Source organism: Ascidiella aspersa, chromosome 8, assembly GCF_963924565.1.
Source record: "Ascidiella aspersa chromosome 8, kaAscAspe10.2, whole genome shotgun sequence".
Classification (NCBI taxonomy): Eukaryota; Metazoa; Chordata; class Ascidiacea; order Phlebobranchia; family Ascidiidae; genus Ascidiella; species Ascidiella aspersa.
This window is the reverse complement of record NC_139454.1, coordinates 25,662,095-25,722,294: the sequence shown is the minus strand read 5'-3', so window position 1 is coordinate 25,722,294 and position 60,200 is coordinate 25,662,095. Positions and strand designations below refer to the sequence as shown.

Below are 60,200 nucleotides of genomic sequence, written 5' to 3'. Positions count from 1 at the left end.
CGGAACCGAACCGAAACTTTATGAACCGGTTTTGGGTCAATTTTTTCCGAACCGTAACCGAACCTGAACCGGTTTTTATAAGATTTTAAGGAGCCGAACCGGAACTGAACCGAATAATTTGAAAGTACCTGAACCTTAACCGAACCCGAACGTGTAAACAAAAGCGGTTCGCTCCAGCATGACGTCACAACTTCTATTTTAGAGAGTCAAGTTACGCCACGTTCGAAATTTTATGAAAAAAATACGAATATTGAATGAAAAAATTGTTGATTGTTTATTTTTTAGATATTTCAATATTGAGTTGCTGTTTTTTTAATAAGTCACGTAACTTAGATTAAATGACTTACAATTCATTTAACGACCCACATTTTGAGATTTATCGCAAATTATATTGTATCTGAACCGGAACTTTATAAACCGGTTTTGAAATAGCGATGGTTGAACAGGAGCTGAACCGGAACTTTTCAATTCCTTTGAACCGAAACCGGAACTGAACCAAATTCCGAAAAAATCCTTGAACCCGAACCGAACCTGAACCGGAAAAGTCAAACGGTTCGACTCCCTGGTTAAAACACAGAATTTCAATTAAAACTTTTTGGTTGGAACGACTTGTATGTAATTTTTACAGTCTAAAAAGCATAAAAAGGCTTAAAAATTAGCACACACATATTTACCATTCACGTTCTTATAAGAATACTTTGGGATTAAATTAAATTGGTTGTATGTGATTCTAGTTCAAATTCTAGTTGAAATTTGCTTTTTGAAGATTTTGGCAATTCTAATTCTAATCTAATTTAAAAAAACCTAAAACAATCTAATTCTAATTCTAATCTAATTTAGAAAAACTAAAATGCTCTAATTTTAATTCTAATCTAATTTTAAAAAGCTAAAATAAATCTAGTTGTCCAAGTCTGCCATGTCCACCTGTTGAAATATACAATTATATTTTAAGTCAACAATTTCCGACAAAAAAACTGACCATAAACTTCTAGCTTTTCTGAAAGTTAGAAGCAATGCTAAATTATTCAGACCTGATTTGTTGGACGTGATCAATAACAAAATAAAGTGAAACATTATTTCTTATATAGTAACCCTATATATTACGGCCGAAAAACATCTGTATAAAAACATTCCAATATAATTCACCAGATCATGAAACCCATGGTTTAAGTTTATCCAATTTGTTATTAAATGAGGTAAATCAAGTCGTTTGGAGAAAAAAAATATTTTTACTTAAATATTTCATTTATTAAAAGATATGGACGTTTTTTGGAAAGGTCACTTTTGTGCTCATTAAAGGGTAACTGAAAGAAGTTCAAAAAGGATAACTTTTTGTGATATTGTGGCCGGGCTTGTGTAGGCCAAGTTAAGATACTCTAGTGAGCCCGTAAGTCACTCTTGTGAAGTTGTAAGTACCAAATAGAACTGACTCTAGGTACAATCCCGATCGCTTATGAAGCCAATACAAAATGCCAATTAAGATGTGACACTGGGGTAAATTAGCATTGCTTCGAAGCAGAATGCGTATAACAAATAAATCTGCCACAACGCATTACATTGCAAATAACACAAACGTCATCACATACGTGCGAAACCATTGACTAGCTGACATTACAACCCTACAAACGCGTTTAACCAACACTTAAGATGTGCTCCGTGTTTTATGTGGTCGCGGGGCAAAATTCCAATAACTTTAAGTTAAGATTTAAACATGTTAAAAACGTATAAGTTTTGTAATATTCGCGAATATTACCCAAAGAGACTTTAAAAATCTCTTTGTATTACCCCACTGGGCGGCCTAGAATGCGCACGTGATCGGTGTTTACTGACGCGTGACCAACACCCAATGCAGCGGTCTCGGCGTTTCGCATTGGATTCTATTTTATTTTTTAATGATTTAATGGCCAATATACGCAAGGCACAACGAGTAATTTCAACTTAGTTTACTGAGTGAATTCACTGTTTAAAGTTCTAAGAACAGGTATTGGCGCTGGTCTGGAATCCTACCACAGCGTTAAAACAATTAAAGCAACACACAATATTTGGGAGTTTGAGTTGGGGGGAGTAAAGTATAATTATTTTATATTATTGCTTAACCTACACAAACCCAAACGCTAACCCGCACCCTCAAAGCTTAAACCAAATAGTGTTCATTCTGATGGATTCTAGACCAGCGCCCAGTTTTTTTAACTAAAATCCTCTGCAAAAGTTCTGAATGATGTTTAAAATTACTTTATATTAGCTCCAAACATTTAATTAGGCACATGCATGCACATTTATGTTCTGCAATCTTGCTTCTGCAATCTTACAAGACCTTCTCGTATTAAACGATGCACCCTTATTCATTTTTATTTAGAAAACACACGCAGCGGCAGGCAGGGTGCATTTTTATTGCTAAAATAAATTTAATAAGTTTTTTTCCGCTGGTAAGCGCAAATAAAGCAACTCAGGCAACGACTTTAATAGGATTTGGGAATATTTTTTTTCTTCAAAAATGACAATTTTTTTTCAAATTTTCCATGTTTGCCGAATACCTGGAAAAAAAAAAAAATTCTCGGGATTCGGGATTGCCCGGGGATTTCCTTTCGAAACATTCCCGGAGAGGATTAATACACCAGAAATTTTTACTTGGTAGTGCAATGAAAAACATTGTAATCACTGCTGGAAATTATGGCAGATCTCGACAAGATCTCACAGGTGCACTGCTAAAAAAATCCGGGTTACCGGGTGCAACAAAGGTAAAAAAAGTGCACCTCGGGTACACTTTATGGTTTTACGATGCACTCTGTATTGCATACATTGCACTGTAAACGTATGCTTCACTTAGTGTTTTACATATTTGGAGTTCAGTTCTGATTTTTTCAGGGTGCACTTTTATAAGGTTGAAAAATTCTCGCGGGTGCACTTGCCATACTTTCCACAGTGGATTGTAGTATGTATGTCATATTTTATTTGTCGCTAAACTCCCTTTCAAATTTTATTTCTATTGTTATAGAGACACTTTCTACAACACTTGCCATTTTACACTTTTTAAGTTAGATAATTTAGCAGAACTTTTAAAAGATGTCTGAAGAGTGTCTTTGGGCTGTAAAAAATGGCGAGCTTGAAAGCCTTAAAAGTCATATTCAAGATGCAAACGCTAAGTTCAAAGGTCGGCCTTTACTTGTCACGGCTGCCGACTTCGGCCATAACGATGTTATCCAGTTTTTGATCACCGAAGGTGCTGATGTGAACGCTAAAGACAGCAATGATATAACACCCCTGTTGGCAGCTATTTGGGAAAATCATGTTGAAGCCGTCAAACTTCTGATCGCTAACGGAGCAAAGAAAAATGGAACATGCCCTGATGGAACATCCTACTTAACAGCAACCGAGAATGAAGCTATCAAAAAACTTCTTATGTAATTCAGTACTGGATATTATTTTTTCGCTTTCGCATAATTGCAATCATTTCTTTTTTAAATTGATTCCGTTATAAAGTTAATGATGTTTTAAAATGGCATGAAGCATTCAAGCATGTGCTAAAAATGTTGTTTTATGTTGGAAAAAAATTTGAAAGTTTTATATTATCGGTGTAGTCACAAGTAATCAAGTTTTTTTTCGCCACACTGATGCCTATTTAGTTTGTAATCTTATTTTTCATAATAAATGCTTTTTAAAATATATTTTTTAATGTATTTATATACTCAGTTATATCATTTTAATTGCCCTACACAAACAAAATACATTAAATGACCTGTTCAAATTTGATGTTTCGAAAAAAAGTAAATTAGTTATTTGTCGTTCTTGCACGTATAAAAAATATTACTGTGGCCTTATGTTTTTTTTCAGTTTGTATGATGTTAATCAAATCCACGTGTTTGCCTGAATATTTGAAATTTGTTAAAATGGTGTTATATTGTCTAACCAATGTAAAGAAATTAATGCTGTGTTCATCTGCAGAAAGATAAAAGTACAATTTGATGTTAAATATGAATAGTAGGTGAGAAATTTGCTCATTTCACTTCAATAATGGAAGAAGGTAGGTTTATAACAAACATTAACAATTTTTTTCCCTTTAATTTTTAATGTTGTTTTTTCTTTTATTGTTTGCATATTTTTTTGCAACACACATAGAAAACAATGTTTCAATTTTTCAAATTAACCAATTAAGTCAAAATTTGGACAGAAAATATGAAAAAACACAGGATGAAAATCATGGATAATATTTCAAATTATTATACAGGAAGCTTTTATTTACTTTTAAGTCAGTATTTTTCTATGTTGTTAGTCTTATAAATATTAAACGCCCCAGAAAAACAAGTTAGTGGAATTTATTTGAGTTTCAAGTGTTTCAACCAAACAAGTTTTTTCTATAGTTTTGTGTTAAAAATATCTCATATATATGCGTTAAGTTTCTTTGTAAAAATTACCTGTAAAAATGTTTTGGGATCCAAAACATATATTGAATGGTAAACAAAGTTTTTCTAACTCTTTCATAATATTTTCGAAAGCTCTTAAAATATTTAAGTTGTGTCTTTTATTTAGATGACATTGATGCCCTTTCTAAGGCCGTCGGTCTACATTTATTAAAAAGTGGTAATTTAAATGAAGACATATCCAACAGTGTGGCTGCCATTCGACAAAATACACCAAGTTTTCAATCAGGTGATTGTTTTATTTGCAAATGAGCTTTTGCAAATGTGTTCCTTTTTGATATTCTGCGGTCTATTTAATAATAATAATCATAAACAGTTACTCTGTTAATAATGTTGTTTAGACCCAATCTAAGTTGTCAAAATGTTCAAAGACAGAAATAAAATTTACCAAAGTCAGGAGCTATTTTAAATAACATTATTCTTGGCTGCAGCAGTTAATACAGAGTTCCTTTTATTGCTCTAGTAAATCTTAACTTTTGTTTGTGTTTACAACTAAAAACTTGTAAACCTGAAGTGATTGCCAATTTTACCACTCTATAATAAACATTTTTTGCTTTTTAAACTTGTGAACTACGTGACATCGGTGAATAGGCATGTGTCCATTTTTTGTTAATTGTGACCACCGTAATAGACATTATAAAATGGACTGCTGTAATATTTATTGTTAACTTTAAAACCCCTAGCCAAGTCCTAAACTCACTGTTAAGGAATTATTCACATAGAGACAATAACAGGACTCTTGCTGGTTTGTTTTTTGTTCTGTCTTGAAATCAACTATTTAAGCATCGAAAATTATGTAAAAGTTTTTATTTTGAAAACACTAAAAAATGTCAAGTTATTATGAACTGCTTTAGTGTTAAAGGAACTCTTATTTTTCCCTTCCCACATTTTGGTTGTGTTCAGTGTGTGATTCACAATAGAAAACAGAAAATTGTGAATAGTGGATTTGCCTATGCATATTGTCATATGTCCGTTCAGGAAACTGAAAAACAGTGGGCAGGGTCGCCAGCTATTCTTTTCTCAGATGTTTTTTGTGCCAGTTTTTCTTTGTGAATACTAAAAAGGCTTTAGATTGTTAACAGACCGCAACTGTTTCATCTTAAGCATATCATTACACAAGTAGGCCGAATGTTTATAAGATTGCAGGATAATTTTTTTGATCTTTACAAACCCTTTAAAAAACTAACACTGGCAACTGGCCCCAAGAATCAGTGTTTCTCAGCCCCTTTTTTACAGTCCAAATACATATCAAAAGTAGAACGATAAAGCTTTGGCAAACTATTATCTTCACTAAACTTTTGAAACCAAACAAAACTCAGTAAATTAGCATAAATGAGTTTCTAAATTAATTTCAGCCATCGTTTTCTGTTCCATTTTTACAAATTTTGGTGAAACGTGCTTAGAATCAATCTTAATAAATCTAACTATGTAAAATTAATGCAGTTGGCAACACAATTTAATTAAACATTGACCCATATACATGGAGCAAACAAATTGAATAAACATTTACAAAGTGTGGATATATTTGACTTGATTCTTCCCAACGCCTTGCACTTTCTCTTGTTTTACTTTGTGTATTTTAATTACTTTCATTTCTACTTTGACCTGATGAAAAGTATGTTTGTCTGAAAGCTTGTCAAGATTTTAACATGATTTGTAGTTTAAAACTGCCGCCTGATTTCCATATTTTCGAATTAAACAAATACAGCTGCAAACTAACTTTCACTAAAGTGAAACTTTTACTATTGCAGAAGCACCGGCAGCGCACTCAAGTCAAAGCTCATACCCGGAAATGCAGTTGTACGTTCCAAGGGACCCATACCTCTACGGCGACCATCGTTTATTACCTGAACGTTGGGGTCAAGACCCTTACAGATCACGGGGTGAGGCTCGGATCGGTTCCCCGGAACGTTATTTTTCACACAGAGCGCTGAATCGTGAAGCTGTCGAGCCTGACGTAAGACGAGTTTACTCCTCGTCGCGCTCTGTGTCCCCCCCGTGTGACCAAATGTACCGGCCACCACCGCAAGTAGCGCAACACTTTCATAGACAGGTGAGTTGCTCATAAGTGACTTGTAAATCCACTGCCACTAGTTCTGTGAATTACTGGGCTTTTTTTGTTTTAATCTAATTTCTAGTTTTAAAAAAAGTTGAAACGTTGTTTCAATTTGCCCCCCCTAATCTTGAAGTCAAAGAAAAGCTTTTAGTTATTTAGGAATCATTTAAAGGAAAACCTTAGAATGCAATTTACGAATTCTTTGTGCTAAACATTCTTATATAAATAAATAGCGAAATTTATTTTGAAGTGAACTAGGTTTGTTCAAATATTTGATTTAAAACAGTTCTAATTTTTTATTGAAAAAATGGCTTAACATGTACAGTTGGAGATAAAAAAACTAAAACCAATGATGTCCAACAGTATATACTTAATCTGGTGCACACTTTGGTAATAAGTTTTTGTTTATACTTCTGTAAAATACATTAGTAAACTCTTTTGTGTGTTAACGTTTCCATTCAGGTTGAGAGATATGAAATGACTTTGACCGCCAGGCCACGATACACATACGGGTCCAGATCACCCCCCTACGTGGCCCCACCACCCCCCAGTTCTTACCCAAGCTACATAAGGCCCGACGACCGCTCACGTTTACCACCAAGTCACCCCTATGTGCCAGACCACAGAGACACAGCCCCCCATCTTTATGATCAAGACGACCGTTACCGGCGACCACAAAGATCACGTAGCCCTGAGCATAGAGAACCACCAAGGAACATCACGCCAAGGTATTTATGTTTTATTTATCTACAAGCCAGCGCTGTGGAGTCGGAATCAGGACAGGTTTGGTTGGTTTTGTTGGGGTCGGCCTTCATACTCCATAGTAAGTCTAAATGTACATTGCAAAGGTGGAATGGCTTATGGATTATTTTATGACCATGTATTGTGTGGTTAAATAAATCATAAGACATTGCTATCAGTGGATTGCTGTATATCCACCTTATTTTAGACTTAAATAAGTTTAGGATGTAAAATCGAAGCCGGACTCTGGACTAGATGAAATCACAAATTTAGTTGTAGTCGGACTCTGGTTATTTTTAACCGCCTCTGCAGCCCTGATGCAAGCAGTGATTTCACTAAAGTTTAGTAAATGCAATGGCTTGGATTGAACCTTCATATCTTCAGGGGTCATTAAAAATTTGCAGCAGGTTCATGTGCCCAAAAATAAACAGATTTTTTCCATTTACCAGCTACAGCTCTTTCATTTGATACATTGCATTTATAAATGTAGGCATATTTTTTTTCAAGATTGTCTAGGACTAAAGTGTAAAATATAGCCTAGTAATGCTTTTGGGGGTTAATGACTAAAAAAAGTTGGAAAACATAGATGAAAATGCAAAGTTTTGTTAAGATTTTTAATTTTCTTGATAAAATATGTTAAATAATTAATTTTCAAACCTATTAGTATTGGTTCAAACATACACTTCCATGTTTTCCTTTTAAACATTTTTTTCAGGTTAAAGCGAATTGGAAGAAGGGCAATCAGGTCTAGAGTGAATCGATCTGCCGACATATCGTTCGATGCCATGCTGCAGAAACACAGAAGGTAAATATGATCACTTTGTAGAAGATGATTTCCGAAATCAGTCAGCCTAATTAAGGATTGTAGCGCAATCAAGGCCAGGTTACAAATGGCAACCTGTGGTGAGGTTTGAGCCACGACCTCCAGGCACATCTACTTGCTCCCCTCGTGTGTAGCTCAGTTGGTAGAGCAACGCCTCCGGTTTGACCGAGGTTGTGAGTTCTAACCTCACCGCAGACTAGTTTTACGAACAGGATGCAGCAGGCAACTGTGCTATGGTTGTTTCTCGACTTGCTCCCCTCTGAGCCTGTGTAGCTCAGTTGGTAGAGCGACGGTCCCGGTATGGTTGAGATCGTGAGTTCGAACCCCACCACAGGCTAGTTGTTTTTTTAGCCTGACCTCACTATAATCCTAATAAGGCTGACTGACTTCAGTAAGCCTTTCTAAAGGCATCTTGTGTGCTATATTATCTGTGCTGCTATCATTGGCCAGTATAATTTGAGAAAGGCCTGATCACAGAATACACATTGTGTGTATGAATGTTTCAGTTGATAATCACTTCATTGTAAATCTTCTTTTTCTTATAACTCTGCCTTAGATACTGTGGTGGTTGGACAGGTTTTTTGAGGTTTGTCTTTGGTTACTGTAAAGTAATTTTAAGATACAGAAAGTATTTCATCTGAAGTATGTAAAATAGCCATAATTGCTGAGTTACTTATGTTATTTTTGGAAGGTCGTTGAATAAAATTTAAACACCATTTTAGAACATATTCAAAACACTGAATACGATCAATAATTTGCAATTTGTATTTCCGTGTAACTTATTTTGGATGCAGTAGATTTGTTTTCCAATATGCACTGTGGATATTTATTGTTCCGAAAGTATAAACTTATGGGTAGCAATGTACTTTAACTTAACATGCCTTGTAATCTGTATGGTTTCAAGTGCATATAGTACACACTCAATCTATACTCACTAAGCCCTTTTGGCTCTTAACAGTTGCACTCTGAATAGAATAATTCCATTAATTCTATGATGATACAGCTTAAAGATTTTAAAAATTGTAAATTCTGTGTAGGAGTCTCCAACGAACAAGTATTACCATAGGTAAAAAAAATTGACTAAAATAATTGTTCGGCATGTTTATTTTATTATTTTACGCGCTAAGTCACAATTTTTAGATATGAACTGGAGTAAGGTTTGTGTTTTTATGAAGTTTGCCAAAATTTGTACAATATTGTTTGAAAGGCGTATTTCTTGAATTCTAAATTTGGAAATTTGTACTCTTACTGGCAACTTGTATTAAAACTTTGACAAACTTTTGCACAACCATGATTCATCAGGTCAAAGTAGAAAAAATAAAAAAAATTTTACAAGATGTGTTCTATGACCTACTCTGAGCTTACTTGTAGGACTTAAAATTTTATTTTTTGTGTTTTTCAGATCTCAACACCCATCTCCACCATTTAAAAAGTCACAAGAAGTGCGAGACGTGGTTAAACAAGATCCGGTCGTAACTTTGCCGCAACATTCTGGCACCAGGGACAAAATAGCTATTGCAATCAAGAAGGCAAACTTACGGAAGGAAAGTGAAGCAAAGGTGCTTTCTAGCGAAGGTGAATTAAGTTTGATAATTAATATTTTGTTGTATTTGCGGCTGGTTATGTCTTTAGTAAGTGCGGTTCAAAAATATTAACATTTTATTGCTTCGACCTTTACCACGTCTTTGAATGTCTTTGAAATGATTTGGGTATTAGAAGTCTTTGGAAAACCTTATATTTCTTAAAAAGTTTTTGGATTTATTTTATGTGCAGAATGCAGAGTTTTTTGTATAACATTGTTGTTCTTTTTAATTTTTAGGTAACATTTATTTGAATAGCATGTTTTTTAAAAAAATTGAGCCTATTTTTCAAGATATGTCAAATGTCACTATAAGCCTATGTAATAAAAGATTGTAAGCAATTTAAGAGAAACACCGGGGCCACCTCACAAACGTTTTTTGAACAATTGCGGTGATTGTTAATTCTTCACTACTACAAGCTTAATTTTTATTTTTTGTAGCAACACCAAGTCATACATCAAGACAGGGAAGAAGAAATTCCCCAAGAGTAGTCACCAAGACATCACCTAATGAATGTACGTATCACACAATTTATACTTACTAGTACACCAAAAGCCAACGCAGACTAACCGAATCGGCATATGTTGTTTCTCGACTCCTGAGTTTGTCAGTTTGAACCTCACTGCAGGCTGTATGGTTGTTTTTTTACACTCAGGTTTTTGTATTTTTACCAGACTGACTTGAGTGCTTCATTTGTTGACAGATTCGGTAAGTCTGCTATGGCTTCCAATGTATTATGATACATAAGCTGTAATGGTTGGCCAAAAAGCAGCCTCAAACAGGCTAGATCACAGTTGTTGAACACATGTGTGTTTGTTTCTCATTGATTGACACATATTATAAATATTTAATTTAGTTTAAAATGCATTTCTAGAAAAACAAATTTAACTGTAAAAAATATACATTAGATATAGACCAATATATAGGTCGGCCAATATTCTACCGATATAACGGAAATTTCCTTATTTTTGAAGTTTGGAATTAGTAATTTGGTTTTATTTTCATGACTTATTTAGAATGTAATTTGGTTTACTGTGTAGGCCAGGGGTGTCCAACATGAGGCACGCGAACTAATAAAAAATGGCACACAAGCCCCCAAAATACAGTCAATTGTCAAAAAAGCTAAATTTGTTCTACAGCTAATTGTCATTAATCCCAGCAATTACGACACTAAACATTAACTTCTAATATTATAACATTAAACTGTTTTAATTTTTGTATAAAAGCGCTTTTAATAATAAAAAACAAATAGTGGCTAAACTTTGGCACAGGAAAAAGTTATAGGATAAAAATTGGCACACCGGCATGTTTGAGTTGGACACCCCTGGTAGGACATCATGCAAAGCTAATGTGCAAAATAAGAGTTGTATAGTTTATGTGCATTACCTTGACTAAATTTTGCAGCCAAAATGAAGTTGCTTGGGATCCCTATAACCGAGATCAAAAAACACCTTGCGACGGTGACGGCAAACTCAAAACGACGAATACTGTCTCCAGAAAAAGACAAAACGGAACAAAATTTAGAGAAATCTTCGAGACTACAAAAGCCAAGCACTAAACATTCATCGACTGAAAAACTCCAGCAAAAAATCAAAGACAGTAGTCGGAAGTCTCAAAAGTTGCCAGAAAGTCGCTCGGAAAAGAACTTGCGAAAGTCGAATGAAAAAACTGCCAGGCGATCATATTCCCCAGATAGACATGCGGAGCACAAACCAAACGAAAAAAAGAGCAATTCTGAAAAAACAGTTAATAATGAACAGGATACTCTCAGTGATACAGAAACGGAAGAACAAAGCCATCCAGAGAAACCAAGATTAAAATCAATACTTAAAAATTCCAAAGTGTTTGAAACTGAAACAAAAAGAGACTCTAGTGACACACACTCTAAAAAAAGTAAACTGAATAAGGTTCCGGGGTCACTGAGACAAGTAATCGATGCTGTCATAACTGAGATTGAAGAAACTGAACTATCAGCCGCAACTGACCAAGTTTCAGCAGAAAAGGTATGTATGTATTATACATAGCTAAACAAGCGCCAAATATTTCAATTTAACCCTATACTTTTCATAAGTTTTTATTAAAAATTACCCCTTTAATCTTTTTAGGCAAGTTTTTAATATGTATAACTGTTTCCCTTGGATAATGTGCTTTGCCAATACTCCTTAATTTAACACTACGCCAACACAATTTTTAGCCTTTAAAAAATTCCTCAAAAATATATGTTAGCTGTTGAAAAAGTCCTCAACTCATGATAGGGCCGGTAAATTGAGCGATCTTGTTTAAGTAAATTGCCTCATTTTTTATTGGTTTTATAATACAGGAAAAAGTGACAGCACTTTCTACTGAGGAAATTTTAGAGGAGACGATAGAATCAAGTCCTCCAAGTGAAGAGCAACAACCTCCAGATCTAGTGGATGAGAGTTTTTCTTCAAAGGAAGACACTACTTTGGAACAAGAAGCATCAATTGATGAGGCTCAGGAAATTGACGAGGAATTTGATTGTGAAATAATTGAGGAGGAATTTCTGGTCGAAGAAGAAGAATTTAACGTAATTTTAAGGCCTAGCTCCTTAAATTATATTAATGCCTCATCAATGTTTTTTTTCTAGTCTGAAACTATGTTTGTATTCCAAGCAAAAAAACTACCTTATTTTTCAACTTCTGTTGCAACTTTCTGCGGTTCCCAAAACTGGGATATTTAAAAAAAAAAAAAGATACTGCTCATTATGCTGAGATTTAATTTACTGCAGTATTTTTTTAAAAAGATGTGATTACTTTGCTTCTGCTATATAATAAAAAAAGTCAAATAATTGTTGCCAATATTAATGTGCCCACCTAGTTATATAGTTTTTTTTCAAATTGAAAAAAAAATCAGATTGATTCCTATATTTTATGTTTCTTTTTAATTGAAAATTTTTTGTCAAATAGATTTTTTTGTAGGTTTTTTTTTTTATTTTTAAATTGATTTCTTTCTTTTTTTTCTAAGTTTTATTTTCGAATTGAATTCTTTTTTTATAAGTTTTTTCAAATTAATTTCAGGTTAGTGGTGAGGACGACGAAGAACTATTGAATTTACGTTTGCTCGCTCTTTCGTCTGCTTACCACCGAAACGTCGACATCGTCAACGAAGACAAAGAGGCATCCGCCAAGGAAAAAGAAGAGAAGAAAAAAGAGTACCGCGAGAAGAAGGAGAAGCTAAAAGAGAAAATCAAAAAGAAAAAGGCAAAACAAAAGGTTTGATGTTGTTAATTACACTTACATATAGTTTTAACACTGTTGAAAAACAAGTTTTGTTATTTTACTCAAAAAGTGTATTACTTGTTTACTCTGCTTTTCATAATTACTTTGGCCTAATAAGGCTTATATTTCTAGCAGTTACCATCAAAAGCGAATAATTTTTTAATGTGTTGACTTTACGCATCTTATTATAACAACCAAACAACTGTGATCAGGGGTAATTCTAGGGTATGATATTTTGCAATTGAAAAGGTGTTTAAATAACATGTTAATTCCATACAGAAACAAGACAAAGCGCAAAAAATTGCTTTTACGAGGTTGAAAAAGTAAAATAATATGAGGAATGGCGTCGTGCCCAGTTTGTAAAATAGGTTGGGGGCCACATGATTTGCGTTTGCGGGCCTTATCCGTATGTTGCCCCCTGATATAAATAGTAGTTTTTTGTGTTCAAATTATATCATGTTTTTTTGCAGTTTTTCAAAAAAAACTCTATTTTTGTAAAGAAAAAACAGGAGAAAGTTCGATCAAAATCTTCCGAAAAAAGAGCTAAGAAAAGATCAAGCAAAGAACGGTCGCCTCCGAGTCCTGTTCGCGTCCAATCCACAGTTTCGGTTGTCAAGAAAAAACTTGTTCTTTCTCCCCTCCCCAAGCCAGACCTCAGCGACCCGAAGATTCTCACTTTGGGTGGGATTCTACAGAAGCGGAAATCTCTGGCAAATAAGGAGATGCTAAGGGAAATTAGGTGAAGTTTAAACCTTTTTTATTCAATAAAGTTGTTTAAACCAGTGCTGGGTCATTGGTGGGTTTCGAAGCTATTTCAGGTGGGTCGGGACTCTTGAAGCATTTCTAAATATTGCAGTTTTCTATTAGATTGGGAAATTATTGCATTATCATTACTTTACATTTATGCAACAATCTAACAAGTAAGTCCAAGGCTCGGAACAGCCTGAAAACGAACACTCTTAATGCTACGTTGCATGTGAGCTTGTATATAATCAAACCTTGACTTGATCACAATAAAACTTGCATTAAAACTGTTGTCGCGAACTGAAAAAAGTTTGGTTAAACTATATCAATCTTATTCTATTTTTTTATTAATTTAATTTGAGGTGCCTTTAAAACCCTTTCCCCCCCCCCCTGCTATGTACAATATATTTTACTTTTCGCTAGCCTGTGTGAAATTCAACATTTCCATTTTTTGGATAACAATATGTTGATTCAACCAATGTTTCATTTTACAAACATGTATACAAAATTTGTTATCTTTTAGTTGTTACAAACCTGTTATTTAAGTCGTTATTTTAAACAGTTTTTAACAGCTGATACCAGGGGTCAAAACCGGGGTCTGTGGACCCATTGGGGGTACATGGACTAGTTTTAGGGGCTTCTTGATGGCCTAATTAAAATGTTTGTTTACAATTAAAAAAATAGATATAATTTGAATGTTTTTAGACTCCAGTTCACTTTCACATTTATTTGACCAAAAGTTTTATGTCAGTAATTTGTTCGATCTGGTCCACAAGAACCGAAAAAATATTTTAGGGGTCCGATTTAAAAAAAGTTAAAAAAAAAAAATTATACCTGTAATCATTTTATGGTTAGGCTTAGCAATTTAAATTTTTGTTTTAGTTGTTTTCTGCAAATACTTTGTGTTCTTGTTAAGTTGTAAATGTATTTTTACGACAATTCTTTTTTAGAAAAATGAATGACCCAGATGAGGGATCTAAACAGTTCATTAGACTTATGCAGAAATCCAGCAAAAAGACCAAAGGAACAGAAAAACAAGCGGTAAACTTAATTTATTTGTGCAACTTTACACCTGGAACAGTAGCTAGCAACCTTTTACGGCTACTAATTGCGGCAGCCATACTGTTTTGTTATATTTTGAAGAAATCTTGATCAGAACTACTCTCCAAAAATCTAAATCTAACCATGTAAAACTACTACAGTAGGCGACCCAACCAAATTGAAGGGTTACCAAATGTTGGGTCACGACCCATGGGTTAAGAAACACTGTATAATTGGTGTGTATGCCACCTCAAATAAATAGATTTCGGCATCCATACTAGAATTTTAGTTACTTTTTTTAGTTTTTCCATACTAGAAAAAGCTTTTTTTAATTTACTGTAGTGCCACAATAAACGAATCTGAAACAACACGCATTTACTACAAAATGTAGGAAAATATAGTTTCAATTATTTTACTCTAATCTTACACAAAGAGTTGTAAGAGGCTTAGTAATTGAGCAAGAATCGGATTTTTAAAGATTTCTAAGTATATCTCGGCAACCTTAAGCCTTAGAAATTGGACCAAGAGTGCCGCAGGCCCCGGTTTGGAACCACTGACCATATATAGTGGTTAAATTTCCCACAAAATTATGGAACCATCCTATCTTTTATTCACATTAAAATACCAACAAGCAATTGGAATCAACTTTATTTCATTCATGTCATTTTTGTTTCTTATCTAAATTTCTTGAGAGTAAATTCTGCATCTAACAACATAATGTTATATTTTAGAGTGAAAATTTGGAAGCTGAGGGAATATCTAATGAATCAAAACTAGACCAAAGTTGCGACAATTACGAAATTGTTGAAATGGAAGTTGAAGACTTGGAGGAATGTGACGTTAATGATAAGAAAGTTGCCGTCACTGAAAAAAGTGAGATATTAAAATGAATCTATCAAAAATAAAAAATAAACACTGGTATTTATCATTATGTGTCTGATTCACACTGCGACTCAATTATTACTACACAAAATGCCTTTGAAAAGCTTCCTAAAATCAGTAATCCTAATAGATTAGAGTGCAAGATTATAAGGCCAAGCCAGAAAAACCACTGACCTGCGGTGAGATTCGAACTCACGACCTCCGGTCTAACCCGCCTTTCCGAAGGCATCTTGTGTACTACATAATATGTGTGCTGTTATGGTTGACCAGTACGACTCCAGAAAGTATTGATCACATAATACACATTGTATATATGAATCTTTATAACATGTGATCAAGCCCTTCTGGAGTTGTATTGACTGACGATTAAGGTAAAGCTCTCCGAAGGATCATGTGTACTATAAAATGTTTGGTGTTATGGTTGACATGTACAACTCCAGAAAGGCTTTATTGCACAATATACATTGTATATATGTTTTTTCAGCTATCAATTAAGAGTAGTCAAATTAATTTTGAAATAATGACTAGAGGATAGCAGATAAAGGCCATCCACGTGACTAAGATATTAAAAAGAAATAGTGGTATTGAGGCTTTGTCTGTATTGATATCGGGATTGTAACGTGTTGTTTCTAAGGTTTCCAAATCGTTTAAAAAAAGATCTGATTTTCACCAATTTTTTTTCAGAAGAGGACACTTTATATCCCCCTGGCACTGAAGATGGAGGGGAAACCCCAAATACATCACTTCTTGATCATACTCCTTCACAGGTAAAAAAATTGTTTTCTGGGGTTTTGTAAATGCAGTACAATGCTGTCACAAGTTCTTTCTATATTTAAGAGTATTTAAATTGCTGTTTGCATTGCAAGCCAGTTAAAATATTCACTTTGTTAATGAACTATTAATATACGGCGGTTGCCACTAAGTCTTTAAACTCGTGAAATGTCTTTATATTATTTTAATATTGAAGAGTCTTTGGAAAAAGTCCTTGCATTTATTTTAATTTAACTTTTGTGTTTAGATTTCAGTAAGTGCTGCTATAAAACCATTTTTTCACCTATTTGTTATTGTGTTTTGTTGACTATTCCATTTACTGTTTGTTTTCGATTTATTTTCAAAAAACGCCGAGTCAATAACTTTTTTTATAAATATATGTGGCAAGCCTGCAAGATATTCCTATGTACGATTGTGCTTCGATGGTAGTCTAGGTTGTGTTAAAATTTCATAAAATAATTGCTTACAGCCTTTATTTTAGATTTAGAAATAAAAGATAAAAAACACATTTTTTAACATTTTAATATGTTGGATTGTAGAAGCAAACTAAAATTGAGTGTTTGAATGTGATGCGTGACACTTGTAGCTACCTTTGCTGGAGTTTCAAATCCATGTCATAAAATGTTAAAATATCATAGAAAAGGTGGTTATAGTTGTTTTTTGTTTTATAGATACAGTAATGAAATAAAAAATAACGTATTTTTAATTTACAGTTCAAGAACTGTAGAAACTAAGATAGTTTTGTTTTAGTTTCAAATAATCTATGAAAAGCATTTTCTTGTCTATTTTATATACATCATGTTTTTAAAATTTGATATTGACTATAAATTATTTGACGTTCGATTAGCTGTATAACTTAAATGTTTAGAAAATATTGTTTTATATATCACAAAACAGCTAGTCGTGCCTGTTTTTACGTAGGGAAAATATTTTACTTAAAATTTTTTACCGACCAATTTTTTTTTTTTTTTTTACAATGTAAAAATAATTTACCGTCTCATTTTTACTTGAAATTTCTTTTAATTGCCAGGAAAGCATTTGGGAGTTGCTTGACAACCCTCTGCGCAAAAGAATACCCGATTCGAACGAAAACGTATTAAACCCTTTACTGAAACAAGTCGGTTCTAAGCACCAAGACCGTCCGTCTCAATCATCAGAAGAAAACGTCCCTTCGCCCGCCACATCTGGGGACTCTGTGTGTGAATATCAGCACGCTTTTGAGCCTCCCAAGCTTGCGTATTCAATGGACGCCATTCTGGTCGGAGTTCACTCCATATGTGAAGACTTTAGTGAGAGTAGCGGTTCTTCTTGCGCTGGGAAAGAGAATGAGAAGCCGGTTGCAAAACTCAATGCGGAATCTGTGAAACCCAAAAGCGTTGCGTCCAATGTGAGTTGGTAGTTACTCCAATCGTGTTTTATGAAAAAAAGTTTAGATGAAGTGTGAAATATGACGCCATTAAATGCCCTCTGAAAATATGACTTTATATGTGGAGTAATATATATTTGACTTTTATTATTTAGTAATTTCATTGCTGAAATGCACATAATAATTTTTTCTCGGATCGGCTCTGATACCCAAGTATCTGACGAGTACAGATACTGAAACTTGGCATCGGCCATCGGGTATAATTTTTAGCAAAATGCCACCTGACATGACAGTTATTAGTTGTCGGTGCCCATCCGATGACGTCTAAATCCAGTACGAAAATATATGCATGTTTTATTCGAGTATATTTGTGTTGTTTTCAGAAGCGAAGGTCAACTGAAGACGCCGACGAAATGAGAGAAAAACTTCTTTTGGAAATCCTCACTAAACGCGCCAAATCAAGAAAAGCAGGTGAAATATAGTTTGGTGCATAATGGTTTGAGGTTGTAAGACGTAATAAGATCAAAACCCATACAAAAGTAGGCAGCATTTTGAACCTTTCGAATAACTCTTTATTCATTTTCAACACATGTTATTCGAAACGTTAAAAATAATACCTACTTCTGCATGGGCTTTGGTATTCTTATTACTTATATAATTTCCAGTTTGATACTTTCTGTCTTGAAATATTTTTTTTTTCCATTTGAGACTTTTAATTCCACTCAATTGGCAAAAGGTTATCCGGCAATATTTTTTTACCGGCGTTAGCCAATACAGGAATTCTTAATAATAAAAAAACAATAAAATTCCTGTATAGAATATTTTTGAAATGTCAGTAAAAAAAATATTGCCTGAAGAACCATTTTCCAATTGATACAATGCCTGGCAGATATTTATTTAAATTCAACTATTACACGTTTTTTATTTTTTAAGTAATGCATATTAATTAATTGGATCTCCTAAAAAAGTTGTGTGTTTAAAAAAATTATCAAGTTCATAGCAAGCGCAGCATCTCATTAAACTTCACTATATAAGTGTTTTTTATCTATTCCATTTTACGTTGCTATTTTCTAAGTAATTTTTACTTTTTATTTTTTATTTTTGTAATATTGAAATAAATAAGGATCCCTTCGTACAATTTATAATTGAAACTCAACTCAAATTTGGAGCATAATGCTTAAAGGTTGTAGTTAGACGTACTGAGAATTGTAAAGCCCATACAGAAGTAGCAAGCATTTTGTTAAATGTTTGTTCAATTTTCAACATGATGGGAAGGCACTGTTGTGAAATAAATAAAGAGTTATGCGAAACGTTCAAAATGCAACCTACTTCTGTATTGGCTTTAATTTTATTACTATGTCAACTCAAAATTAATTCTTCAAATAACTATCAACTAATTACGTGTTCAATGTTTCCCTTAAGCTTCTGCGGTTCCAGCCAATAAAACAGATGACGTCACTTTGACAAACGACATGACGTCATCAACAACACAAGCCCAAAACAGTAAATCCATCTCAAAACTAACGGCTTCACCCATATTCAAAGATAACCAGCAAAACACGGAGATTTCACCCCAAGAACACAACATGCCGATTCCTGTTCTCGTGACCCCTAGTAACCCCAAGGCCCCACTTTTGCACAACATTTCAACTTTTCTGCCCCATACAAAAATCGAAGGTCAAACTTCAGCCAAAAATAAATCATCGCAGGAAGATTTTCTCTCAACTAAAACGGACAGCGATGTTGGCGACTTGAAGCAAAACCATTTTGTTCCTCGAGCTGTTTCACGCAAAGACCCTTACTTTGATAAGCAGGATCATATAAAGCAAGCATCTAGTGATCGCACTTTGCTGCCGTCGCCTTTGCTATTTCTCAAGGACGGACGAAGGCACAACATAGCTGAAGATCTGCTCTCCAAGCTCCTGAGATCAAACAACGACGAAAGAAGAAAGTTTCTCGCATCCTGGAGCGATAAGAGGGAAGTGAGCAAGAAGAAATGCGAACAATCACAGTTGGCTATCAGCAGAATGCGTGAAAGAAGGGGCGGTAAGCGTAACGCAAGGCTACAGAGCATGAAGCGCGCTCTACAAGCGGACAGGAACACACTTCTACAGCAATCCAAAGTGTGTATCTTCATACAATCGCTTATAGACGGCGTTTGGAAGGATCTGCCGCAAGTTTTAAGCCAAATCCATCAACTTGAAGAAACCGATCAAATTCCGTCGCAAATGCCAACAGAAACCGCACCTACAACCTCTCGTGCCACGCCCCCTACCACGCCTACCTCACAGCGTCTTTCTGTTTTCCAGCGGCTGGGAAAACGCTCTGCCGAGAAGCCAGCTGTCAATCAACCGCCAGTTGACCTCGATTTGACCCCGTTTTCGGAATACGAAGTATCTCCGATGAAAGACCCTTCATCTGCGCTTTCTGTTACTTTCATGTTGAAGTCGATTAGAGCCAAGTCTTCAACAATAAAGCCTCGTGTTGACGATTATTCGATAACCGAAGCCTCGCCTGAAAATCAATCTTCAGAAGAAAAACTTTCAGCTCCGCTAATTGCTGCTTCTTTAAACGATGCTCAGACCTCAAAAAATGCAGACAAGCCGCTTCAATTTGCTGTAACTTCAACAAATTTCGAGTCAAATTCGCCGAAAACTACTGTAACATTGTCACCTCAAAGCAAATCACCAATAACTTCAAAATTACCGGGTAAAATTCCACCTTCAAAACCTTCAAAACCCACCACTGATGGAATCTTATCCGAGTCAAAAGAACAAAATAAACCTCCTTATGCAAAACCGTCCGTTGCCAAGACAACAGCTGACCCTAGCAACGCTAAAACCTCGCCCAATGCAGCATTGACAGTCTTATCCGAGTCGACCAAACGAAATGTGGTCCCTCCCTTGGTTGCCAAGGCAACAGATGCCCCTAGCAACGCTGAAATTTCTTACTCGGTCGCTAAGGCGGCAGATGTCCCTAGCAACGCGGACACGTCCGTCCACCAGGAAGACGTTTCTCTCACTTTAAATACAACAAGGCCCGGAAAAGCTTTAAAATCTGTCCCTGATTCTTGTGAGAAGCTCGAAGAAAAGTTGGCGCTAGTCAGTAAGCTGCTTGTCTCTGATAAACTTGAGGTTTCAAGGCTTCGCACAGAAAGTGAAACCAGGGAGAAAGACATCGCTGATATGATGACAAAAGCTGCCAAGCTTAAGAGGAAACTCCTCGAACTTGAGACCAATATTGAGAAGGAAACGTTTGCTGCTGAAACGGCGGCGAAAAAGCTGAAGAAAGTGCAGGAAAAACGAACTCAGCGCACAAGATTGCGGCAGCGATTCGTGAATCAGTTGAACAGGGCCAGAAAGTTTGGGCTGCAGATGTCTGCTGAAAAAAGCGACGCTGAAAAATTACATGAAACTGCCCCAGCTCCAAAGAAAACTGAGAAAATGCCATTGGATTTATCAGAAGCACAAAGGCCTAGTTTAAAGAGAAAACTGGATTCCACTGAAGATATTACGCTTGTGAAAATTCCACACAAAGATAATGTCTCAAGTGCCAAAAATGACAAACTTTCCAGCGATATTCAAATTGCTTCAACTACAAAAACAATAAATTCAGAGAAGTCCCCAAATCAGATCACAGAAAAGATGGTTATTTTAGAGTCAGCGCAACATACCGGGGCACAAACTTCACAATCTGCACAAGAAAATCTAACTATAAACCCGCTTCCTAAACATTCTACAACAACTAAAAACCTTCAAGATAGATCAGTAAGCCTTGAAGAAAATGTGGTTCAAATTAAACTGAAGAAAAGTTCAACGAACCCAGTAAAACCTATTGACAAGCCATTGGATCCAGAATTACAACCTTCAGTTGTGAAAAGTGACGTCAAGTCTTCAAAACGAGACATTTATTCAGTTAAAGCTGTCCTTTCTTCTGGTAAAACCTCGGTGGAAATATCGTCCCCAAAAGTTTCTCAAACATCTTCTGGTGAGAGTGCGTCCGCTATTGACAAACTAAACGCGACAATAGACGCATCTCTTAACGCACAATTTAAACGCGACAACCCAAAGGCCAAACAAGCCACCAAAACCGTCGCAACACATGCCAAAAAGCAAGCATTAAAAAGCACCGACAAAAAAGCAAAATCACAAACCGCAAACCGACTCCTGAAAGAAAGGCTTGAAGAAAAGGCCAAGCTGCTGCAAAGAGCCCAGGCCTTAACCAGGGAAAATCGCATCAAAAAACTCGGCATTTTAAAAGAAACTCGATCTGCAAACCGACGGGAAAATTCATCGCCAATTCGTTCAACTTCCAACATGAGTAGAGCCAAGACAACTTCACTAACTTCTTCAAGTAGAGCTCAGACCAAGGCCAACCTTAATCTTAAACTTGACGAAGCTTTGGCCAACATGAAGCAACTTTCCACCAAGAAGGTGGCGCCGCTAGTGGTTCCCAACGAGTTCATCAACGAATCAGCACCTGACACGTCACTGCTTAAATCGGGGAATCCCCGCAGGGTTGGAGATGAGCAAAAAGTTGTTGCCAAGAAACGAGAAGACCCGCAACCTTCCACTAGCAGCACTGTGAACTCAAAAACTCTATCTACAAATGGTAAGTAGTGCGTGTGTCAATATTATTTAGACTTTCCTGTCTCGGCCAAAGTCACTCATTTATAATTTCTAGTCATTAATGACAACATCTACAAGTGGTGAGTATATAGTAAGTGTCGATATTAATTTGATTTTCCTGTCTTAGTCAAAGGTACTCATTTAAAAGTTCTAGACATTTCAAAGGGAAATATATTTCGCCACGAAATAAGGAATCATCAGTCTCTAGAAAAAACAAAAAAACAATACAAACATTTAATTGTGGTCTGGAAATCATTACCATGCTGTCACGTATGTTGCTTTTGGTTCTACTGTCATTTTTACTTTTAATTGCTGCCATCCAGTTCTCTATATTTCCACAAGCCACGTTGATACAATTTGAAAGGCCTTTAAAGTCAGATCGAAATCATATTATTAATCGACGATGTTTAATTACTTTTACTTTCATAGATGCTCAACTGATAAATAAAGCTAAAGCTAAGAAAGCAGAAGTTGTTTCAAGGTAAGTCAAGTTTATACTAAGACTGATAATTTTTTGAAAATGTTTAAAAGTTGTTTCTTACTATGTTTTTTTAGGATTCTTTAAAAGTGATTAATTAAAATTGAAAAAAAATTAAATTTTTTTATCAACTTTAAAATAATAAATTTATTGCGGTTTTACAATTTTATTCTCTGGTGAATCTATAGGTCGGTAGGAATACGTTGTTGTCTTGAATTGTTTTTAGTAAACACCTTTATTATATGCACTTGGTTAAAATAAAATAAACTGTTTTGTAAACTGCAATTGTTTTTCATAATTTTTTTTTAATTGCGGTTTTACAATTTTATTATCTTCTAACTGTTCCAGTGATGATCGTTTGGTTGAGGTGAGAATCGCTGCAAGGGCAAAGCAACTCCTGGAAAGCTCGTTCTCGCCAAAGAGCGTCAGTCCTTACATTAAACAAGACGATTGTGGATCTCCAATCACCAAGATGTTTGCAGTACCAGGTTAGAATCACTGAAAACTTTTACTGCTAACTGACAGTTTAAACTAGGGTCGGTTAAAAATAACCCAAGTCCGACTCCGGCCAAAAATGCCATTCTGTCGTGTCCGGCTCCGACTCCACAGCCAATATTCCACCAATTTGCGCAACTAAACAACGTTGGTATTCAGCAACCTTCTCATAGGGGTGCCATCTAACTGATCCACCTACATTACATGGCTGGAAAATATTACATCATAGGCTCTTCCAGCTTAAGAATTTACAGTCGGCCTTGTCAGTTTCGAAATTTGTTACTGGGCATGTCGGACTCGGTACTCAGGTAGTTTTATGCGGTCTTACTCGAATCCGAGTCCGACTTCAGCAAAACAAATCGATTCTGCCGAGTTCTGAGTCCGATCCTTTCCTTCGAACTTTTTTATTATTATTTTATTCTGTTTTTCTTTCACTTAAAAAAAGTTAAGTGGATAGTATTGAGTCGCCAGAGGTTTGCTGTTACACTTAGTATTTTGTGTGCTGTGAAAAAAGTTGAGAAACACTGTTTTAAACGATAACTCATATGTAACAACATCATTTTGAAAGTTTTCTTTTAAAAGTTTCCATTAAGTCTTAATTAGAAATATATATTTTCGCACTTGGGCGATATAGTAATTTCTTCGGAACTAATCGTCTTATTTTTTTGCAGAATGCTTTAAAAAGTGGAAATTTACGCACGCCGAAATCGCTCAACTGGCAACTGTTCAGAGTGGGCAAAAAACGATAAAAGCGAAACAGCAGGTATTTGCATTACTGCGAACCTACCTAATACAGTATAGTTCTAAGGTCATTTCTTAGTTTTAAACAGAATGTTCAAATTTATTCAACCACATTTACCTTGTTAATACAAATCTTAAGTTCAGAGCTGTTTTTTCCCTCAAATAATACAGTATAACAACTGTTCTCCGTTTCTTTTTGACAGAAGAAATAACCTTGTTTTTTGTGAGTAACAAGGTCAATTTTTTATAAACGTTTTTATTCAAGTGACGAACATATTAGGTATCAATAATTTTGTGGCCTAGTAAAATTTAGCCCTTTCCGGCATATATATGGCAAACTTGTGGGTTATTTCGGGGGGAACAATCTGCTTTTTGACCAACGATTACGGCTTATTAGTACACCGAAAGCCATGGCATACTCACCGAATCTGTCAAATTATTCCTCTTATAACGATTCCAAGCGCGATATTGTTTCCCCAGGATTTGCGGCCTTACGTGTCCCACTTACGTCACTTCCGCTCCTATCGACTCCATTCTTTCTTTCGGACGCAAGAAAACCTCTCCATCACTTCTCCCACCTTCAGCAACAAAATCGACCCTGAGAGAATCCTCTGCAAGTGAGAATAAACAAATTGGCATTTGATTTATTGCCTAGCAGCGTTATGCGTTTGTATCCGGAAATTTAACTTGAAAATTGTTTTTTTTTGGTAAAAACTGTCGATCTGTTTTTAAAAGAGACGAAACATGACATTCGTGTTGGTTAATGTTAAACAACATTCGTTTCTTTTAAAACAGAATGGCAGCTTTTACAAACATATTTTTTAATAATTTTTTTACCACTTGCCTAAATAAAAAAATAATAATTTTCCAACTTTAAAAAAGAAAAGTACCGATGAAATGTAGTTTTTAAAAGTTATATTTTCGCTTCGAGACCATTTTCAAGGCCAACTATTATGTTACCTATATAAACTGTTGCCACCAGGCTTAGAATTACCAAAGGGGCTTTTTCTATTGATAATAATATTATTATTATGTTCCTTACCCGACAGATTCGGTTTAAACGGCAAATGCATGGCGTCGACCTGCAACGGGCAGCATTTGAACGAGATCCTACTGAAACCAGAAGAGTTGTACTTGGACCTGCTGTCCTACTGCCCCAAGCTTGTCGCATCTAATGACGGGAAGGTTGTGAGCGACAAAGACACGATGGAGGTTCGCCTTCAGGTGAGAAAACTTGTTTGTTGTTTGTCACATGTGCCCGTAAGCATAATGCACTGATCAGCCATTTTTTTAACACATGGCTTGAGGTTTTAGTTAGACGTAGAATGAATATCAAATCTCACAAAGTTTGGTAAAATTTCAAACGTTTTGAATATCTCTTTGTTCATTTTCAACGTCATTTTTCTTTAAAACATTTTTCCCTACCATTAGCGATATGTATACCCTAATTTTGTTCCGTGAATTGTTTGTTTTTCTATTTTCAAGACCAATAACAAAGGAATCAGCCGACTTATTGCATATGGTATATAAATAACGTTTTTGAATAGTGGCATTTTAGAACTTACAGAAGTGATGTTTTTAGGCCACTGAAACAGCAGTGCAGAGATTATGCGGCGCCACAGCGATGACTGCTGATGAGAAAAGCATCTTGCTGGTCAGCCACATTAACAAGAACATACCACACAAGGTAAGAACAATATGTACAAACATTAATGAAAATGGCGCACTTTGTTTTCTTTCTTTAATCATGCTTTTATTTATTTATTTTACAAGACGTAACGAGGTTGTAAGCAGTGTTTGAACCTTCATAAAAAGTAACATTTTTTAGAAGTTATAAGCTTTAAAATAATAAAATCAACAGAAACCAACGAAGCGACCAAGTGTGTAAAGATATTATTTACACTAAACTTTAACCTTATATGGTTGAAACCAAAAAACAACAATGTACCTGTTGTGTTTTCAGACTTACTTGAGTGCGTGTACTTCGTAACAATACCCAAAGTTGTATGTTTTATTTGTGCTGACCGCGGCATTTATACTGTTTTGTTTTCAAATAATGTTCAAAAAAGGTCGATTAATCCAATTTTAGGCCCTTCTAATTAAAAGAAACAAGTCTTTGAATGGTTTTGGTATTATATATATAAAAATCCTATTCATATTACGATTTGTCAGTCAACTATTAAATAAAACTGCTAGTTTTCTTTTAAATGTGTTTTGTATTATTTATCTAAAAACCCTGTTTATATTTGCAGCCGCTCAGCTCAATTTCTCTTGTGCGCAATAACCCGCCTCTACGGTTCTACAAATCTAACGTCGAGCAATCTGCGGAAGCAGACGAAGATTCAAGCGCAAATACAGGTTTGTTTCACGACCCTTTGCATTAACTTCTAAACTGCGCGTCAAAATACTGCGGAAAATTAGGTTTAACTGAGGATCATAATGGCTGGAGGTTGTAGTTAGACGTAAAATGAATAGGATGCATTTTAAACATTCTTTTTATTCATTTTCAACATAGTTTTAACTGAAATTATGTTAACTTGAGTCTTAGCAGTTGCCAGTCAGACCTGATGTCAGTATACCGGCCATTTAAATCCTAAAAATGTAATTTAATAACGTAAATAATGTTTTCTGAACATATACGTCTGTTCAGGTTGGCACCAGAAGCTCATACTTTTTTATTACAAAGCTATAACGTGTAGGAAAGTTAAAACTTCACCTGCCTATTAAAAAATCAAACAAACCCTATTTTTGCGTATTTTAGTTTTCTCCTGGTTCAACCAAACAACCCTGGACGAAATAATCCCAGAGCCAGCTGAGCGGTTCCGCTTCAGTGACCCGGATGAATTCGAGCGTGAAGTCCACCACCTCACGAGCGCCCTCCAGCGTGAGCCTGACCACGTGGAATCAAGGATTCGGCTTGCTTACGTGTACAGCCTCAACCTGGAGCAACTGAACGGCGAAGCGAGGATACAGAGGTTTGTGGTACTTGGGATTGTGTTGAGGCCAAAATAGAACTTCTAACTCTAACGTAATAAGAATAGCAAAAAAAACCTTTACAAAAGTAGGTGGCGTTTTGTGGACGTTTGGAATAAATCTTAAGATAATGACTGAGGGTCGTAGTTAGAAGTAATAAGAATATGAAAACCCAAACAGAAGTAGATTTTTTTTTGAACGTTTCGAATATCTCTTTATTCAAACCGGCTAAGAAATGCTTACTACTTCTGCGGGCTTTATTACTCATTCTACGTCTAACTAAAGCCCCCAATTATGCTTCAAAGAAGATCTGAAAAGTCTTGTTATTACCGTGACACCCATATCCTTTATATTGTAAATAAAATTTATTTAGTCTTTTGTTAGTTTGATTGCCTTTGGAGAAAATGTTTTTAACTCAAGGCGCCGCACAATTGATATAAGTTTCGCTAACTGAATGTATCTGATTTCAATTTATTGTGCTTCGCAGTAGTTTACTGCGTCGTTTAAATTCAAACGTAAATAATACCAAGAGTTTAACAGTCCTATTCAAATTACACCAGAAACTAGACGAACAAATTCATTGCATGTTTTTATATTGTACACCTTTTTAGTGTGATCATCGGTGACGCTGTCCTGCTGTGCTGACTCGATTTTAATCCAAACAAACGCAAACGCTTTATCGCTTAAGTGTATAACGGCCCGCCGAGACCTCTATAAATTTGGGTCAGGCCTGCGACTAGGAACGGGTTACTCCTGCCCTAGATTAAGAGGTACATTTCAAACGACCTTTTTTTTCCGTTCAGATTCAACCTTGCCCTTAACGCTTTGTGTCTTGGCATCGAGCGTAACGAGTCTTCGGAGCAGCTTTGGTGCGCCTACCTGCCATTGTTACGTCATCATCACCATGGCGACCTGGGCGACTCTGACCTTGAGGAGAGCGTCATCGAGCAAGTCATCTCGATTCTTCCGTACTCCAGAAGATGTTGGAGTGAAGTGAGTACTAACATTGCCTTGGGAGTAGTCGGGTGTATGTTTTGTGGACATTGAACAATACTAGGGTTTTTTTCAATTATTTTCATGGCACTTTTTGTCGTAATGGTTTTCAGAGTTTTCTGTTAAATAAAACAAAAAAACATTTTAATAAATTTTAAGTACGTCTTTACGACACATCAGTAGGTTTTCAAAACGGCATCTAAAAACAACTTATATTGAAGAAAAATGGTGATTAATTGTTGTTTGAACTTTATGTTTTAGCAATAGTATTAACAGCAGTGTAATTCAGTCTATTTACATTGTTTTATTTGCTCAGATAATGAAGTGGAAGTGGTCTTACGCAAAATTGGACGGACTTTATCAGCAAATTATACAAAACCTCATCTACCGAGATCAAATTGTAGCCGAGAAAAATGACGGTAAATTAAAAGTTTCTTGACGAAAATTTTTTTACTACGTTTTTGTTTGTGTTTTTCTTGCCTATTTACATTAACAGTCGTTTTTTCACTTATTTGTCTTTCTATTTTTCTACCACGAAAATCATTTTATCCTTTGTACGCCTTATTGACAAGAGCAATCGTCTAATTACCTCTATAATAATGCCCATAATTTACATCTTACCATAAAAAAAACTGTTTTTATTTCTCTAATTTCTAATTCATTATTTTTCCACTTTGCAAAGATAATAAATGATCAAAATATTTTCTCTTTCTAACTCAATACCTTTTATTTTACTGGCCAACATCAAAGGCAATACAGAAGTAGGTAGCATTTTAAACGTTTAGAATAATATTTTATGTTGATATTCTTACTGCTTCTAACTACAACGTCCAACTATTATGCTGCAGTTTAATATTGTTAATCCTAATAACCATATTTTGACTCTTGCCCAGACGGTGAAAGTTCGTTAAGTTTGGATCACGAGTTTGATTACTACTCGTCCTGGCTTCTCAGCTCAGTGATCGAACGTTCGCATCTTGCATGTCAATGCATTGGAAGGGACGGAGCTGTGGGAAAGTTTCAAGTAAGTATCAATTAACACTTGACTGACGAAAGCTAAAAAAGGTTGGGAACCACAGCCTTAAATATAAAATCGCTGTGAAAAGTCCTGGCGCCAATGCAATAATATCTAGAATCTAGATATAAATTATGTTTCGCAGCGTCTTATATGATTTCACACACGAAGGCATTAATATATTTTTTTATTTTTTTTACGTACCGACGTTATGATAACCTATACAGGAAATATAGGTTGTCGAAACGGCGGTACATTTAATTAAACATACAGCCGGCCTAGGAAAATAACATTACAATTATTACAACGTCTGGCGGCATCAGTTTATTCACAGGAACAGCATGTATTGAATGGTATGTACACAGGAACATGTTGCTTGTGTAATATGTTTAGCGATTTTTTAAATTTTTGCTTGTAATTTATGTTTTTAATACCAACTGCTTTTAATGCTGTCTCTTCAGTTTATTATTAGCCAACCTTTACCACAATCTTAGTATGTATTTTAAAAACAAGATCTATATTAGTTTGTTACCCATTTGTTGATATGTATTTTGTTGTAACAGTTGCGCCTCTCCCTAAATTATTGCTTCTAAACCTTTCTTGTCGCTTACCTTTACAGTTTACAGTTGGCAGCCTCATCAGTTTCGAAATTTACATGCGCATGTCAAATTTTAGACTCCGGTAGTTTGACGTGGTCTTGTGTAATAAATTAATTTTAAAATATAGTTTCTGTCCGTCAAAATATTGTAAAAAAACAGTCACAGGTCGAGAACCACTATTTAAAATGCACATTTAGGAAACATTGCAGCAGCTTCTATCGTTGAAATCAGCGGCCATCGATTCCCCTGGGCAGAACTCCACTTGGTCACAAGGTCTACAACTACCAGTCAACCAACGTGACTCCTGCACGCTTTACCTTTGCTTTATCCACTTGAGCGAGTTTGGGTCGCTCCCTGACGCACTATTTGACGATAGCCTGAGGTACATTGACGACTATTTACACGCGTTGTTTTTTTAAAACAGGGGTTCTTAAACTCTTTTTAACGTGAGTCTATACAATTTTTTTAGGCCTCGCGTCGCCAACAGTAGGCAACAATTGTTCAAAAATAGATGTACGTCAAAGCACAAATAGACTTTGTAAATTTGCTGATTTCGGTCTAAAAATGTGAAAGTAAAACGGAGTCTAAATACATTCAGTGCAAAACCTTTTATTTTATTAAAACTGTTTTTTTTTTTTGAAAAAATGATTAGGCCCCACTTCTTAAATGTACACCAATATTTCAAGTAGGCCTTTATGGTCCCCCTAAAACTAGGTTATGGACGCCCAAGGGTTCATTCATCCCAATTTAAGGGCCCCTGTTCTAAAAGAACGTTTGTGACTAGATCGTAGTTATTGAACACTTATGTGGGTATATCTTTCATTACCTTAGTAAAAAGTCATTTATTCACTATAGAGGCGCGCTTGAACTATTTTTTTTACGGGGAAAGTCATTCTAAAACATTGTACTCCAACCTAAGGTACATCGAGGATTATTTTTACGCATTTTACCAAGGACTTTTTGGTCATTTTGAACTGAACGATTGCCTATATAAGTTAATTACTTCAGCAAGATGTCATTTTATTAATCCACAGTTATGGTAAATTGGCGAATAATTTCACGCATTTACCTTCTAAAAGGTCCTTTTTGTCGTTTAATTAATAAGGTAAATATCAGCTTTGTATTTTGGGCACACTTTTGGAAAATATTTACCACTATCTCTGTAATTATGTTCCTTACAGCAAACTCGACCACGGCTTATGTGTTAGCGACTGTGGGGATATCGTCCTACCATTTGCCAGTCCTTACCACAACACTACAGAGAGGTTGCACGCCCTCTTTAAAGGTGAGAAGGAATTGAAATACTAACACCATTTGAGATTAAAGCATAATGACTGGAGGCTGTAGTTAGAGTAAGAATATAAAATCCCATATAGAAGTAGCTGGCATTTTGAGTTTGGTATTCATTCTACGTCCAACTATACAACCTCCAGCAATTTCTTAAAGTTTATTCGAAAATTTTTAAATGCTACTTACTTCTGTATGGGCTTTGATATTCATTGTGCGTTTAACTACAACGTCCAGTCTTTATCTTCAGATTTGTTCGAAACGTTCACAAAATTGCAATTTCTTTATGTGTGGATTGTTAGTACTTTGAGAAGGTTGGGAAACACTGCGCTAATTGTTTCCAACTCCATCGTTTTTTCCCTCAGAGGCGCTCCTGATCTGTGACGACCAATCACAGAGTCCCGCTCAAAACGTCATCGCATGCCTGCCTCTCTATCGCTCCCTAGTGGAACTTGAGGCGTCGTTAAAACGTTGGGAAGCGGTGTCAATCACTTGCAGGTATTTCAGCAAATTGGGAGACGATTTTTGTAGAAAACCTTGTTCAAGGACAATGATTTGTAGTCTGTGTGAACTATAAACTGAAGTTTTCGAACACTATTTCTAAGGATTTTACATAATGCAGTGCCATTCATGTTGTATAGTTTGAATTACATTATTATGAAAAAGAAACTTTTTAAAGACAAAAAGTTATTCGCGTTAAAAGAAATGTAAAAAAATTCTCGTTTCATTTATCTTTGATATCGAACCTGGAAGATTACAACATGAAAAGACTCACAAAGAACATGTTTTCAAACCAGACCAAGTTAAAATTTTATATTTTGTTTATTTTTCAGTCAGCTGATCAAAGTGCTGACGTCAGACGACACGGTTGACCGATGTCACGTGACTGAGTTATGGATGACGTGTATTAACTGTTTACTGAGGTCAAACAACCAGGACATCATAACAAAAGTATGGGCGTTTAATGGCTTCTTTATTTCCTTCTCTTCCTTTTATTCTTAATTGTTTACTAGGCCGCGGCTAACGCTCTTCCTTTTAAGGTTTTTAGACCTAAACAAATAGTCACCTATGTTGGCTGAGATTGAATTCAGTAACAGAACTTTAACCTTATTAGATCTGGGTTATGAGAAAAACCGTATTCACTTCCATACAAATGTGAATGGCAGAGAATTATATCTCGAATTTGCTAGAGTATTCATTTACAAATCACACAGAGTGTTGACATGTTTTACCAATGTAGAGAAACCGTAGTGGGGATATCACGTTTAAAATGCTACGTACTTATGTATGGCCTATGATATTCATTCTACACCTAACTACAACCTTCAACAATTATGCTCCAAACTAATTCTATTTTTAATTGTCAACTAGGCCGAGGCAAACGCTCTGCGTAATCTTCGTTTTAAGGTTTTTGAGCTAAGCATACAGGAACCCATATTACCTGACATTGGAACCCAGTAACAGAACTTAAAGTTTTTCTTAAAATCGTTTTCATTCCCATATAAATGTGGGTGGTAAATAATCGTATCCCGAAAAATTAAGGTTAATCATTTACAATTCACGTGTGCTGACATGTTATCCAATAAAAAGACTCAAAACCAAGGAATGTTAACGTCTATATGAAGTACGTAACGTTTTTTGTGTACGTTAATGTTACGTTCAAAATTCCACACATTTCACTACGTCTAACGTAAACCTCCAACCATTATGCTCGAGAATTCAATATATTGCTTTAGAAAGAAGCGCCTGAATTGTTGAACCAACCTAACCCTGTTGTACTTGTAGGCGCTGCAGAGTGCTGTTACGGAATGTCCTGGTTCAGTGAAGCTCGTATACACTGCAGCGATGTACCTGAGCACACGAAACAACACAACAGAGGCTCTGCTCCACATGGACACATGTATAAGGAAGTTTGTGCAAGTTGAAGGTAGCTTTTATGAAAGCTTTTTGTAGAGCATTTATATCCAGGGTTGCCACAAAGTCTGTGGATCTTTGAATGTCTTTAAATTGATTTACTTATTGAAAATGCTTTGAAAGTGTTTTTTTTCTAAAAGTATTGAAATAGTTTAAAATTATTTTATGTTCAGCTTGTGTTAAAAGTGTTATAAAAGCGCCATTAAAAAACAATTAAAAAGGTAGTTTTTAATGTGTTGACCATGGCATTTATACCGTTTTGTTACTAATTGTGTGTAAAAGTTGTCGATCATTTCAGTTTTTCCTCTTTGAATATCTTGCATTTTTTTCTTAAAGTTATGTGGCGACGTTGTATTTCGTTTTATTGAACCTAAGCTTTTTAAGTCTTTTAATATTATTTGAATTTATTTTATGTGCGTAACAAATACGTAAAGGCTTATAACAAAGCATACGAAATATAGACTAAATTGTTTGGCGGCCGGACCTGTACCGCGTAGTTTGTCCATATCTGCTCTATAGGCGAACACTCGGTTTAAAATCTTCCAACTTGTGTTTTTAGACCAAGAGCCCGCCACCATCCCTGCACTTTGCCGTCTCTACAAGCAACTACTCAAGCACGAATCCGCGCTCCTGATTGGTGGAGCGCTCAAGATCACCTGTGACGTCACAACGGATGGTTTCCAGGACAACAAGCCTTACCTGTGGCTGATTTATTGGTGCGTGACGTATTTGGGTGCTCAAGGGCGAAGTTTTTTAAAAGACATGGAAAGATTTTACCGAAAAAAAAATTTTTGCTTCTAATTGCCACAAATTCTTGAATAAACCAGTTTAAGGCGGTTCTAACCGTTTTTTGTTGAAAAATCCTGTAAATTACCCATGAAAATTAGATTTTTTCAAAATCGTCAAGAATCGAAAAAATACTAAGGCTATAGCATATGCTAAGCAAAATGCGAAATATATAATTGCTTCGGCCACACAAAGTGTTTAATAGTCAGTGTTGGCTTTGAGCAAAATTTCTTCAAAATTTAGCCACACTGCCATAGCGATATAAAGCTACAGCTCAAACTGCTAATGTTTCCTGTGTTGCTCGTTTACAAAAAGTTGAGCTTCTGTTGTACTTAAGATTAGTATCTGGGTCGCGTCGAAAGGCTGAGAAACAGTGGCTTAAAAGGCGATTTTTAGATTTTGATAAGCATTTCAGTTGATTTTTGACTAGTAAGCGTTTTTTGGGTTAATTTGTTTACTTACCATGGATTGGTGAGTTGATAATGCTTCAATCAAATTTGCTTAACTAGAAAGGTTAATCCAATGAGATCTAAAATCGCCCTGCTTGATTTAATTTCGATTTCATCTGAAATATCTTTTTTAAGCTGCCATCTTTTATTTTTTAGTCTACTCACTCAACTTACTTTCGAGGGGAGTTCCCGAATGCTTGGCTTACCAAGAGTTAGTTCTGTATTTCAAGCTGCTGTTCACAACGTTACAAGTCAACACGCCCTCAAGGATATTTGGATCCAGTAAGTACATTAAAATCAAAATACATAGTAAGAATATCGAAGCCCGTACAGAAGTATCGCTTTGAACATTTAGAATTTTTCTTTATTCATTTCCATCATCGTGTTGAAAATACTGCTCGCGATCGACTGGTTCAGTAAAAAGGTCTCAAAAACACTTATCAAACATCTTAAGCGTTAATTGCATTCCAACCCAGCGATGGAGGTTAATTTGTTACGTCAACGCTTTATTAGGCTTGTCCAGACAACAATGGGTCATTCTACTGTTCCGCTTGTGTGCGACAGCTACTGTAATGACGTAACACATTCGACCCGATCGACCAGGTGAAATATGGCGATCGACGTGTTGGCTAACCCTGCTATACACTATCAAAATAATTCGTGGACAAAGAATTATAGAGAGAAGCGCACCGCTTCGAACAAATATCAGTCAGTAAAGTCTTAAACTTTTAATGTAAATATGCATTCCGCCACATAAATAAATGGCGTCATCACTGATGATATTATAAATTTTTTTTAAGTTTTATCGTCGGCATTATGTGTTCTGTTGGAGGGCAAGTCTTTGTTGTGGAAACACATGCAAAAGCTAGACAAAGAATTCTTACTTTTTTCTACAGTTTTCTTCTTTATTATCGCTCCACCGCCGCTGATCTCGACCGCCACCACGCGGATGGTTGTGTGTCGGAGCAAAGGACAAAATGGTTCCGTAACTTGGTCCAACTCACACGAAGGTGTCTGCTATCGTTCCCAGCTAAACGCGCAGTGGAATCTGGTGCTGGTGACATTTCCAAGTGCTATTTCAACGACTACACTTTGCATAATACGGTAGGCGGTCTGATTTGTTTGGAATCTTAGCTAAATTTAAATAAATCTTAGTTGATTTTTAAACCGAGTATGTCTGATACTTAGCATTTTTTCCGATACCAATACCGGCTTTTTTGTGGAAAAATATCGCGATCTGATACAAATGACGTCACTACCATGCTCAATTTGTTTAGAATATTAGCTAAATTCAAAGAAATCTTACTCGGGTTTTAACTCGAGTATGTGCGTTACTTGACTTTTTTCAAAACCAATGCCCGAAATTTTTCTGGGGAAAATGTCGCGGTTCGATACAAATGACGTCATTAGTATGCTCAAGCTAGCAAAATGTATGAAATTTAAACCTTAGGGTTATTTTTTTCAACGTTTAAGGAGACCACAATTTGTTTAATGTGTTTAGTAACTGCAAGTTGTTAACTTACTTTCTTTGGTAAATTACCGTTTTAAAGCTAGAATCGCTGCTTTGACTTTCAAATCATGGATTAAACTGCGATATCTTTTCGTATCGGAAATAAAATTTTGTAGTTTAGTCACTGTTTGTTTGGATATTAATTAACAAGAGGAAATGCCATTTGGGCAAATATTCTTAACTTTGCTTCGTTTTCGATTGGAACAAACTTTAAAACAACGGCATACGCGGAATAATTTTGTGGCGCTGGTCTAGAATCCTGCCACGCGTTCAAATAATTATCAAATCAATACACAGTATGAAGGTTCGGGTCCGGCTTGAAAATGCCCGGCAAACAGAAAATCCAAAAATATCGAATCGGAGCCGATACACGATTCCCAGTGGTAGGTATCGGTACTCGATACTAGGATGGTATCGGTACTCGTCCGATACTAGGATGGTATCGGTACTCGTCCGATACTAGGATGGTATCGGTACTCGTCCGATACTAGGATGGTATCGTTACTCGTCCGATACTAGGATGGTATCGGTACTCGCCCGATACTAGGATGGTATCGGTACTCGTCCGATACTAGGATGGTATCGGTACTCGTCCGATACTAGGATGGTATCGGTACTCGTCCGATACTAGGATGGTATCGGTACTCGTCCGATACTAGGATGGTATCGGTACTCGTCCGATACTAGGATGGTATCGTTACTCGTCCGATACTAGGATGGTATCGGTACTCGCCCGATACTAGGATGGTATCGGTACTCGTCCGATACTAGGATGGTATCGGTACTCGTCCGATACTAGGATGGTATCGGTACTCGTCCGATACTAGGATGGTATCGGTACTCGTCCGATACTAGGATGGTATCGGTACTCGTCCGATACTAGGGTGGTATCGGTACTCGTCCGATACTAGGGTGGTATCGGTACTCGTCCGATACTAGGGTGGTATCGGTACTCGTCCGATACTAGGGTGGTATCGGTACTCGTCCGATACTAGGATGGTATCGGTACTCGTCCGATACTAGGATGGTATAGGTACTCGTCCGATACTAGGATGGTATAGGTACTCGATACTAGGATGGTATAGGTGCCGATCTTTTTTAACGCACATTATTAAGGTTAGGGTCCAGCTAGCATTTGGGTTCGGGTGGTTCAAGTATTGTTATATTTATTCTCCCGGTTTGCAACTTCAATTTTAACGGCTGGTTTCGTTACTGAACCTAAACAAAGTGGTAGGATTCTAGACCCGCGCCAATTTTTTTCCTTCGTTTACATTTTTTTTATAATTTTTTTCACTTTAAAGTGTGCTAGCTGACAATTACAGGCAACCAATGCTGCCTAATCTTGTTCCAGGTTTGCGAAATATTCACAAGCTGTTTCCCAGCTCGTCAGAAGCAGGTCGCCCTCTCCATGCTGGCCGAACTAATGCCAACCAACGTCCCTCTACTGCTGAGGTGAGGTTAAGTGAAAAAACACAGGGTTTCTTGGCTCGGTTTAACTTCCTCGTTCTAATTTCACTTCAATTTTTATTTGTTTATTTTTTTGATATCTTTTCAGTGTGCATTTTGTGACGCATTAATAGCGCAATAATTTTTCCTCCCTCCCGTATCTTTTTGTACAGTAATAACCAGGGATGCGGAGGCGATTAAAAATAAACCCGAGTCCGGCCTAGACTCTACAGCAGACCTGGGCAACATACGACCCGCGGCATGTTTTATTAATGAAAATAAAGTACAGTTGAAATGTTGTCGGTTACAATCCAAACTAAATGTTAATAGAATTTTAAACTTTAAGACAATTTGTTAAGGCTCAATGCAGGTATTATTGCATAGTTATTTAAATTTTCTGCGCTAAATTATAATTAGGTTTTCAAGTTAGACAATTTTTTTACCCTGCCCGCGATGGCTAGGCCTTACAGAAGTTTGGTAACTCCTGCTTTATAATGGTAATTGTATATTTAGTAACATCATTGGGATTTTACAAGTGGGGATGTCTGACACTTAACATTTTATCCCAGCACCGATATTTAATAATATGTATCGCGGCCGAAACCAAATTGTCATTACTATGATCGAACAAACAAAATATAAAAATTGAAACGTTCAATCTCATTGTTTCGTCACAGAGCCGCCGGTCCTCTATTACGTCATCACGACAATGCTTCCGTCATCTCGACACTTTGGCGCGTGACGTCACCGTCGCGTGGCAACAGCGGTTGCTATGACGTCAGAATCTGGAAGATGTGAGTAAAAAAGGCTTTGAGACACTTTTTTTTCACCTGGCATGGTATTGTGGCGCTTTTTATAAAAAAAATGGTTTATTAGTATAGGAAGTATCGGAAATCATTGGCATCATCAAATAAGAATTAAACTGATTAGGTGAAAGTTTTTGCGGTTTATTATTCATCAACAGATAATGTCGTCATTGCGGTGTTTTGCTTTAAAAAATGGAATTTTTTAAAATTATTTTAAGAAGATACGAAAGAAATCAAGTAACACATTTTCAGAAAAGGATAACACTATATATCAAAGAACATTTGTTTGCCATCAATTAGACCCCTCGAGTCTTTGTTGTGTTCAATAATAATCATTGCCTGTAAATTCTACTTCGGCAATTGACTTTTAGTGCAGAGGTCTTAATCTTTTTTGACGTGGACCCCTAAAAAATGTAGGTTTGTTTGGACCAGGGTCGGCATGAAATGTTTAAAGATGACGTCATAATGACGTCATAAACAGTTATACACTTAAGAAAACTGCTGTTTTTGGTGCAACAAATTTAAAACTGAAACGGAGTCTGAATGCGTTCAAGTATAGGGCCCCAAAGCGTTTTTTTAACTAAATTCTTCTTTGCAAAATTATTACGATTTCTAAACTGTACACACATATTTCAATTACACCTTCACCGACCCCCTAAATATAGTAAACATAACCCCACGGGCCCCAGTTTAGGTAGCCCTGATTAAGTGCAAGTCTAACCCGGGATATCCCGTTGTTTTTGCTCGTTACAGGTCAGTTGCCGCTAACCTTGCAGTGAAAAAATACAAGAAGGTAAATATATGAACTGCTGCTAGGCTGCTACCGGGCATAATATTAGTCAAATGAAGCTCCCTTGTAATTAGTTTTGTTCTTCAAACTTCACGGCGGCCATCATTAGTAAAACAATTGACTCTGACCTGATGGAGCACGGTTGTGTGAAAGCTTGTCAAGGTTTAACAGTTAGGAAGGTAGCACACCTCACTCGTAACCAATATGTGACGCAATGAAACTAACGTTTTTATAACCCTTCCTTGGAATAGCCAGCTAAAAAAATCTAGCCTGTAGTGAGGTTCGAAATCACGACCTCAACCATACCGGGACCTTCGCTCTATTAACTAAGCTACACAGGCTCAGAGGGGAGCAAGTCAAGAAACAACCATAGCACCGTTGCCTGCTGCATCCTGTTTGTAAAACTAGCCTGTGATGAGGTTCGAACTCACGACCTCAGTCATACCGGGACTGTCGCTCTATTAACTTAGCTCCTTGAATGTTGATAACCGACCACGGTACCCTTATGTCTACTTCGCCGTGTACATAAAATACGTCTTACTTATATATATTTGTTTTATGTTTTACAGTTAAGCTACTCCAAAATACGAAGCAATTTTAAATTCACTGTAAATAGGTTTAACAGTTGACAAATACTCGTAACCCAAAAATGACGCCAACAAGTTTATCTATCATGAAAACACTTTATTTGAAAGTTTACGTTTAAAGAAATATTCTCCAATTGTTGTAAATTCACTGTGAATAAACAAAAGTTAGTTTTTAAGGTTTAACAGTTTAGATACACTCGTAACCCAAAAATGACGCATTGGTTAAATTGAATTATTTGTAGCCGTTGTGTCAGTGTGTATATTTTACAGGTGGAATTGTCAAGTTCTAATTATAATCAATCTTTCAAAGGTCTTAACTAACATTATTAGAGTACGCGCAAAAGGCTTGGTCGATAAAGCAGTCAAAAAAATGAATGAGCAATTATTTCTCCGGAAATTTTATTTTCTCCTACGTGACTCTGTGAGGTAAAATAGGCAATTTAAACCTGCATGTAAATGCTTAGGGAGATGGTAGACCCCCACTACAAAATTTTCTCCTTTTTAAAACCTAAAATTTTGCAGCCGTTCGACATGTTAAGTGTAGCCAATTTACTTGGTCGATTTACCTGTTTGTATTTGTTTTGAATGCTACCGAATGCACGCACGTGGAATTGTAAGTTTAAATTTGCGATACAATATTTTTACATTTTCACGAACAAGCTTTAACATTCACAAATAAAATACATAAAAGTAAATCGATAATAGAAATCGACTTCCATTAAGTCTAAGATATCGGACAGCTGCAGAAATATTGGGTTTAAATGGTTCTTTAAATGTGATTATATTTCGTACAGTGGGGGGTCTACCATCTCCCAAAGCATTTACATGCAGGTTTAAATTGCCTAATTTACCTCACAGAGTCACTTAGGAGAAAATAAAATTTCCGGAGAAATAATTGCTCATTCATTTTTTTGACTGCTTTATCGACCAAGCCTTTTGCGCGTACTCTTCTAATGTTAGTTAAGACCTTTGAAAGATTGATTATAATTAGAACTTGACAATTCCACCTGTAAAATATACACACTGACACAACGGCTACAAATAACCTAATTTAACCAATGCGTCATTTTTGGGTTACGAGTGTATCTAAACTGTTAAACCTTAAAAACTAACTTTTGTTTATTTACAGTGAATTTACAACAATTGGAGAATATATCTTTCAAAATTAAACTCTCCAATTGAGTGGTTTTATGATAGCAAAACTCGTTTGAGCCATTCTCACGTTTTTTAAAGTCAGATTCACTTCAGCTAGTTCATCTTCAAATAGTTTTCCTTCTTATAATAATTTATAAAAACATCTTTTTTAGGCGATTCGGATCTGTCAACGTGCCATCGATGTCCTACCTTACTGCACGGCCCTTTGGAAAGATGTAACTACAACTAACATACCCTTATCTCTAGTCTTAGGTTTTTGTCCAATAGTAGACCTAAAGCAAGTTATATGTGCAGAGGAAAGGGTTTGGTTTTCAGAAAGATTTTCTGCTTTTTTTTCTTAAATTTAACTTAGTCTTTTTACCCTGCGTTCATAGGCCTATAACTAATATGTATATTTGTACGCTAATGATCAACAGAATTGTTTTTTGAGCTAATTTTGATGTTATTTGTCACCGCTACAATTACGCAACGATGTGACAAATAAGCGCGAAATACGATTAGGAAAAATCTAGAGTTGACAGAACTGTCAGGCAGAAATTAGCAAATTCACCAACAGCCTACAATTGCAAGAAAAGCTAGACAAAAATAAATCAGTTTTAAGCATCTTTATGAACCAGGAAAGAAAGTTTGAAAGTTGAGAAAAGGACGATTTTTTCACTTCTGATTGTTTCCTATGTGTTATTGTGCTATGTCGGTTTCAATTTCTTCAGAGAATCCAATTGAATCCAACTGAGGTGCTAGTGCCACAGAAAGCTTAACACAACACAAACGGAGTCATCCTTCGTCTTGAAGAGAAATCTTCACATTTTGTTTCTCCCCAAAACCCGGTCTCCCCGCAGGTTTCAGCCCTACTAGAAGCTTACGGAAGCCAAAGCGAGGTTCGACGCGCCGATCTCGAATGCAGGAAGCTTCTTGGATTCCCTCTTCGCTCGTTTCTGGTCGAAGACGTTGATAATCAACAAGAGATATGATTTGGTGAGATAAAAAACAAGAGAAATCTGGTTTGAACCAGGGCTGCCAAGTCCGACTCCGTAGCCGGCCAAAAAATATAACGTAGTCCGACTTTCGCCTAAAAATGAACCCGAGTCTAAACCTGGCCTAAAAAATGACTCCGACGCCGGCCAAATGTTGCAAGTTCGTCTAGTCCTGAGCCAGGTTTCGACTCTACAGCTTGTCACCCATTTACGCAACTGAAATAAGGTGGATATTCAGCAATTCCCTCATAAGAGTGTCATACAATTTACCCACTCACAACACATGGTTGGAAAATATTTCATCATGTGCTGTTCCACCTTTACACTTTACATTTATCGGCCTTATAAATTGTAAAATTTGGTACTGCGCATGCGCACGTCGAACTCGGGACTCGGGGTTGTTTTACAGAGTCCTTGTTTTGACTATGACTTAAGTATCACATCTAAAATTGTTTAGTTCGAGAAAATTTGCAGCGTAAATACGTTTAAATTTAAACTTTTAAAAGCAAAAGAATAAAATTACTTTTAATAGGGGCACAACTACTCATTTTCATAAATTTAAGGACTGTTGAAATCAAAATTTAAAAAGCTTGAAATTTTTTTTTAATGGCCAGGTTTCTACCGATTTGGTAGCTTTTTAAGTTATCTAAAAAAATATTTATGCAAGTCAGCGGCTAACATTGAAAACGTATCCCTAATAATTGAGTGTTAATAGAAGAGATATCCTATAATATCGGATCGGAGCCGATACCCGATACTAATTTGTAAATTATCGCTACTCGTCCGATACTAGGGTAGTATCGGTGCCGATTCGATACCAAATTATTTTCGGAATTTTCGCCGTGTTAGTGTTGGCGTTTTTACCGCTGGTGAGTTTGTAAATTTATCAAAACGTATAATTGTTTAACAACTGAAGCGAAAACAACTTTTGGCTTTATAACCCGGAAAAATTGCCTTTTAACATTTTGATTTAATCTATTTTGCTTAATTGGTCACATCACTTGGTATTGGTAATGACGTCATTGGTATCGAATCGCGATGCTGTTTGTCCGAAATATCGGGTATCGGAATAAGTTGTCAAGTATCGGGCAACCCTAGTGCTAACCTACTGTTTTCAAATGAGTTTTTAGGTATTTTGTGCTTAACACATAACCTGGCTCAGTTTGCCGGTGGCTTGACTTGCCCTTCAGTCATTTCGCACAAGTTGATGAAAACGTTCGCACAGCGCAAAATGTTTTGTCGCTTATTACGTATTCGCTAATTGCACTATATCTGTTGTTTCCGCTTTAAAATTCTTTTTAATTCACTTTTTCCCGAGTCGCACTCTACGCCTCTATTGGTGGCTAAGATATCCCGACAACGTTTTAACTTTTTAGTATCTTTTCACAGCCCTCTTGATAAAATGAAAACATAACATAAAAGTCGCTAGTAAACATAGAGCCATGTTTAAAAATACTTAACACCCGTCAGCATTTGCTTTTAAACTTGCGTTGAAAGTATTAAAAGAAAAGTCTTAATATTTTACAATTTTTAATTAAAATAAAAACAACAAGTTTGTTTTAACATATTTGCCAAAATAAATTTAAAATATATGTTTTGAAAAACAAATATGTAATTAGAAAAAACAAATATAATTGTGAGAAACAATATATTTTTATCCCAAACCTATTACCACACTACAACGTCGTTCATCCCATACAGAAGCTGCTGTTTTGTTCAAAAACTTAAACCTTCATTTCTTCTCCATAGAAACCTTATCGGTACCGTTAGGTGTCGCCCCGCACCCGTTCTTTGACGTTTCTTCTGACGAGATCCTTTCATCCTTTATGCTGACGTAATATTGCCTTTGTGCTGACGTAATATTGTCTTTTGATGACGTAATATTGCCTTTGATGACGTAATGTGTGACGTATATGTTGCCAAACCCCGTTTTGTTTCGCTCATTTGTATGCAACCGTGGTGCTGTCTCGCCGTTTGAAATGGCGGTGCCACCGTTTATGACGTCATACGATGACGTTTCGTCCAGCGATGAAATTCTGTGACGTCACTTCCATGTGGGCAAGGAAGAAACAACCCGGATGCAAAGTTAAAAAAGGCAGTAAGGCTAGTTTTTGCTTTTTCATTTTTTTTTCGGTTTTGTAGTGAATTCTGCCCGGAGATTGCGTTTGTCTTCCGTAGTTTTTGTTTTAACGTCGATTTGTGCTTTTTTGTCCTCGTTTTATTGAGTCTCGTGTACTTTTTCAATGTTCCACCCTTAATTATACGTGTTTTCTGCCTTTATTTATAAGCCTCCCTTTTTTCTGTGATTTGTTTTTTTTATATTATCGTGGTGTCAATAAATTTTACAGTTCAAAAATTTTGTCAACAACCTTACTTACTTTATAAATTATGGTCATAAGTAAAATCAGCCACAGATTATTTGTTGCTTTTGCGATACTACCACTATTTGGGACCGAACTTATTTCAAGGCTCTAAGTAGATAACAAGGACATCGTAAAACATTCAGTCTACCGTGCCTAGGATTTGTATTATAAGTAGAGTTAATAATAAATCTTGCAAGAATCTGCACTTTATCTTTTTAATTACAATGACAAAGGAACAGATAATAAAAGTTTAGGTTGTTGTGGAATGTTATCAAAAAAACTTACCTACAAAAAAACTTAAACTTCAGAAAGCATGCTTTAATCAGTTTGTGATTAAAATAAAGTAGCCTATATTTCAAAAGATTAGGACAAATTGTAAAAAGTCAGATGTATTTTTCACCGGTAACTAGACGAGGTGAAATAGGCGAATTGTGTAAAACTCAAATATAAAAGAACAAGAAGAATAAGACCTAAAACAACAATTTAAACAAAACGATTGCGGATTTAAATGAAAATGTTTATTTAAAAACATAATTATTTCAACCTTATTTGTTCACCCACATTAACTAATATTTTTGTTTGTAAAAGAAAGCCTAAACTATTTAATGGATAACTTGACAAATGTGAAGAAAGCAAAACAGATGAAAAAAAATATTTATAGTTTTTTTTTTCCAGATAACCACAACCCATATTTGGGGTTAAACATAAACCATGCTGCAGAAATTCTCCCAACCATAAAAATGACTCAGTTAGGCGTTAAATGTTTGCTCTTGGAATATTCGTGAAGCCGCAAATTAAACTCCCACATCCACAAGTACAAAGCCCCACTTTTCAGTTCACCCCCAAACCCCGCTTCCGCTCCTAATTGGACCCGATGTTGCCATTCTCTTAAACGCTTCTCGCTTGAAGTGAAATACCGGAACGAGTGTAGCTTGGTCTCATGTTCCCGTGCTGCTTCAAAACCCGGGCCATATCACGCCTTTTAGAAGCCTTAATCACTTAAGGCCTCGGTGGCCTATAGGCGTCGTTCAAGATAAAAACAAAAGATCTTATTCATCGAAAATATGGAGAGGTTAAGAGGACATTTAAGAAAGAAGAAAATAAGCACAACATTTTTTTAACCGGGCCTTTTAGAGGATTAATCACTTACAGTATGACCTTGGTTCCATATATGTGACATTCAAAATAAAATTACAATATATTATTATTCAAAATATTGAGAGGTTTAAGATGATATTTGAGAAAGAAAATAAGCACAAATTTATGGCCACTATTGAGGTCTAGTCTTCTAACGCTCTAACCAACCCGAATTATTTCAACACTGAGGCACCATTGGAAATTCGACTACGAAAGTTTCTCTTGGTGCCCTAAGCACGTGCGTATTTTGCTTAATGGTTAACGTTTGTAATCCTTTCCTGCGTGGTAAGACAATGACTTGCGTAAATCACGCCATGGAAAACTAGCTGGAGTATCAATTACGTTTCAGGAGACCTATTTCCCTTCATAGCTGCTTTATGCTTTGTAATTGTTTTGCCTGCTTCACACGGCATGTTTTCTGTAAAATAAATTATGGCAATATTTTAGTACGTTCGAATTGGTGGCTGGACATCGAATCAATATCAAAGCCCGTACAGAAGTAGGTGGCATGCTAAGAAAGTAAAAAAATACTTTAAACGTCCACAAAATGCTGTCTACTTCTGTATGGGCTTTGATATTAATTCTACAACCTCCAACTATTATCTAAAAATATATTCGAAACGTTCACAAAATGCCACTACCTACTTTGGTCATTCTTACGAACTACAAACTTTTGTCATTGTTCTACAAATAGGTTACTATTTAGTATTTAAAAGTGTAAAAGTTTATGGTAACATGCATTAATTATATTAATTATTCCCGAGAGATTGGTAAATAATTATCTACCAGGGTTTAAATGGATGCTACAGTATCACAAAAACTGCATGCTTATAGCTACTGGCGTTATATCTACATGTTTTTTTTGTTTGATGTGCTATTCATTCAAAAATATGTTTTGTCCGACTAAAAAGGTTTGTTCAGCTACATTTAACAGCAATTCGTTGCAGGTATAGATTGGCATTTTTAACGATAGGATCAATTTAAGCAACGGCTGTTTTTTTTCGCTCACCATTTTATTGACCTACAAGTCCATGATTGCTAGGTTTTCCATCTTCGAGCAATCAGCGTTAAAAATACCATCGCTTCTTGAACAGCAAATGCCTCATGAAACCGTCAGCTAGATCATCGGCAAATGTCAGTGGTTCTATAATTGCTACTTTGCAGCGTTGTTCTGCACCAAATTCAAGCAGCACCACTCAGATAAAAATGCCACACTCCGCCGAACCCACATGCCTTTGGCCTTGGGCGTGAAAACGACGATATCGTTAAGTTGCGCAAAACTTCACTGTTGGTTTATTTGAATAAGCTTTTCGACATTTCACCCTGAAACATTATCATTTGGCAGCAAACCTCTAAAACTGCTCACTTGACAAGTGGAATAAAAAGGTTTACTTCAGTTAAAAGTTTGCCCCCTGATTGTCGTTTAATCAATAAAAATAATACCGTACAAAAAATAAAATTAAAAAGACCTTAAATTTAAACCAATTGTGGTCAATGGTTATAGCCATATTTCGTACTCGGTTTTACTTGCTAGATCCAATCGGTTAACCTTCGTTCATTTTTGTTTATTCTTCAAGATTTTTAACGGTTTTTTTTTTTAACGGTCGCCTGCCTTAACAGTGCCTTCTTACTATGTTGAAAATGAATAAAGAATTATACTGAACGTTTAAAATGATACCTATACTTCTGTATGGGCTTATATTCATTCTACGTCTACAACCTCCAACTATTATGCTCCAAAGCATGTCGTTGATTCTCTAAGCACTTCAACGCCTTTATATCGTTTAACTTGCCAAAACTAGGCCACTAACAACGCAACCCAGATTATCACGAGACGAATTTTTTTACATTTAAGCAGTTAAAATAGGGAAATATATAGTTTGGAGGGGAGATGGCCACGTAACTAATATTTTATAATCTTTAAACCAGGGGTTCCTGAACTTTTTTCACCGCCATGCATTTTTTTTGCTTTGCGTGGATCGCGGTAGGCAAGATTTTCAGAGATGACGTCATAAATTGACGTCACATTACAAATAGACCCAAAAATCTGTTGATTTCTGTCTAAAAAATGTGAAAGTGAAATGGAGTCTATAATAAATACAGTCAGTGCAAAACCGTTTTATTTTTAATTAAACTGTAAAGTTTTCTATATCCCTGCTTTAAACTCACGCGATTGGTAACCATTTTTCGTAAAAAAATAAATCAAAGGCGTAAAAACGTCTGAAACAGATTTTTTCACTCTCGCGTATGTTTAAGTGGATTTAATTTTCAGTTCTCAGAATTTACGTCCGAAATGTTTATTTAACAACTGCGCCCAATATTCAACTTGTTTTCGTAAACACTTTACTTCAAAAAGGTTCTCAATTCAAGAAACCTTCCTGCCACAAAAAGCGGTGTTAGACGCACACCAACAGTAAAAGTAGCCACTACTTGTCTTCCATTAGCGAACGGCGTTCTTTCATGCGTTCAGTATATTAGAGTTGTTGTCAAAACGCAAGTGTCTATTGTCGTCACAAAACACATTTTCTCTCGGCACATTTTAGGTACGAATTTTACAAACTTGAAGATTTGGAGCAACTATAATTCTTTAGATGTAATGAACATCACTTTTAATATTTACAAATTGTTTTGTTTTTTGGGGGGACTTTACACTGATAAGAAGTATTTAATATATAAAATACCGTGATTTGATTATCGTAATGTATTATAATAAATCACAATTGGATAGCACAATGAAAACTACATGGATGTATGTACGACAACTGTGTCTAGCCCTTCTAGTCGCCTTTTCACCAAGAGCCAAGTAAGCCATCGACACACTAACAGAATCTGTCGATGATTCAAGATAGACAAGGCTATAGAAAAACAACTAGCCCGTAGTGAGCTTCGAACTCACGACCTTCGACCATACGCGGCCGCCGCTCTGCATAGAACAAAGTGATTGACAAAAGAGTTGCACAGTTTTTGCATAACTATGTTTTTATAGGTTTTGAAAAGGAAAATACCACAAATCAAATATTAAATATTTGAATAGGAAAGTCTTGCATTGGCAAAGTTCGCCGTAGATCAACAACTATAAAGTTACGAGTGGCGTCGGTACTCGAGAAAGTACTCAGTCCTGTTTGCTTAGCATGTTGCTACAAATACAATTACCCACTCAAATAACGCCTCTTTCGCTTGGGAGGCCTTCCTGAAAGTTGATGGTATTTTAACCTACTATTTGAAGTATACAAAAATGGGTTCAGTGATCCTTCTTAAATCGATTCATTAAAAAAGTAAGACCTTCAGTAATAAACGGTCCTTCTATTAAGCGGTCAGTTTTAGCCAAAGCTTGGAAATTCTAACGTGTTTATAAAGGGAAATGTGAAGTTTGGCAAAATCGAAAATGTTACACAGGCCTTAACAACAAATATAATTTTATTGAGTCTGAACTTCTCATCTTCTCCCTTTGAATTACTGACACAAACATTAATAAAAACTAACTTGATTTACTTCATTTAGAATTACCAAACGGATGAATTATATAAAAGCCTTATAAGAACGTAAACCGGTGGCTATACAGGATATTTAGCTGGAATGGGCACATTAGGCCGAAGTTGGACCAAGTAATTTTTACCCAACTTCACAGCCCTGGCTTAACTATGATCAGTATGCCAATAAACCGGTACCTGATTCAGTGATTTCTTGCTAAGAAATATTCGAAACCTTCAACTTGTTACCCAGTTCTATACGGGATTTAATATAAAATCTCCAACCATTATGCTCCATGGTTTTATACTGTTTTTGGCCTACAGAAAAGATATACATATATAAATTGCGGCACCCTTACTAGTAGTTTTTGCAAGTGGCTTACTGTAATGTAACAATGGACTAAAGTGCATTAACACACGTCATCTGTGCACAAAGTAGAAAATTATTTTTAATGTTTTAGGAAAATTAACAATTGACTATATCCGGCACCCCGGTTGGAATCACGGATCCAATTTGTTGTTGTTTCAATTTTGCAAATCCCCATAAACGCCGACTATATTGCGTAATATGTGTGTGCAACATAATTACGATCCCAAAGGGTATTTTGGTTACACCCAAGGAGTCAGAACTAACCAGAAAATGCTTTTAACGTCCCTGTATTTGGTTTGTGCTTTACTGACTGCTTTAGCGGTAATGCAGTCGATATTTTAGGCACTCGGAGTTGGAATCAGAGGAGCGTTACACTGACCAATCGAACACTGACCAATCTTATCGCGTTCATGATCACAAGTTGCAGACAGATCGATTTTAACTAGTCCAGTGCTTAAGCACTTTTTCATTTTTTCAATTTGAAAACTTATCGTCAATTAAAATCATATTTATACAGAAGTAGGAAGCATTTTGTAAACATTTAGAATATCAAGATGGTACCTATACTTCTGTATGGGCTTGATATTCTTATTACATCTTACTACAACCTCCAACCATTAGGCTCTAAAATTTAGAATATTATTTTCAACAAAATAAATCTTACTAGGGCATCCGACACCAAACCATCGTTAACATCAACAAATCATATTTGACCAGAGCCAATTGCGATTTGATCTTCAAGGGCGAATTAAAACTTGCTCAAGTCTCGAATTTCTCGGAAAACTTTGACAAATTTGCGCGACGTCGCCTCTTACTGTTTGTGTCATCACAACAATGGCTTGACGTCATTGAAATATCGCAAACGAGCTTTTTTTATGAATCCATTTTTTGAACGAAAAGTAACATAACTTTTCGACTTTATTTTAATATAGTTTGTTTACAATTTCAACTTAACCCAGCAAACCATGCGTTAAATGGCTCATAATGTGAAATAAGTGTGGCACGTCTATTTAGCTTTGCAATTGATTTCATTGATTTTCAACGTTTAAACCAAAACAATCTGACATCACATTTAATTCATCATTATGTCGTCACAGTTTTACGTTGTGTCGTCACGGTTCTCCTTATAGGTCTCTCCCCAATATCAACAAATCGTATTTGACCGGAGCCAATTACCAATAAATATTCGAGGGTAAGTCTCGAATTTCTCGGAAAACTTCGACCAAGTCGCGCGACGTCGCCCGTTGTCGTTTGTGTCGTCACAACAATGGCTTGACGTCATCTAACAATCGCAAACCCGTGCTAGCGTCGTATTGTCACCGAATGTTGCAACCCAGTCGCGTTTTTGGACGATTAGGGAAATTCCCTTCGTATGACGTCATCGATTTGAGTTCCCGGAAGAAATCGCCCCTGGGTGTCACGTGACCTAGATTGTTGCGATGTTGTGTTAAGCGTGAAACTTTGTGGATAAAAATAAAGTTTGCTCGTAGCGGAACGTGGTTGCTTGTTCATTTTCTATTTGTTCTCGTTGTTTCTTTCGAAATAAAATAAAATTTAAGTACACTATGCACAGATATTTAATGTAGCTTGTTGATGAATTCTAAATTCTAGATTTACTCGACCTTTTTGGAAATGATATATTAATACAACCCCTAGATAATCACTACTGTTTATCACTATGTTATTACACATTTGGAAATTTAAACCCTTTAACGCCACCAATAAAAGCTGAATGACTAAACGCGTTCTTTATGTTTGGTTATTTTTTGAACGTGTCGTTTACTTAAAATTGGCTGTACTGCGAGTCAGCCACGAAGATCGAACACACAACTTTTGAACTGCAATTATATGATTGTGTGTGGCGATAAACTCTATTTCTTATATTTAAATTTCGCAGACAGTCTTGTTGTTTTTAGGAACTTCGTACATTTAGCAGATTTACGATATTTTTCTAACGGTATTGCCTTCCAAACTATTAAACATTAAATCTGAATTTTTGTGAAACGTTGTATCAGCTATTTCCCTTTTTCCAGTGAAAACCACAAACGCTTGAGCGAATTGTAGGCAGTAGAGTTCATCGTTTGCGTGCCTGTGAACTCCTTAAAGTATTTCATAATTAATCGGACCTCGTAAGCCAGTGTTTCCCAACCTTTTTGAGTTCGCAACTCACTTTTAATGCAAGTTTTATTGTGCGACCCACAATGAGATATGACCAAACGAATGGAAAACAAATGAATGAGAAATAAAACAATTGGATACATGCAAATTACTATTAATAAGAAACTTGAGCTTGCGTATTGGATTATTTCGTATTTGGTACATTTTTGCCAAAATTTTGCGTAATGTTAAAGCAATAATTTCCCGAACGAAAACTGCAGCATTTAGAAATGCGACGCGACCCACCTGAAATAGCTTCGCACCCACTGGTTGGAAGTATTGCTTTGAGCAGTTGGTTTTCACTTTTTGGAAGCTCACTTTATAATCCTTCTTGACACAGATTTCCCTACATATATTAAATTTAACATATAATTGCATGCCGGGTTTGTTTTGGTTGATTTTACTCACAGAGCTTGCGACACATTTTACGATCACAATTGACAAGGAACTACACCGCATTGCCCTTCAAATTATTTTAATAGCGCTGTCAAAACAATAAATCTGAATTTTTCTGAAATGTTCTGTCAGCTATTTCCATTTTTCCAGTGAAAACCACTAAGGTTTGAGCGAATTGTGCATTCGGTGAAGTTTACAACTTTTAAGAACTGTTTGCAGTATGTAAATTAGTTGGAATTCAAGCAAGACACCATACGATATTGAATATTGTCAATAGGCTTTGTGATATTTCAAAAAAACTTTCTATTATTGAATACAGGAAAATTTAGTATTTTGAAAAGTGTGAACATTTTTTTAGATATGGTTAGTAGGCTATGTTTTCCACAACAGAATATTGCCTTCCAACGGGACACTTTTTGCCGACGATTAAAGTTCTAAAATTTTTACTAACTTGAGAAGCGCAACGCTTCGAACAAAACTCATTCAGCAAGTTCTTGACTTTTACAATTTTTGAATAGCTGACAAATATTAACAAACCTAAAAAGAATTGAATAAGTAAGTTTCAATATTCTACACTTCTTGAGGGTTATAATTAACTTGGATGATATTTGTTTGGGAATAGTTTACGTGCCTATAATCATTCAAAGAAAGGTTAAAACTGATGCTTAATAAGAACATGTTTATTTCAACCCGGCCACTATTGAGTTCAAAGCCGTTTAACCAACTCGAATTATTTCATTAAACACTGAAGACACCATTGAAAATTCCTGTGGCGCCCTCTTCCCTTGGTGCCCTAAGGATTTGCTTATTTTGGTGCATCGGTTATTTTTGCCTAAAGTTGTAACTTTTCAAGCCAAAAAAACTCCCTAAACATGTATATTCTTGTGTTGAAATACACCGGGGAAGATATTTTGGGCGACAAACCTTAGTATACACGTGGCTTACAAACCGCTTACCGCACCGTCACGACCCAACGCTTTCCGCAAAGGCCTCAGCGGTTTATATTTTGTGCGGGGATTCAGGCGCCATTTTCCCCCGGGGCGAAGTTATTCGGGCGCTTCTTGCAACTGACGATGTTCGACCAAAATAACTTCTCTGTTGCTCTCGCGAAATTCTTACTAGTCACGCTGACTCAACGACTTCGTCTCATTTTTAGAGTTTTATTTAATTTTTTTTGGTTTTATATGATTTTTGTAGGTTTAATTTTATTTATTTGTGGTTATATTTGATTTATTTCCGGTAGAATTGGTTAGTTTTTTTGCTAGGCCATTGTCCATTTTCACAAGTGTTATCTCCTACATTCGTATTTAAAGCAAGATTTCAGTTTCATATTTGTGCACGAAATCGAACAACAACCTCAGGTTTCCTATTTTTTTACTTGTTTAGTCGCCCCGTTATGACGTAGCTGCATGACGTCATCATCTCTAAAAATTATCGTTTCGATAAGAAATGATTCTACATTCAACCCTGGATGGACTGTTAGGAAAACATTGCTGAAGATCGCAAGGGTTTTGGCCTTTGATAGATTCATCCTCTCGCGATCTTGTCCGAGCAAACATGGAAAGATGTCGACTCCCGTGTTGTTACAACTTATCGAGGTCCTCGTATCGTGTTATTTGCAACTGCGTATCCCGTCATTAGACCTGTATCCTGCGTCACGGTGTAGCAAAACAGATGGCTTGGAATGTACGCTTGCCAATGCGACAAAAAACTCAGAGCGCAGTGACTTAATGTAATCTTTGTGACAAAAACCTCGAAAACACAAATTATTGTTTACCGCTGACTTTTGTGATTCATTTCTCGGAAAGCAAGTCAACGTTTTTGAGTTTTTGGGGCCCCCTTAAAAATGAGAGAATAACTTTATTTTTATGGGTTGTGTATGAGAAGATTGGGCATTTTACCACATATAACGATATTAGAAGTATGCTGTTTTGATATTTTTGTCAAGTTAAGACTTTGCGACTTTTTTGCGACGAAAAACACCCTAATATATAATATAAATTGCGAAGTCATATCATCTTTAGATAACAACAAATTAACAAACGTAATAATGCAGCTTTCGTCTATATATAGATATAGGTGAAAATTTAACCCTTAATAATTGCTATTTTAATCGCAAATATTAACTTGCTAATCTATTTACGTTTAAATGAAGGTTCATTTGCTCGAAAGTTCTTCACCCAGGCCTTAGAATAGAAACAAACTCAAAAACAAACTTTCCAGTGCCAGTAAATTGCCAGCTGTGCAATTGCCAAGCGCAAAATAGTGTGCAAAACCGGGTATTAGCCCGCTAAAGATCGCCCATTTTTCCGGTTCTTAATTGTATAATGACCGGCGCTGTGGCTAAGGTTCGTACACAGATCAGCAAGGATTTTGCGGCTGGACCGATCAGCGCAGCGGTTTAATTAGCAAGTTCAACTTCGGGTTAGTTGGCTTCGACTCAACGTCCACGTAAATAAATGTGAGTTTGTTCACATTGAAAGGTATTTAAGACGCTGATTCAGATTCAATTTATTTTGGTGAATCTTTGCAAACATTGAAAAACAAAATAACATAAAGAATAACACAAGGACAGCGAAAGTTCGGTGATCGAGTCGAGCTGCTGATTGTTAAATGAATGGTTTTATTTTTGTAATAGTTTGGGATAAACGGAACGAAATAATATGCTTCATAAACTAATTAAATTGATTGTAAATTGCATTTTTTTTTCACACTGTTGGCTGTACTGCTTGTATAGACGCCAATTGTTAAACGGCTGGTTAAAAAATTTTCTCATTTGGAAGGAGGAATGCTCTATAAATAAAATAAATTGTTATTTTGTGTTATTTACACCCCAAAGAGTGTTAATCGGGTGATACGTTTTTTAGTTCGTTGGCTAGGAAATGTATGACAAAAAGAGCTATATGACATAAATATATCAAATTAGATTAAGGGGTGACTCTTAACATTTAGAAGAAAAATGGCAAACTGCAACAAATAAGCATGTTTGCTTTTCGTGACTTAAATGGCAAAAGTTCGATTATTTTCTACTTTGGCTATCTTTGTAACGACGTATATTTTAAATACGCAACAAATTGCAGTTTTATGAAGATAAATGACAAATAAATCGTGGCCACGGCATGTGGTCTAAGTCGCCGCACAAAAAACGATTTTGCAAACAGTTTAAAAAAAACTAGATTCTGTAGAACCAGAGCCATTCGTCGAACAGTAATTTAACGTATAAAGTTACCAACCCCACCATATGGCAATCAATCTCAACCGAAACCGACGCCATATTTGGTCTCATACTCGACCCAGTTTTTGACCAACCCTTACTACAAACAAAATAATCGTCGAAAACTTCACCCTGAAATAGCAGCACATGCCCCCTAAAGGTCACCCACATTTGGGGATGCCGCCCCTAACCCTCGCGTCCTATTTGCGTTTATGACGTCACAGAACAGGGGAGACGTTCGCTAATCCTACGTTCGTCGATTTGTCTTCATTAAAAAGTTGCCTGGCGCTTTTGTTTGTTTTTCGAAACCCCTCTTCCAACAATTTAAGTCAAACGCGATAGTTTATTTTAGGCTAATTCTAAAAAGCGCCGAATATTTTGATGGGCTACTCCGTTTTTAGTTAAAAACATGACATACCATAGAACAATAAAACGTAGCCAAGATTAAAGCATACTTTTTTTTCTTTGTTTTTTTGTTGTACGAGCGTTCGGTGTCTCGGTGTCATTCACCCTGATCAAGGCGAAATTTTGATTTTTTTATTATTATTGGCAAATTTTGATTATTATTGGAGCATAAGATTATAATAAAACGTAGAGTAAATAAGACTTTTTTTGAAAACGTTTTATATATATATGAATAATGGTTGTGGGTGTTAGTTAGACGTAAAATGAATATCGAAGCCCATACAGAAGTATAGGTAACATTTTGAACTTTTGGAACATCTCTGTATTTATTTTCAAAATCTAAAACGATCAACAGCACAGATATTAAAAGTTGAGTAAGCCTATAGCTTTGTGGCAGATCTGCAATCGCGTAACACTTGCATCAAAACGACAGGGTCAAGCATTACAGTCCGGTAGCTGAAGTATGGCGGAGCTTGGGTGGTCAAACTAACAGGTAAATTCGGTTACTTACCAGCGCTTGTTTATTTACTAATGCGGCTCTAGCGTTAATCCGGACCACTGCGGTACCACCCACGCTTTGATCTTGCGTGTAATTCGCCAGGAAGTGAAGTGACCTTGTCGTCGAGGCGTATAGAGATGATAAGGTTAAACTCACCAAGCGTATAAATAATGGAGTGACGACAATGTGTTGTGATTGTTGAGCAAGAAAAACTCGTTTTTAAGACAAATATATGAAGTGAAGTCATGTTATTAAACAAATAATAGGCTACACATATGTTAATTACTGTATAAGCATTTGCGGAGCGATATATGTTTACACGCATTTTGGTTTGAAATGATTGCTAAATTAACCAGAAAATAAAAAGAAACGCAAAATAAGACGTATAGAAAAGACATACAAAGTAGGAAGCAGTTTGTGAAATTATCTAACAAATCTTAAGATAATGGCTGGAGGTTGCAGTTAGAAGTACAATGAATATTAGCCCATACAGGAGTAGGTAGTATATGGTAGTTTTTTAACGTTTATTAGAAACGTTTAAAATATTATCGATCCCCTTCGAGATTCATTCCACGTCTTACTATTGGTCACAACCTCCAAAGTTACGCTCCGATTTCCCTAAGTCAGGGGTCGGCAACCTTTTTGGCACTGCGGGACCGGTTTAAAACTAAAATTTTGTCGCGGACCGGCCTTGAAAAACAACAAATGTTCAGTAAAGGAAATTTATTACAACTTTTTTTGCCGACCACTGCCCTAAGTTATACTTTAGCTTAATTTTTAATTTGCGTCACCATACAGCTTTAAAAGAAATATATTGAGATAACTTTAAAAAATAGCGTGTATTTTATATCTATTTTATCCCACTGTAATTTTCTTTGCAGTCACATCGATTACTTTAATTTTGAGAATCATTTTTTTTTAGATTTTAAAGTAGACTTTTTACAGATTTAAAAGTGTACATATGTGCACTTCAAATATATACGACTCATCGAACAACTGGACATCAACATTATAACGAGGCTAAATGGAGCTTATTACTACTTTAATGAAAAACTTTCCAGAACCTAATTAAGTGACCAATAAGAAGCTGTTGTAAAAATAATTTCTTTGATGGTCACCAGGACGCATTATAAAATGGTGATTAATACCGGTCATTTTCCCGCAGTATGTCTCAAGAACTGATGACCACTCGCCAGGTGACTATATCACACTTAAGGAGCTCCTACGCACAAAACCTAGACGTACTTGCGTTTGATTGGGACTTAAAACACAGCCCTGAAAATAGCCGTAACACTTGAAACACCTCTTCTCCCATTTCTAAATGACATTGTTTTTCCGCCCTGTAAAAGCCATTGATTTGTTATCGTTTTAACGAAGGTGTGAATTTTCGTCAAAGGTGGACTTTCCCAGTGAACTTGCCGCGTTCCTAAGTAAAGGAGCACTTTTACAACGCGTGTTGTCAGACTGATGCTTGAAAACAATCAATAAAAATAAGAAATCGGTGACTATTGCGACTAATCGATGATTTTTGTGAAGACGTGTAAGACTAGACCCTGAATTTAAGTTGTTGATTAACGCAGTGAGGAAAGTTTATCGCTCTTTCTGCTAAAGAGTTCCCATCCTGTAACGAATAACATTGGCTTCAATCTAATTCTCACTGCATATGTGATTGTAATGACTTGACTGAATCCTTTTAGGTATATTGACTTGACTTGACTTAAGTCTTTTGAACAAATTACTTGTAATAAAAAAGAAATGTTTTCATTAGGCATTTTTTTTATAAAATTGGGTTATGAAAGTTATTTTTGCACGTTAAAACAACTTACTAAATGTGGTGTTTTTGTTGTTTTTTAGTTTAGTTGTTGCTCATAATCGAACAAGTTTACCAAATTGATAGTTTAACGTTTAATTTTGTATAAGGACTTGACTTTGAATATACTTTTACTAAATGACTCGGCTGGGACTTAAGTTATTTTACAAATCTGAAAGTTATTCTACAAATGACTTGACTTGGAATTCACTTGTTTACAACACTTATGTATATTAAACGACTGTTTTCAGTTTTGTCGATTTCACACTTTTGAAAGCTTTTTTACGATCGATTGTGCGAAGTAGTTTTGCTGTCAGCGTTTAAACGATTTTCCGTCGCTAGTTTCACACAGAAAACATTTGTTTAATGCCAAATATCCCCTATTATGGGATACTTTTTCTTTTAACTCATTTAACCTTGTTCAAATATTTAAACATTTGGCTAAATTACTTTAGGTTTTTATCGAAGTCGTTATTTTTATTTTTACAAAAAAAAAATCAGACTGTTAATAAATAATGTATAATAAAGGTTTTTTGTTACTTTTTTTATAAAAATTACGAACAAAACATTTTTTGTGTTAAATTGTTGAAATCGCTCGAAAAATTATTTTATTTAGGCTCACGTAAAATCAGAAATAAAATTTGGACAAAGATGTGTATTGTAAAAACATACCAATGTTACTGGCTGGAAGTTCGTTTTACTTCATAAGTATCATACTGTGAAATAATTCGAAAAATTTTGATGCATTTTAAATAACTCCACGTATATACTACCGCGCTTAGGTTGGGCGTTTTGTGAAATTTTGATCTCAAAATTACCCCATTGTTGCCAAGCCCCTAAAAAACAACACACAAACAAACAAAACAGTCAAAGTCCAACCGGAACACAACAAAGTAAGACCGACTTGGCGCAAAAAAACTTGAGAGACGCCTTCGTCCTTCTTCTCGCATTTCCAAGCGCTTTAAACTAACTTGACGCTCGAGCAACCAGCACTTTGTGAGACAGAGGCAGACTCGCCTGGCGCAAAAAACGAGCAACTGGACTTCGAGTTTCGTCGGACTTGATGGCTTAAGTGCACGGGCTCGTTTTACAGGCTTCCTGTGCTGCGTTGTAGGGTTACACGGCTTTCTGAAATGTAGCTTTATTGAAACGCTAGCCGACTTTTTGGCAGAATGCTTAACGGGATTTGTTGGAGCAGGATTAGTGCCGAAAGATGGATGAGGATTTTCGGATTGTAGCGTTAGACGAATTGTAACAGAAAATTGAGGTTGGATTATTGAAAATTGGTTGTATTTGTTGCACTGAATATGTGAGTTAGGAAAATTCAGTCGAGTTTGGATATACGGACGATGCTTTGCGAAATATATATATACATATATTTTAAGATCTTTCAATTGTATCTGGCCTGAATTAGCTTTGCCAGAGTATTCAGCTGTTGTCGGTTCACTTTTGGTAAACTCTCACACCTTCAAGTTGCTTTGTGTGTTTATGCTGTTGGTGGTTGTATGCTTGAATATACAGTAGATGTAAGCAAGCAATAAATACAGGTTTTGTTGATTCGTATCAAGGTTGCGCAATTTTGACATGTATGAATATTTTCCACAATCCTCGCAAAGTTAAAGAGCATTAACGTTCGACATACGACCTACCTTACAAATTAGCGTAAAACGTTGAATTCGACTCACGCTATGAAACCAAAGGGAATCACGCAGCTCCCATTCCATCGTGTAATATCTCCGGAAGTAAACAAGATATCGATCAAAATTTTTACACATTACTCAAAGCAACCTAAGCTAGCCAGCAATCAGACTTTGTGTATTTTTTTTTAATTTTTCCGGAGATATATTAAAATTCCAAGCTGCGTATTTCCTTTGGTTTCATAGCGTTTGTAGAATTTACTTTTTTACGCTAATTTGTAAGGCAGGTCGTATGTCGAACGTTAAAATGCTTTTCAACTTTTGCGAGGTGCAAAATATTCATACATGTCAAAATTGCGCAACCTTGATACGAATCAACAAAACCTGTATTTATTGCTTGTTGACAGGTGCTATGAACTAATTTCTGTCTCTTGCAGTTTTGAATTTAGCATTCGATATTTTTACACGTGTGAACCAAATAAGAATCGAATGTCGGTTGGCGAAATACCTTCAGATCCGTCACCATGCTTAGGATGGGAAAATTTATTGGTGTGTTGTGTAAATATCACCATTACATTGTCTATCGCTGTGAATTTCACATACAGAGGAAATTGCGGTTCGCGTTACATAAGAAAGAATCGGCATCTGGCGAGACAGAAAAGGAACTTATTAACAATCCGTGTGTGAAAAGAATTTAAGCAGTGCATTTGTGCAAAAGAATTTAAGCAGTGCATTTGTGCAAAAGAATTTAAGCAGTGCATTTGTGCCTTGAGTAATTTCCAAGTGCTCTGCGAAACCTTTGGTTATTATGAAAGCGTAGCTTGTTGGTCAATGTCAATCATTAATAAGTTCTAGTCTTTTAAAATAATTTATTTCGCCACAAAATAAGATCAGCCTCCCATTAAAAGATGATGCCAAGAAATTATAAATAGTTCGTGATCGTACACAAGAAATTGTATCAAGAAGCTTACCAATAGAGCAAAAAATAAAATCCAAAAGAATTTGAAATATCTCTCGTCACCCTTAAGCGTTGAAAACAGCGCCCCGGAGTGCGGCCGCATCCTGGTTGAGAACCACTGCGTTAGTGTCTGGGACATTTTATACGTCAGTCAAAATGTGTGCGGCTGTGTTTGTTATTTCGCCGAGGCATGCGTGTCTCTTTTTATTGCACTTCACAAACTGATTTGTGTCAAATGTCAGACTGTACAAGGTTCTCCTAATCTGTACAGCAAGCCAAACCTTTTCAGAGTTTCCCATACTGTGCGTCGCGACGCCCTGGTGCGCCGTTTTAATTTTCCAAGGCCGTCGCGCAATGATTATGTTTGGTATCTAAACTCAATTGCGGTAAGACATGTTAATATTAACCAACACGTGCATTACAAATATGTTTAACGAAAAAAAGGCTATAATAAACAAACCAATACATAAAAATTAGTAAAATTCCTATCTCAATTC

General features: G+C 36.0%; 2 protein-coding genes and 1 non-coding gene across 3 annotated transcripts; all 3 read left to right on the top strand.

Annotated features, from left to right (window-relative positions):
• The first annotated feature begins 2,999 nt into the window (after window positions 1-2,999).
• Window positions 3,000-3,944, top strand: LOC146137051 (myotrophin-like). Its single transcript, XM_083395090.1, has one exon. It carries the CDS (start codon window positions 3,064-3,066, stop codon window positions 3,403-3,405), a length of 342 nt encoding a protein of 113 aa, XP_083251216.1. The 5' UTR covers window positions 3,000-3,063; the 3' UTR covers window positions 3,406-3,944.
• On the top strand, window positions 3,941-40,725 carry LOC146137049 (uncharacterized). The gene is made up of 40 exons (XM_083395089.1): window positions 3,941-4,021; window positions 4,528-4,647; window positions 6,170-6,471; window positions 6,937-7,202; window positions 7,931-8,020; window positions 9,441-9,613; window positions 10,059-10,133; window positions 11,023-11,621; window positions 11,939-12,166; window positions 12,657-12,851; window positions 13,358-13,596; window positions 14,552-14,642; window positions 15,374-15,515; window positions 16,209-16,291; window positions 17,326-17,682; window positions 18,045-18,132; window positions 19,084-22,272; window positions 22,719-22,770; window positions 23,116-23,255; window positions 23,934-24,025; window positions 24,484-24,620; window positions 25,053-25,227; window positions 25,586-25,690; window positions 26,256-26,361; window positions 26,765-26,978; window positions 27,780-27,969; window positions 28,286-28,388; window positions 28,863-28,993; window positions 29,781-29,965; window positions 30,765-30,868; window positions 31,236-31,368; window positions 31,704-31,821; window positions 32,656-32,797; window positions 33,344-33,500; window positions 34,176-34,301; window positions 34,916-35,123; window positions 36,881-36,981; window positions 37,653-37,769; window positions 38,535-38,574; window positions 40,466-40,725. The coding sequence occupies exons 1-40, from the start codon at window positions 4,012-4,014 to the stop codon at window positions 40,652-40,654; spliced, it is 9,312 nt and encodes a 3,103-aa protein (XP_083251215.1). The 5' UTR covers window positions 3,941-4,011; the 3' UTR covers window positions 40,655-40,725.
• Trnat-ggu (transfer RNA threonine (anticodon GGU)) lies at window positions 8,302-8,375 on the top strand. The gene has a single exon. It is a non-coding gene; the product is annotated as a tRNA-Thr (tRNA).
• Window positions 40,726-60,200: the final 19,475 nt, after the last annotated feature.

Excerpts from the sequence above, each read along its gene's own strand:
- LOC146137051 (XM_083395090.1), top strand. The coding sequence starts at position 3,064 with ATGTCTGAAGAGTGTCTTTGGGCTGTAAAAAATGGCGAGCTTGAAAGC.
- LOC146137049 (XM_083395089.1), top strand. Across the intron at positions 26,979-27,779 it reads GGCGAAGCGAGGATACAGAG|ATTCAACCTTGCCCTTAACG; the intron begins GTTTGTGGTACT and ends TTTTCCGTTCAG. Across the intron at positions 28,389-28,862 it reads TGTAGCCGAGAAAAATGACG|ACGGTGAAAGTTCGTTAAGT; the intron begins GTAAATTAAAAG and ends ACTCTTGCCCAG.